The following is a 71,331-nucleotide window of genomic DNA, read 5'->3' as shown; positions in this document are numbered from 1 at the left end:
GACCCGTCTCAATCTCTCTAGTCTAGTGAATCATTTTTCCACAGTCAGTGATAAACGTCGCCATACTCTCTGTACCTGCCACTACTGTATCTACAGAGTCGTAGTTCACATATGACTATGACAGGCGGAAGGATAAGTAGTTCCTTTCAAACAGGCATTATTTAGATTATCCTGATGATAGCTAGTTACTTTGTACTGTTGATTCCCCTGTTGATGATAAAATACACATTTACCCCAAATTACTGAGTTGAAATAGGAATTTTTCAAAATATGAGAATCTGTCCTAGAACAGATGACGTCAGAATTGGAAGTATCAATATTTCAATATCAATCCGCACATGCACTTCACAATGAACTTTCTGAAGAAACCGTGACTTAAACAGTCAGAATGTAATATGTTATCAGTTGAATTTTAAAATTATTTATTTACATGATAATGTTTACTTTATAAACGACTAGCTATTTGTACTCCAAAAATTTCAACTCTGATCTGAAAAATCTACCAAGAAGAAGGAAATTTGAGTCTGGAAAAAGTCTGGAATTTTGAAATGGAAAATTTGTAGGAACCATGTGTTTTTGTCCAAGATGCAGGTGCTAGTGTGACAACCGAATATGTAACCTTTAAATAAAATATTGTTTATATGTAATAATTGTTTTAATCGGTATGTTGTTTTTTTATTTAGCTCACTGTTTTTGCATTTTACCTGGGTTGTATCATGATATGTTGTATATGTAAATGTGATACATAATGATATGTTATTAACCCACCAAAACTCGTTCATTTTCATTCACTTGTTGAAGATGACATCAAAGTGACCTACAAGAATCAATTGAGTATGATCCCATTCACTGATAACCAATTTAGTATTGATTGGGTACAACTCTTTACATCATAGGTGGAAACTTATCAGCCAGTAAAACATTTTCAGCAGAACGAGTAGAGACACGCTCACGATGCAGATTGTGTTTTCCGCAGACGACCTCCACAGCGACGCGTCAGTGGAACAGGGATGTGGACCGCTCGCTGTATGGCTCTCGGGACTACGCCTCCAAGGACCCCGCCCTGAGTCCCATCACCGAGAGGCTGTCTTTCACCAGTCAGTCTCCAGCAGCACAGCACACTCCCTCTGCGGCCTGCACTGGTAATAAAAGTTTGTTTTAGTTTCTAAATAAATAATTAATTGTGGGCTGGTTTTTTTTTTTACATTCTGTTGGCTGGAAAAAACAAAATGTTCCTCTATGCATTTATCCATTAACATACAAACCTTCCAAAATCTATTTCTCCATTTCTCCCAACAGCTACAAATCCGGAGACCCACTCGAGCCACGAGATTGCTAACGATAATGAGGCGACGGGGGAGCTCACTGTGACACAAGCCTTTGAAAATCCGCCAGAAGATTCCATCACATCTCCTGACTCCAGTAAAGAAAGCAGAAGAGGGAAAGGCATGAGGCTGTCAGGGCAGAGGTCCAGAGGGAGAGGAATGAAGAAAAGGAAGGTCAGTGTTGCTGACTGTGACTTGCTCAGTGAGGTGCCTCTGGACCAGACTGCAGGAAAGACAGAAGAACACTGTGAAGACCAAACCGCTACACGCCTCGAGGCATCAAGGGAAACCCCATTGTACCACACTGCACTGATAAGGAGGGGGGTTGACCACGAACTTGATGCCAAGACTTCTGCAATAATACCCAGCGCAAAATCAGAATGTGATATCGGTCTGAACCCCTGCCCGGCTTTGGGAGAAGAACTCACCGACTTGAATCTGCCAGCAGAGCTACCGCAAAGAGAAGCAGAGCAGGGCACGAGGAGCGCCGTAAACAGCTCAGTCCTCCAGGAGCAGGGGGAGCAGCAGCTGAACGAGCACCAGAGGAGCCATGAAGAGGAGGAGAATTTACACGGAGACCAAGCAGCAAGTCAGCATGAAAACAGCAGCAGGTCAAGCCAGGAAGACGGGGGACTGTCTGACTCGCACCTGGCTCCCTGGCAGGCCGACTTTAATTTTGAGGATATATTTAAACCTGTCGCCACTAGGGGGCAGCAGTCGGTGCGCCGCAGCCTGAGGAACCAGAGCCACAGCAACAACAGCGCGGGTCTCGCCTGGCTGCCGTGGACCTCTCCCGACTCCGGGAAAGAGGGCCGCAGGAAGACCCGGGGTCGCCAGCTCTCTGCTGCTCTCCCTGTCCCCCCTTCAGTCTCCGAGGAGACACGAGACAACACCTCATGAGACACCTTACATCGGTCACATGGGGCTGCTTATTTTAATGAACTGAGATGAAGGGGATGAACTGATTTTTTTTTATTACGCTGCCATACAAAACCTAACCTCCCTGTTTTCTTAAAATTAGATGGAATGATTTTTTTTCCCCCAAAGAATGTTCTGATTGTTTTTACATCATCTGAAACCTTCTTCTTTTTTTCTTTTCTTTCGGTGAATTATTAGAGCCGAGCAGTCATTTGTAGCCAGATTCCCACCGGTGAACCAAGCCAGTCGATACCCAGAGAGCCCGGTCGTGTCTGCTGACCACCTCCCGATCAATATCCAACGACCACTCAGCTGGTAATCAAAGTGCATCTTCAGTCTCCCTCTCCAAAGTCACTGGATCAAGCATGTCCAAGTCAATAGCAAGGTTTTGTGGATGGATGAAGATGGCTTTTTTTTTCCGAGGGGAGGGGTTGGATGGAATTCAACAGATAGAAAGAATGATATAGTAAGGCAGTGAATTTGCCACACAGAAATCAAATTAATAGGCTGGAATGACTTTGTGGTGGTTCTGTTCTGTTTTTCCTTTATTTTCCCCTCTCAGTGACAGTTTAACTCAGACATCCCTGTTTGACTGCTGTATCATCGCCTTTGGTTGGTTTTAGGCTGCCAATAATTAATAATGATAGGCCAGTCAAATTGTAATTGTCTTGTAAATTGCATCCAATTAAACATGAGTTGGTGTTTTATGTCACAGTGTACCTTGCTCGACTGATGAAAAAGCCTTGATTGCATGTGCAGATACCCCACTTTCCCTAAACTGTGTTCATTTAACAGACAATTAAAGACTCATTTGGCAGGAATTCATCCAGATAATAAAACACCCACTATCTCCACAAACGTGACGTTCCAGCTGTGTAGTCACTTTAGTTCAAAGCACAGCAGCTTTCACGTTCGCCGCCAACCGGCGTCGTTCCATGAATTACTCTTCCAATCTACATTTTCGAAAACAAACAAATGTCTGGAAGCAAATCGACCTCTAAACCTCTTGATTCCACCATTTACGGATTCAAATCGGCCACCATCCATCCATCTGTCGGAGAGGAACGAAGGGAGCAAATGGGACTTCAGGTTCGGTCCACATAGGGTAAAAATTGACTTCCAGAAATTATGCATCAACCTAATCTATCCATCACCGAGTAATTGACTCCTCCCTTCTACAAGCGAGTCAGTGACTTGGACGAAGGACACCGGAGCATTCTGGGGCCGAGCGTGTGCCAAGGTCTCTCCTCTGTGTTCCCATTGAAGATGGATGTTCGGAATCACAAACCCAGGTCATGCAGTGCTGTGTCGACGCAGTGGGGCCACAGTGCCATCTGGTGGTGGCTGTTGGGACATGCACATAAGTTACTTCTCTCAACTGCATCACCTACGAGTCGGCGAGAGGTTACAGGGGCAGGTGTTATCATACGAACATGCCGTAATTCGGGAGATGCATATTAATTTGTGTGAAAAGGGTTTATCGTTGGATTCTACTGCTGACCCCTTAAGCCGTGTATGTGTTTTAAATTTCCTTGTGGCATCAGGTGCTCATTTTATAACTGATAGGATTCTTAGCTGGGAACATCTTGCCAAAATTGCTGCACCACAATACGTGTGTGTGTGTGTGTGTGTGTGTGTGTGTGTGTGTGTGTGTGTGTGTGTGTGTGTGTGTGTGTGTGTGTGTGTGTGTGTGTGTGTGTGTGTGTGTGTGTGTGTGTGTGTGTGTGTGTGTGTGTGTGTGTGTGTGTGTGTGTGTGTGTGTGTGTGTGTGTAAAGGGTGTGAGGCCGAGTCCCCTGTCCCTGGCAGACGGGCACAGTGAAGACGGCTTAACACAAGAACAATGGGGTCCTTTGACCAAAACGACGCCCCCCCAAGACATGTGGCCTCCAATCACCGTGGCAACCCCTCATGGGACAGGGAGCGGGGCTGACAGCTGGAGAGGAGGACTTGCAGCAAAAAAAATAAAAAAATCGGAGTCCATTTCTTTCCACTGAATCTGCCCGGCTCTATATCTTTTCCCCCTCTCCTCCCTGTCGCTCCTCTGCTCGAGGCCCCTCGTGAACGGGGGTTATATCTCATTTTACAGCTTCGTGTGATTGACTTTATGGGCTTGACTCATCACCTACAATTCATCCAGACCTTTAAAAAACCAATCCATCAGAGACAAAAAGGAAATAAATCTGGCCTTTTTCTCCGGGCTGTGATCACTGTCAGTAATAACAGAACGTTGATGTCATTGAGTGGCGTGGGCCTGAGCCTCGACACTTCACACTTAACTGTACATGTGATTTTACGCCTCACTTTACGGCGGATGAGCACTTTCTGTGCAGACACAAAGAAGCACAATAAGTGATTTGTACTTCCAGATTTAGAGACTTTTCGTCTTTCAATTAGTTAATTAGTGGCTGAATGGCATTAAGTTGTCCCGCTGCCTCGGCCCTTTTAGTGCTCTGTGCTGTGAGCCGTCCATTATTGATGCCGAGAGGCGCGCTCTCTAAGCCCTGCACTGCTCTCCTACGGAGCTCGGGGACAGCAGGAGGAGGGCAACGAAACAAAGGCCGGACGGCGACGACGACGTGAGACCCCTTGAGCTACTCTCCAGTTTGGTTTGCTGTGCCCGATGTGTCTGGCGTGCTACTGATCACCAGGGCTGCAAACAACACTCATTTGCTTTACCTCTCAATCTGTCGATTATTTGGCATATGCAGTCCCAAAAAGTGAAAAATGTCCGTCACGATGTTTTGACTTACCAAAAGTTTTTAAAAAATGTCACCACCCCCACAAAATGATTCATTTATCAACAAAAATATTGTTTTCTTGCTTATACCACAATAAAGTACAATTTCAGTGCTTTCATTTTTTCAGCCAATTTAAGTATGAGATTGTTTTCATTCAGAAAACCATACAATTATTATGTTGCATTTGCTGTTTTTGTTTGTTTTCATTTCAATCTCTGCAGAGAAAAAAAAGTTGAGCTTTTTGAAGTTGCCTCAATTGACCTTTATCATTGGCCTCCAACGCTGCAGACCTCCAATACAAGAATACCTTATTTGTTATTGTATAGAGTTTTGCACAGCAAATACCGTTTAAAAAGTGTGCTTTACCGGACGTGGTGACATTTAACCTTCATACATTTATAAACTGAAAAATGAACGAGCGAGATTTCGATGTTTGCGAGTTTGACTTGCAATTACTCAACTTCTTTTTCAATTTGGTCACAGCAAAGTGGGGGGCAGAGTCTTTTTTATCTAAAGAAGTCATTCAATGTCTTTCGAGGCCACGAAGGAATCTGTTCAAATTGCCTCGTGCGAGGTGACTTGAGTCGGCGTCGGATGGGCCTGGAGACTACATCTAGCATCTCCGACGAAATGACTGCCATGCTGCATTGTGGGCAACGTATGCGGCAGGTTGTAACAAAGCGGGATGCGTTGGATGAAGAGAAGATGAGATGAGACCTTTGGTTGTCCGCAGCATCGTCTTTGGTTCCTTGCCCTCCTCTTTCGAGTCAGAGTCATGTCGGTGAACGAATCTGCTCCGATGAAAATCATACGGCTCAGATTAAAGGACCAACCCCCGTTCGGTGTTTTATTGCGTCCCACTGTCAAATAGGTTCTTTAAAATCCCCGGAACTCTACTCAAGGGATCAACATCCTTTCCTCTAAAAGATATTCCTTCGTTCAGATTCTGTGTTACATAACTGTGCTATATATATATAACCCTTATTTTGTAGTAAGCCACTCTGTTAGTTTGTCACGTCTGAATGTACGTGGGGTTTTTTGTTGTTGTTTTTTTTGACAAAGTGCCGTCACTGTCTCCGCGTTCCCGCTCCTGCTGTAAACACATGCAGAGCGAGGCCAGGGGAGGAAAAGAAGACAGCCAGTAACATCCTGTTTGTGTCAGGGAGAAACAGGATTTATGGTAAATTGGATTTTGTTTTTGTATTTTTTTTTTTTTTGACTCAATAACAACACCGGTGGCATTCCGGAAAAACTAATTTTAAAATGTCAGAATGTGGACACCGATATTCTTAAGCACACGCTATGAATGCAATATGACTAATTGGACAAGTTTAAGTGTTGTACTGAACAGTTTGCTTCATCAAAACTGAACAATGGATGCTTGTTGCATAATACAAGGATACATCAGGAGTGACCACACGAAGTTTGAAAAAAACTCGAGGACAAAGGGCAAACTACTGTCAGTGTGTAGCAGAGGACACGGACCTGCCCAGCAACATGCCTGCACACATCTCTGCACAAGTCTGTACTCGATCTCCTCTTTACCGATGCAATGTGGGAAAAGCTGGTCCTCAGACGGGGGAAGAGTAGCGCGTCCTTGAGTGTCAACCCGTCCAACTTATTTATTCATACGGAAACAAGGGCGATTTGACCAATGTCCAAAATCGGCGTTGTAGGAAACTGCAAATTAATTTTTTTTAAATATTGGGTAGCACGCTTTTTTTTTACTCAAGAAATCCACTGTACAGTACGAAGGCGTAATCGAGGGGTTCCTGTAGGAAAAATAATAATGACGTAGCCGGGGGCGGGGGTAATATTCTGAGAAAAAACACTCTTTAAACACATTAAAAGTCATTAAATTAAATTTACGAGAAAAAGCGCTCATTATTCATACAATGAAAATGTTCGTATGAGGTAAAAAGGTTGCAAGGATGATGAGTATCTTTCTTGTAGTTGGGAAAGCCCCAGAATATCATGAATAAACGAAATTAATCTCGCTTTTGATCTCACTTTTGATCACCTTGTTTTGCGGACACCACAATAATATGGTTCTATCTCAGATTTTGTGCCTCATCGGGTGTTATGACCAACATCATAAATGCCCGATGTTATTCACATCGTGTCTACATGAGTCGTCCTACTCCTGGGCGGTGGACTCGGCCGTGGTAAACATCATCAACAGTGTGTCTCCGGAGAAAGAAGGCCGTCTGCCATGGCAACTGGAGGAGAGGATCTGTTGCTATTTTCTTGCAGAAATCCCCGAAGACCAGCTCCGTACGCCTTCAACTCTGTTCAACTCTGTGAGCATCGCAGCCACTTCTTGTTCTCCCGGGGGGCCTCGAGAGATTTAGTTTAGAGAATTGCTGCAAACTCGGTGCTGCTCAGAAAAGTGCGTTGCACGCCGAACACACAAGATACTTTTATCTTGTAACATACAAGCGGAGAAAACAAACCAATGCTAATGATAAATAGCCTATGCTGAATATTCTTTTAACAACAAAAAGGCCACTGTCGGCCTGTCGTTCCATCCAAAATCGAAACTATCTGGATGGATTTCCCAGAAACATTTAGGGTCCCCAGGTTATGACACCTAGAGACTTTGGTGACCCCCTGGTGTTTCCCTGAGGTTCGACATCTGTGGCTTTGAATGACAACGTCTTGACAACTATGGATTATCACGAAAAGATGTGCTGATCCCCTGACACGCCCCACCTGGCGCCACCTGCAGGTCAAAATCAAAGTGCGGTACAAAGTGGTCTGCACGGTGGTGTGGTGGTTGGCACTTTTGCCCCACAGCAAGAAGGCTCTGGGTTAGAATTCCGGTTCGGACCAACCAGGGCCTTTCCGTGTGGAGTTTGTATGTTCTCCCCCGTGGATGCGTGGGTTCTCGGGCTTCCTCCCACGGTCCAAAGACATGCAGATTGGGGTTAGGTTAATTGGAGACTCTAAATTGACTATAGGTGTGAATGTGAGAGTAAATGTTTGTTCGTCTCTGTATGTAAATTTAAACATCTTCTCATAACGTGAAATAAAGTTTGTTCCACTTTTTTTTTTTTCAACCTTTCCTTTTTGTTAAATTTTCCCTGCCCTCTTTGCTATTATATAACCATTTATGCCAGACCTTGTGAACTCCTCTGGTACAACTTTACTAACCACTGTCTCCAGTCCAATAAGCATTCCCCATTGTTTCTTTTTAATGCATTTCTTGTCCTGGTCGCTGTAACATGATGGTTGGTGTTGTGTTCATTGTAGTCGTCTTTCTTGTGAGGTGAATATCTGGCAATGTTGGCTTGCGTTTTGCTACATCATTAGTGGAAAGGCTATTTACTTTGGTGGTGGTCAATGGGCCCAAGTTGGGGTCAATACAAATTTGAGCTGGTAAAGTGATTGTTCACACAAAGACATGTTTAGATTTATATATTTTCTTTTGCTTTTATGTCCGTGTGTTGAAAAGATTTGTATTTGGAAGGAAAAAGTGCAGATAAAACTACTCCACTGTGAGCCCTCCCATCGGTGCTGAGTTAGGTTGCTGGCGGCTGTGACCGCTGTAGCATATGAGTCACATGATTTTCATTCCCATCAAACCATTAGTCAGCCCATGTGCCCTGTACACTGTAGGATCATCTGCGTTTCGGGATGCTCCTCCACTAATTCAATCAGGCGTTTCTCCTTCAGTTGGATCAGATGTTAATACAGTAGGCTGCGAAATTCCTGTGGCTCTCTTCCTAAATAGCATGCGTTGTTACCTTTACACATAATGTTTTTTTTACATGGGACAGAAACCTATTTTAAAATAATTAGTGCACAAATTGCCAATCAAATGCAACCGAAATCAGCAACACTTTACCCAGCAACCATCAAACTATCTCAAATTTCTAACATACAGGCACCGGCCTTCCTGGCACCGTCTAGCATATTGCAGTAAAAAGCCAGTTACAAGTGCGACTGAGTAACTAATTTTTTTAATCTACTCACTGAAGCCCTCTCGGAGCCAAAGGTGACCCGATCAGGCTCTGCAGTGGCAGGTTCCCTCCGTGAGAAATGGGCCAGGCTGACGCGTGTCCGCCGTGATAAACGAGCAGGTGTTTGGGTCGGTGTGAAGTGAATGGAGTCATTATTGATGACCTCAGAGCTCCCTGTGTGTTGCCAGTACCGCTGACGCCTTCCGGGGCCCCGGCTTCAGTAAAAGGGGATGTTGTGACTCCGTGGGGCCAGGGGAGGACTCACTGCCTCGGGGGGCCAGACTGGAGTGTCTGCCACGGTGGGGTGAGGTTGAAATCCCTCGGACTGATGACCTCAAAGCGGGGAAGTTCCCTGACACCGGAGTTCCGTGGCCGGCTCTCTGGGGAGCGGCTGCGACTTGCTGCTGTCATGGCGATCAGAGCTGAGAGTTTCATTCATATGTTATTATTTTTCAACATAAATTTAGTCATGGCAGTGTCATTTCAGACTGGAATATCCCGACAGCTGTTGGATGGGTTGCTGTTCAATTTGGAACAGATGTGGTGCCCAGAGGATACATCCTCGTGAGATGCATCCTTCTCTTTTACAGTTGTGTGTCATGTGCCTTAGCCATTAGGGTACCTGCGCACCCGGTGAAATGTTAATCGTGACAAGCATTATGCCTCCTAAACATCAGCATATTAATGTTGTAACACTTGGAGTTGGCATGATGGCATTAGCATTCGGCTCAAAGCGTCTCTCTGTGCCTCAGGGAACCAATACACTCCATTCAAACTGCTTCTCTGATAGACTTAGAAAAGCTTTAACGTCCTCAGACAGGCATGTCCTGGTACAGCACAGGACACTCAAATAAACATGAAATAACCAGAAACAGAAATAATCCAGATCATCCATAGCAGTAATCATAAATACCATCCTTGCCAAGGCAGGCATTTCAAGTCCATAACAATAACTGATGATCGTATGATCATATACCGCCTACTGTAGACCGTGTAAAGGCACACCAATAGACGGAAACCACAATGATCCAAAACCCTCCATAGAATCCATCGCAAATATCATCATCGGCAGATATTGCACATTAATAACTGTATATCAATAATTATGATTAAAATAAATGGTGACTAATAAACTGCATGTCCCTTTGTATGCATGCATTCACATCCACTCGCCCTTTGTATTTCTCATCCCCTGCTCCGTGCATTACCCCTGGCTCCCCATGGCCACCACATCTTCTTTAATTGAGTTATTGTCATGGGAATAAGTGAGTTTGGCTCGTTAGATTCTGTCATCGGAGTATCCATGCCTCTGACCAGAAGCGACTGGCTGGATCTGCCGACAGTGGGCGGGATGTAGCCAGGCGGACCTTCGTCTGCCTTCTCAGTCCGCCTGGTCAGGTATAAGCGGTACAGGTCGCGAAAATTCACCCCACGATTCAAATCATTTCACTGAAGAAGCTGGAGGAAAGAGCTGAGATCACCAAAATCCGTAGGATTCATCCACAGGGGACCACGCGTGTCTCTACTAAATTTCATGGAAAAATGGCGAACGGACCAACTAATTGAACTAACGATACCACATCATATATGTTATAAGTATTAAAATACTCACGTGTGCATGAACCCAGTGTGCAGGTAGGCTGTGCATGTTTTGGGTGTATAAAAATGTTAAATGTACCTATGACACACTTCTAAGACAAACTACAGGAGGCATCCAACCATCCAGGCAACTGAAAGTCGAATGAAATATTTCCCTCTCTCAGATTTATGTCGGACAACTGCGTGGTTAATGGATGCTGTTATTAATTCCGCAAATAAATAGGCAGGAATTCTGATCTGACGTGAGTTTGCGCAGGGCACCGCCCCTGTACGTGCCTGTTTCCGGGCAGGAAATGTGCATAAGGGAAACCTGGATGGATGAGACGTGATATAATCATCACTCCCAGCAGCAGTTGCAGTTGTCTTTTTCCATATGAAAACGGCAGCCCGCCCTCCGTCACTGTCACCTGGGCTAGATGCTGTTTTTCCAAAAGGACTGAAGGTATTCATCACCTTCAGTGTGATACATATACCTGCAAGCATATCACATTGTTCCACGTCGCTCAACATAATCTGTGATTCTAATTTACATCCATATCATTGCGTAACGTGCTCCATCTGTTGCCTCCTGCCTCGCACAGGGGAAGACAAACATGCATATCTTTACACAGACAGGAATCTAATTATTCCATTGCCGACCATATTGAATGAGTAACCGATTCTCCACAGTTTACATAATAATAACACTGATTATTACTGCCACTGTAATGCAATTTAGGGGGGCCGTGGAGGGCTCATCACTCATGGGAATGCACACTTTTTAGCCCCCATCACCCTGCAGTAATCTGAAAGTGGTATCATTAATATAAATGACTGCAAATGAGTGGCTTTTAATATATATTGCCAGGCTGATATTGATGGAATCAAGGAATAACATCATTTTTGGCCACTCGCCCATTAACCAACAAATCCTTTCTGACATAAATCTTCCCCCTTGTCTCTTATTGGATTAGATTACGGAGGTCTGTTCGTTCTAATGTGAGAAACGTTCATGTTGTATGTGAGCGCTTGGTAAAAAAAAAGAAAAAGAAAGAAAGTTGGGGGTGGGGGGGTGGAGGGGGGGCATGGAGGTAGGGAGGGTGGGGGAGAATTAAACAAAGCCTGCTGAGCTCCAGAGGTTAAGTCCCCCTCCCAACACCAGGCCCACAGGAATGTGTGTGTGTGTGTGTGTGCGAGAGTCTTGGAGGCTGCATTGTTGTCTGTGGTGCATCCTGCTCTGCAAACACGGCAGAGCCGGCATACTCCAAGACTCTGAGGCTTGGACTTGGGAAGGAGCCTGTGATGTGGGAGGTCTGAATACCAAACAGCTAAACTAGGCATCATGTTGCTGTTTAAAAAAATAAAAATAAATATATATATATATATATATATATTTTTATAGAACAACACTATCACTGTCTTTTAGTTATCCTCCTTTCCCATCTCTATTGCTTCCTTTTCCATCGAATCACGCACAGTGTGTGTACACGCCCTGCCACCCACGTCACCATCTGAGCTTGTCTGGTTTGTTGGTGTCGCCCCCCCCCCCCCCCCCCCTCGCCCCCCGCCGCCTATAACTGCAGATGTTAGTACTCTAAGTATAACCCGAAGAATTAGGCCGCCAGGCTATCATACGCATGTTACTGAATAATAAAGTAAAGAATGACTCACCTTACTAGAGGTGTGATCAGAGACCCCCCCCCCCCCCCCCAAAAAAAAAGGAGTGGGGGTGTATTGGAGGCAGGAAAAGAAGACAGAGAGTGAACCTGACACCCTACAAACCAAAATGAAACATATCACGTATTCAGCTACGTAAAGGTTTAGTTTAATATTTCACTAGATATGAAAAAAATGCAGTTAACTAGAAGTTAAATTAAAACCAAATCCAACTTCCAGCATCTCCCAGGCACAGTAATGAACGTGTCGTACAAACACATGACTGCTTCATTGAGTTAGGTGGAAAGATTGACACTCATACTCATTTGCTCCTCACTAAATGTCTGTACAGTAAGTAGAGAGCTGGATTCAGCTTAGTATAGCACAAAGACTGGAAACAGCTATAGCTGGCTCTGTCCAAGGGTAAAAAGAATCTGCTCGCCAGCGAAACACACATTATCTCTACTTTGCCGAGAAAAAAATAACTTTTTGCTGTTTTGCAGTTTCTCGACCAGGACTAGTTGGTGCTGGTCAAAAACAGTCCAGCACGCCATCGCCTGTAAAAACAGTTGATCATGTTCTTTACATGGCTTTTGCACGGGCTGAACAAATACAGTATAGCGTGTTGTCGGTTGAGCTTCAGACGTCTTTAAAGGGAATTATTCGCAAATCGCCATGAAGCTCGATTCTTTGACCGGCCCCGCAGCCTCGACAGTTTGTATGCTGGTTGCATCGTTGTCCGACTCGGAGAGTTTCCCGTCCTCGGGTCTCTCCCGAATCTTGATTTCGGTGAGACCACCGGATTAAATGGCAACCTTTTGACTCGAACCTTTAAAAGTCAGAGAATTAGGCGGTGGATGTGTCAGTGGGTTTTTTCTCGCGTCGGCATCTATTGCGGCGACTTTTTCCCCCTCTGCTGCTCTCAGCGGTGTTAAGGTCAGAGCTATTTGTGCATGTCGATGGCCTTGTCCGAGGGCCCCCGCTTGAAGTGTACATACACCTACGGTGACTGTCAACCCCGGCAGGACAATTGATTGCTGCTTATGTCCGGCTCACAAGTGTACTCTGTGGTCCTCTCAAACACTCCAGGGTTCAAGTGCAGGAGAGGGTGTTTTCAGAGGGATTCCACACAGTGAGGAATTGGGAGGAGAGGTGTCTGGCTCGGCTTTCCACTCAGCGCCCGCAAGCATCACTTCACCTTCCAGCTGCTCTCCGTCCCTTGGGATCCGGGGCAGGGGAGGGAGCGGGGGCCACGGGGAGGGAGAGTGGAAGGAGGGGACTCTGGGTTGCTGGACGGGCGGGGGCACGCTCCGTGGGCGCACGGGCCTTGGAAATTTCCGCTGCATGTTTCGGCCCTCTTCCGGATGGGAGGGGTCTGGGTTTGGGTTGGAGGGCGAGGGGGGGGGGTTGTGGTTGGGTCAGGGTTTTGGGGACTTGGCTACAAGCCAGACACAGCAGGAAGCTTGCTAGATTCACAGGGACAAAAAAAAGCAGCCTTGGACACCGCCTGGATATCTGAGTGCAGCACTCAAGTTATCGGCCGAAAAACAACAACACAGGAACTCCAAAATGTGGTCTGCAGGCGTGGGGGCGGCGCACATTGACTGCAGCTTACTCACAGCTGCGCTCAATATTCATATCTACTCATTTGACGTTGACAAAAGTAAAAGGCAATAGCAGGAGGGGATGCGTTCCCTATTTTCCCTTTCAGCCGAGTCACCTCCTCTCTGATAATGTCCAATTCTTCAGATTCACCCAGTGTACTCCCGACTGTACAGCAGCAGCCAATGCTGCCAAAGTGTGGGTTTTTATTAAATTAATTATGTGTCAAGTGGCCGTGTTTACTTGGAAAAATGTCCCCTGAGCTGGACTCGGCATATAAACATCCTCATTTACTGAACCTAAACAGACAATCAATCAGATCCTATTTGAAGTACATTTCTCCGCAGGGGATGTGACGTGTAAGCGCGGAAGGATTGAGAATAAAAAAACCCACGGCAGAGCGTTTTATAGACGGTGTGGAAATTGACACAATCGAATCTCACCATTTCAAATCTGGAAACAAAAAAAAACAACCCAAAACTGTCAACAACAACAACAACAACAACAACACGAGCATGGTAATCACAGCATGAGATTAGACTGAGGGGGATGCCGTGAGTTCATTTACTTTGGCAAAGTTCCAGCTGTTGAGCCAGAGGCAGGAAAAAGTGAAGGAGAGTTAGAGCAGGATGGCCTGGAGGGCGGGGGGTGCTTCTGTGCATCAGGTGGACAGGATGTGTGTGTGTGTGTGTGTGCGTGCGTGCGTGCGTGCGTGCATGGGCGTGTGTGAGTGTGTGTGCGTGCGTGCATGGGCGTGTGTGTGTGTGTGTGTGTGTGTGTGCGTGCGTGCGTGCGTGCGTGCGTGCGTGCATGGGCGTGTGTGTGTGTGTGTGTTAGTGTTTGTGTGTGTGTGTGTGTGTGTGTGTGTGTGTGTGTTGGAGACGGGAGGGGGTAGCAGGGGGCAGGTGGACACTGGTGTGGCTTGCTGGGGGCTCAGGGCCCCCTAGCAGGTGGATGCTCAGAGAATGGAAATTTTAAAAAAAAGAAAAAGAAGGGCTTAAGGGGATGAAAGGAAGCTAAGAATTACTTGTCTCCGTTTTTTCTCCATTGAAGATAAAATACAAACCAAGGGTCTCATACCAGAACATCTTTTGGTGGGTGGGGGTAATTGATTTAGTAATGTTCAGTTTCCGATCATACCGATGACCATAGACATTCTCCTATTTGGAAAATCAATTTTTTTAAATATGAGTCGATATGATGTGAAATATTTCTTTGTGGGGTGTGGCAGCGGTAAGTGACAGTGTACACTAGCCACAAATCTATATATATTTTTTAACATCAATAAAGGGGTTTATAGATGCAAATGCTTGTTGTTTTCAGTATATATTAATCTGTCATATATTTCTTAGATCAGTCGATTAATTGTTTAGTCTGTCCAAAATTATTGAACAATATCTGTCCCATATTTTCAAGTTAAAAAGTTTTGTTTTTTTCAAATTTGCTTGTTTTATCTAACATTAAGTCTGAAGACATCTAATTTACGTAGAGAAAAGCAGGAGATTCTCTCACTTGAACTTTGAGAATTTGAAACATTTTTTGCTTAATAAATTGACTTTGACATTTTGGGAAATACATTTATTTACTTTCTCTCCAAGAGTTAGATCGATAGCGCTCCATTCATGATGGAGCAGGACCTTGGTAACAAAATCCACTTACCAGCATCGCTAAATCTCACTGGCGAACATGTTGCGTCTTATTAGTCTACGACATGCATTTGAAATTGATTGGATTTTCTGACAATCAATCAGTTAATCACCCGTCATTGGTGTTCCAGTAAGTTTATATAACTCGAGTAAGCGCCGATTACCTTCATATTGTGTATGCTATATAAGTTTGCCAAAAGTGGTCTGTTACATATTAGGTGTTGAGTTATTAGTGTAAAATTTAAGATAAGGTGAATTTTAGCCTCCTCTGCATCTGTGTCCTTCTTCCTCCAGTTACTGTGGAAGTTCACTGCTCTCCTTTTGAATAAGTCTTCAAACTGTGCCTCTGTTTCCATTCATCTGACTGAAAATCAATATGATCTTATCAGAATTACAGTGAAACGACTCCCTACGCCTCCACCCACACACGTTGCGTATTGGTGAACATGGCCTCTGCCGCGGATCATGGTACACAACATTATTTATTCATGGCCGGGAACGATAGATGCGGTGCAAGCTTCCCCCGAGTATTGTCCATCTGTTGGCTGGACTACTGTACACACTAATGTAATATGTGAGTCCTCAGGAGGCGTACTAATAGCTGCTCACGTGTTAACGCTTCACACTATTTATCTGTGTAATAACACTACCATTAATTAAAATGAGTGCCTTGTTGTTGCACTGTGATTTATCTGTCCCCGAAGAAGGGCAAGATAAACAGCAAGTAAAGTGTGACCTTACTGGTTTCATTTGATCACCGCCGCGCTGACAGCAGTTCCACCTCTCACAAGACACCTCTAACATGGGAAAACCTCAGGGTCTAATTGCTCCCTATAAGACACTCCATAATCCGTCTCCGAGGACTGCTGTACACATCATTTTACACAAAGCTGCAGATAATTTAATTTCCACCCTGGGAGCTTTCAGCATTAGCCTGTAATAGAAAATGAAGATTGCTGCCAGATTTTCCAACCCAAGTGCCTCTGTATCTCTATGATCATAAAACTGTATCAGCAAAATCAGTTTTCCCATATTGATTGTTTTTCGTATGAATAATAATAAGACTTGCACTTAAGATGTTCAACCCTCCCAAATGCTAATTCACAAGTTGTGGGCCGATATGTAATACTCCCACCCTATACAGAAGTCTCTTCTGTTTTGAGGCACGATTTATAGTCTCTCGCCGTAGTTTTAATTTACTACAGCACAGTAGGACTAAAAGTATCAATTACTTGTGCATATTCAGAGCAAATTAGATTTCAATTGAGCACACTGCAGTTTCCATTGCACCGAGAGTGGCGCCTTTACATTACGTCGCTTCCATCTGTCACCAGATGCTGTGATTTATGTGGTAACCGAGAGCTGTAAAAATAAAATAATCCTTCCTTTCTACAAACGCAAATTATGTGGAGAAGGTGCAGGATTCGGCTGTCATTTCATGAAAGGCAACAAAGTGGGTCGGCTTGCAGACGGTTTACATAATCACTTTCTTTGGGTGGAAAGATAATGCCCTGTTTCACAGTCTGGAGAGCAAACGCATCGGCGGACGACTCTGCATGGGCAAATGATAACATGCTTTTTCATGTCCTGTAATACTACTGATGGCTACACACACACACACACACTGCAACATCTGATCATCTCTGGGGACTGGGTCTGTGTGGCTTGCTTCCCCGTCTCCAGCTTCCAAAACACACAGCTGCTACAATAGACCGCAGTGTGAAGGGGTGTCTCACTCTGATCTTTAAATACCCTCTAACGTTAAGGCATGCTCATTGGCTTTGATTTTTCTTTCTTTCTTTTTTTTCTTTTTTTTTCTGCGTTTTTTATTAAAACAACTGTCGGGCAAAACGCAGACGCTCCCTTGAATCGCGCCCCCATATAAATGTAGCACAGCAGAGGACGCGAGAACACCTATGCTCTCTTTTTATTTTTTTTTAAATTTTTTCTCTCTCCTCCAGCACCACCACCATCTGTCCTTCCACCTCATGTCCTCAAGCGATATCCACACCCCTCTCATAGCAACAGCACGCCCCCCCCCCCACACACACACCCCCCCCGCGCCTTGCAGTGGATTTTCCTTCCCCTGGATCTTCGCCTCGCACCATGCAGACGGTCCCTTGGCCCTGCCTGACGGTTCAGTGTTCCCCCCTCCCCCACCAGCCGCGCTCCTGTTCCACTCAAAGATGGCGTCGGCTCCGGAGCCTCTGGTCTCTGGCTGCCTTCTTAGGCTTGTTGTTGTCTCCGTCCCGCACGGTTCCGGCACCTTCCCCTCGGCGGCTCGACGCGGAATCCCGGTGAGTAGCGGCGGAAGTGGGCCGTGGTCTGTGTGGGGGGGGGGGTATTTATTTATATTTTTTGAAACACGGCCCGCTTTTGAGCTTCCCTTTGGAAGGCAGAACCGGACCAGCTCGGGCTTTTCGTGGGGAACCGCGAGAGGCGGACGAGGAGCGGGGTACGGAAGGGATGGTGATCGCGGAGGTGGGTGGGAGGGGGGTGCACGGAGGGAGGGGGGGGGGGAGCCGAGGCCTAGCTGCTCCGCTTCAGCGGCCTTGTCTCCACCGCACCGCAAGGGCTGTAGCGTTACGTGGGAGGGCGGCTGGCGGCGGGAGGGAGCCCGTCCGCCCGCGAGGTGGGGACCGCGCTCAGCGCACCAGAGGCTCCTCGGCCACACCGACGCCACCGAGCGTGGACCGCTGCGGAGCGCGCGCGCGCCGCTACCGCCTCTTCCTTTTTTTTTTTTTCGCACTCGCGCCGCTAGCCGACATGGCCGTCTGCGAGTGGCATTGTGCCTTTCTCTCGAGGCCGCGGGCTCACGGTAGTATCCGAATGTCACTCGAAATCACAGTGTCCGCCGCGGCGTGCTGGTTTGTGTTGTCTGGATGGTTCGGGCCGAGGGACGGAGGGAGGGAGTGTGTGTGTGTGTGTGTGTGTGTGTGTGTGTGGGGGGGGGGGGGGGGGGGGGGGGTGCTGTGTTTTTGTCCAGGGACGCGGGCTAACCGCTGGCTTCTCGTGCTGTTTACGTTTGGCGTTAGCGAGTAACGTTAGTAACACGGCATCGTGACGTTAGCTCGTCGGGGGGCTAGCTTCAAGCGGCAGCTCCCCCCCCCCCCCCCCCAAACAACGGCACTTCGCGGGGAAGGGGTTGTTGTCAGGCACTCCGCTGACGGACCTCGTCTCGGTGTCGGTGAGGGTAAACACCGCGGAGGCGCGCGGCTCGCCTCAGATTTGTTCGGAGCTAGCGCCCCAGCTAATGTTTGCTAACAGTCTGTGTTTTGACGCGCATCGTGTTTACGTTAGCAACGCAAGCGGCCCACCTGCCAGCCTTGCTCGTGCATTTTTATTTTTTTTGTAAAAAAGGGTGACGCTGTTTACTATTTCCTATGCCCCGGCGTGTGCATCATCACAACATGGCACATCCGCACCATTCGCAAGCAGAAAGACCTCCGGCTCTGGTGCCACTCGGCTGTTGACAGTATTTCCTGTCACAGTGGCCGGGCTTCGGACGAGTGACGGACCGGGGGTGATCAGAGGCACCGTGTGCTTGCTCCTCTTCCCAATGTGCAGGTTTTTGTTAGTTGAACATGACCGAAACCACCTGGTGCTTCCTCGGGGAAGCATGGCTTTATTTGTGTGTGTGTGTGTGTGTGTGTGTGTATATAGGAGCCACGTGCCAGTGTTGTTTAAAGGCCTGTTGACCCTCTCCAGGGTTCTCTGCATCTCACTCGGTCTCATCGTCGTGTACAGGCGTAACTTTATTTTTGCCGTTACCTTTCCAGTTTATCCAAAAAGCTCTTTCACCTTTTTCCCCCCTGCAAGATTTCACTAACCTCTCCCTGTCTTTGTGTGTTATCCTCTCTATTTTTTCTGCAGGATTTGTCAGCTACCGGAGCGCAATAGGCATGAAGGTGATCGGCCCTGGCTGCTCTCTGGGGTGAGACATCGCTTCCGTCCCACAGCTGAGGAGCCCAGGCTGCTGGTAGAGTAGAAGACGTCACGTGAGAACGAGGGACGAGGAGGGAACGCGGATGCAGAGAAAATCCTCAACTTGTGGAACCGTCATGTCCAACAGAAACACCAATTTCACTTCTTGGAGACCAGTGTCATCTTTTTACCGTGCACATTGAGAATTGACTAGTCTGCAAGCAACACAAAACTGGCTGAACACGCGCTATAATCCTTGTATAGGTAGGTAGGAAGGTTTTTACGACCGGCAAAGTGGGAAGCACCAGATCCATCCGACACTGTGTGCTGTGGGAGTGTAATTGGTTAATAGACCTTTTACTTCCTCCACACCCCCTGCTTCTCGCCAGGGAGCGTCACCTGGCTGGGAGTGGGTGGTGGGGGGACCTGATTTTACCGAGTGGAGGCCGGGCTCAGGGAGTTTGTGCTATGGTTAGCTGCTCTTCTCCGTGCTGCTCACACTCAGCTTCTGAGGGACTCTCTGTACGACCCCAGGACAAGGGATAGTAAGCAGGCAGAGGGCAACGAAGAGGAGGAGGCGGCGCTGCGGCGCATGCCAGGTATTTCCTTGGCTTCCAGTCCCTATTTTTTTGTGTGCAGTCAACGCGGTAAGGCCCCAGGGCCCCTGCGTCCACCCAGACTGCAGCCATGGTGAAACTGGCAAACCCTGTGTACACACAATGGATCCTAGAGGCCATCAAGAAAGTGAAGAAGCAGAAGCAGCGACCATCAGAGGAGCGTATTTGCAATGCGGTCTCCATGTCGCATGGTCTGGACCGCAAAACGATTCTGGAGCAGTTAGAACTCAGCGTCAAGGATGGTGCCATCCTTAAGGTCTCCAACAAAGGTCTAAACTCCTATAAGGACCCTGATAACCCTGGGCGCTTTGCTCTGATCAAGCCCAAAAGTGGTGGCAGCTCTGGAGGAGGTGGAGGAGGTGGCAGCAGCAGCAGCAGCAGCAGCAGCAGTGGCGGTGGTAGCTCTCACTCTCACTCTCACTCCCACTCCCACTCCCATTCCCATTCCCATTCCCATTCGGCGAAGAAACCGGGGCTCGACTGGAACAAGCTGATCAAGCGGGCACTGGAGGGGCTCCATGAGCCTGATGGCTCCAGCTTAAAGAACATTGAGCGCTTTCTCAAGTGCCAGGCTGATGTGGCGGCCTACTTGTCGGGCAGCGGCTCCATGGGGCTCGGCCTCTTCCACCAGCAGCTGAGGGTGGCCTTGAAGAGGGCTGTGGCCCATGGACGTGTGGTTAAGCAGGGTCCACTGTTCCAGCTCGTCAGTCGCAGCAGCACCCAGGATGATGGGACCGGAACGGTGTCGCTGCAATCACTTCCACCTGTTCGGTTGCTCGCCCATGAAAAGGACAAGGTACTGTCTATGAAAATGTGCATCACAAATAATACATCTCACATTTATGCACATATAAATTATATAATACATCTGATTACATTTATTATGGGCATTACTCATTACAGCATGATTCCGCTCACTGTTGATAACAAACGTTTTACAACTGAATACACCTCAACGTGTAAATACAAATGAATACATTTCATTATGGGAAATAAACAGTTGTGAAGCACTTTGGACTTTTGGCATCAGATGTGTCTGATGAGATCCTGGATATCCTGTCGAAACGACTGTAGCCGAGTTGTAATTGTGACAAAAATCTGACATGCTCTTCAGTTACATTTTTTTTGTGCAACGGAGAGAAAGTGAACGTGATCTGTGAAATAATAGAAAATACATTTGCTGGTTCTTTTTTTGCATTTCACACCACATACATTCTACTGCTTAATGCCCAGAAGTGTCCAGATCTATAACCAAGACATGTATTTTCTGCTTGTTCGAATTGGTCATGTCCTATAAGGCTGTAATTTGCTGTCGTACAGTAAGTCTTGAAATGTGTGGCTGTCAGTTGTAAGTTAACATTCAGCATATGGTGTTGTGGTTTACAGTTGGCATATTGTAGAGTTATTTTAGAAGTGGCTGAGAAGGGCTGGGCAGCAGTTATAAGATCAGGCCCATACCAGTGCAATTTCTTTCCACAAATTGCAGTGTCCATCTTTGTGTTTAAAGTGCTTAGTGTTTGGAAGACCAGGGGTTTTAGGTTGGAGTACATCACGGAGGCCAGTATGTTGGCATTATATTGTGTACATGCGTGTGTTGTTTATGGTCCAGGCTAGCAATACCAAAGTGATGATGGGTGGGCGGCTGTCGGACCAATGTTCAGCAGCAGAGGAGGTCAGTGGAGAGAATCACATGGCTCCCAGCCCCTGCAGGGAGTGTTGACCAGCTGCAGGGCTGCTTCCTGTCAGGAGATGGGAGGAAGAAGAAAGAAAGAAAGAAATAGAGCGAGAGGGAAGAGTAGGAGCACAGACAGGCAAGTGAGAGGTGTTGTGTGGGGCTGCCAGAGGAAGCGGCTTGGATGACGCAAGCTTCAAGCCTCTGTATCCAGAGAGTGAGAGAGAGGCAGAGACATGGAGGGAGAGAAGAGAGCGAGAGAGACAGAATGAGTGAGGGAGAGGCAGACATGCAGGCGACAGAGGAGAGCAGTGACACACCCACTTTTGTAACCTGATCACAGGGAGCAGCCGCCTGCTAACTTGTGGTTGTAAGGGCTAGGAACACACAGGCATTCACACACGCACACTTACAAACCCACACTGCTGCATGCACAGTACGAAACCGACATAAACACAAACTAAATGCATTCTGACTTGAGACCACACACAGCCTTCAGTAGAGCAAACATGTATTTTTTTCACAACCATCATATAAATAAACCTGTTTGAACTGCATAGAACCTATGTGCCAACCAAGTGAGTCATCATCTGGTCAAATGTCAGCCAGGTTATCAGACAGTCAGTGGGAGAGTAGACTGGTCCTAAACACTGTTTTGACTGGCTCCTGGCTTTATCTTGCCCCAGTGTGGGCGCGTCTCTGCCACAGAGCTCACACACACACACACACACACACTCACACACACACACACACACACACACACACTAGGGTAGGATTAGTCTAGCGGACAGGCTGGAGTCACATGGGGTCTGCCTAACATAGTGACCTGCTTGGCTGCAGATGGTCCACCTCTTAAGACAAATGGAGATCAACCACTTCCTCCTCTTTGACGCAGTTACCGATGGGCTTGCTGCCCCCGAACGAACCACATGAAAAACAAACAGACAAATGAATGCGTGTCTCAGTGCGAACACATTCTTTCTTCACACGTGAGCTTGAGCGCTCTCATCACATCTTTAAATTTGAGGTAACTATTGGCAGAAATTTTATCACAAGCGATTCTCCTGAAAATGCTTCCGTGTTGCGTCAGTGAATTTACACATCAGTCTACGATTCTGAATGTTTGGATGTGAATAAAGGTGTTTTGTTGTTATTTTGTGAGGGCAAGTTAGGTCATGGCGGATGTGCTGCAGCAGCGGGGAGGTTGACATTTTTATCTGGCGTACTCACACAAGCCTGTTCACTCTTCTTCCCTGTTCCATCTGATATTGCCTTGTTATATCTCTCCTGAGGAATCAACCTTATTGCTGCTCAGGCATGTGTGTTTTACACGTGGCCGTGTTCTTGAAGTGTACGCCATTCTGTGCCTGCACAAGTGGCACATGCATCAAAGAGGTAGAAACGGTGCGCTGTGAAGACAGAAACGGGTGCTGCATGATCACTCTCGCCTGTTCCAGTGGTGCATCATTGCCATATTGCTCTGCATGATTGCTAACAGTTATGATTTCCAGAGGAGTGTGTGTGTGTGTGTGTGTGTGTGTGTGTGTGTGTGTGTGTGTGTGCGTGCATGCATGCCGAGGGGGAGGAAAATCAAAAACAAATGGATAAGCACTGGCTTTGACCCCATTTGCAGGGAGATTTGTGTACTCAACACGCAAATGTTTGTGTCTCAACTCCATTCAAACGGGATCCCAGACCCTATTTCTGTCTCTCTGCCTCCCGCCCTCTCACCCTCATAGGGTGCCATTGCCAGGTCACGAAGGGGGAGTTGAATGGGGGAGCGAAGTCAACCAGGGGTCATGGATATATAGATGGCAAACCTCATTGCCCCCCTGAGCACCAGTTAGCAGTATGAGGATACAGCCATTAGGTGGGATGGGCTTGATGCTGTGCCTTTGTGTATGTGCGTCTGCGTATATAGTCGTCTCTGTGTGTGTGTTTGTGCGTGCGTGGGTGGGTGTGCATGTACGTGCATGCGTGCTGCTCTTTCTGTCATAATAGGCAAGAGCAATCTCCCTGCCCTGAAGTTGCCCTCTCCTCAACAGCTGGAGTGGGGTGAACCAGAGTTCTCGATGTCGACGTGCAGTGTCATGGCGAGGATGCATGAAAAAAAGTGACTTGTGAACAACACACACACACACACACACACACACACACACATTCATTCTCATTGTCACATACACCATGTGGTGTTGACTCCCCTCCAAAATGTCCCACTGACCTCTTAACAGGATTGGCTAATAACTGCATCGTGCAGCTAATGGTTCCTTTGCTTTGAGAGGTTGTATTGCTGCTACATTAGCTTATTGCTTATTATGAGTCATTATGGAGATAATTATCCACTGTAATTCATTCCTCTTAGCCCGTATTGCGTTGACCACCACCTGTCTTTCTAACATCACGCACATCTGCTTCTCTGCTTGTGTTGTGCTCAAGGTGAAGACATCGTGTATCGTCACTCAGGGGAACCGTGAATACAAAATGTCCCCAGACATCGATTATATGCCTTGGGTCCAACCTGCCTCTTCATTTGTTTCTCTATCCTCTTCTCTTTCTTCTCTCCCTTCCCCCGTTGCAGCTACATCACGTAATGTAGTCACAGGAGAGGATTTTGTGCCTGCAGGATGGATGGAAAAATTCCCAGGGTTATAGCGCTACACCACAGGAATGCTGGGAAAATGACTTCAGTTGGATACGATTAAAATGTTCTCCCTTGACTCTATTGTCAACTTTTCCTGAATTTCAGATTATGGACTGATCAATTTTTTTAAAGGAGGAGGGGAAACTTGTAGAAATTTGCCATTCCTGCCGCCCCATTTCCTTGACACAGGCTATTCTATTGTTTCCATTTTGCCAGAGCCCTGGTCTCAGTTGACCCATTACAAAAAAAAATTCCCAATAGAACCTTAACAATTAGGAAATCAATTGCCAACTATTTGTAGATTGTTTGTATTTCAGTGATGGTGATTTATTTTGACCTATCAGCAGCTTAAAGGGGCAGTTAGGGATTTGGAGAGAGCTTGTCTCTCTTTGTTGTTGTGATTTTCCTGCTCTGGCCGGGCTTGAACCCGACTTATCGGCGACGGGGGGTCGCACACGACACGATCCTTCACCAGGAGAAATCCTCAACAAGTGTCTCTGATCTCCATAGTAGGTTTTGTCTCGAAAAGACATGCGAGAAGTGATACTCGAAATAACGCGATACACGTGTGAAGTGGGAATTTTGTGTCACTTTAATAATGGACGTCAGACAGAAACGTGCCCTGCAAGTAGTCTGTGATTAGTTCAGAACCACGGAAAAAGAAAAGGCAGAGAATATGACTGAATAGTGGATTGCCGCACGCGGGCAGAATCGTCTAGTGTGAACTCGTCTTTATAGGACTTGTGTGTCTGAGGTGTGGCTGTATTGTGGTTTTCATGAGTGCTGAGGGAAATTTGATCAAAGATGGTCACCGTGTCTACAGACCATGCCAAAAATAAAATCGCTGTGTAAGGGGCAACAGCTTGAATGCGAGGCAAGCTTATAGCTCAATTTATGATGTGGGGACTTGAAAATGTGTCTTGGTTTCTCTGTTCAACTTGCTGGTAGCTTGTCAGTAATGTATACTTAAGCTTTTGGTGCTACTGTTCTTAAAGCGCTCCAGATTGTTGTTGTGCTGCTGTTTGCGTCGCATGTCTGCACACTCTATCCTCCAACATGGTAACATGTTACATAATTTAGTCACCCACAAACACATCTTGTTAATTTAAAAGCCAACAGTTTTCGAGCTGGTTGTAAAAGCGTTAAAATAAGAGGAACAATATAGACTCCTACACATGACTCCTCTGTATTTATGCAAACTGTCTTCTCACTTTTTTAGGTCTGCATGGACACATGGCATAAACTTGTGTGTATAAATAATGACAATGTAACATCACCCTTCATTATGATAATAATTATGAAATGATTTCAGTGTGTGTATCTCATAACTTTTTGGACATTTTCATGTCAACAGTACAACTTAGCTGATATCCATGATAATTTTGGTCACTAAAATTGTGATAGGACATTTTCATACTGCTTCATCTCTTAATGGGAACGGCATTAGCAGTGCTGACAGCGCCCAAGGCGAGCAGTTTCCTCGGGCCCACCAGTGGCTGTGATGTGAATGGCATTTGGCAGGGGAATAGCTGCCTTGCATATGGCTAACCTCACCAGCCCACCAATGTGTTGAGCAGCTGTGGAAGTGACGGCTGGAGCGCGGCCAGCCCCACTCCGTTTGATGCCGTGATTTAGCTTTGTGCTCCCTGGCTAACCTCGATTTTAATGGACGGTGCTGCTCGGTTGAAGGCAGGGCACGCTTGCACAACATAGTCATCCTCGGGATCTTGTAGAAATCACATTTGGTTAATAGCAAGTTAATTTCAGGCGTCCAAAGGGTTTCAGATCACAGAACGTCCATGCATGCGTGGTTGTGTGCTCTCGAAAGAAAGTGGAACGGTAGCTTGTCAAGGTGTTTCTCGAGACTGCCAGCCCTTAATGCATGTAATGACTTTTGGAACAAGTACGTATGCCTTTGCGTGTTGTCTCTGCTTGCGCGGTAACGGTGATCAATGAGCTTGTGTTCGAGGTGGGAATGGCCATAAGGATCTGTGTGGTGGTGTTGGGGGGTGTTGCTGAGATTGGTCTCCCATGCTAATGAGATCCTTGAGTTGAGAGCAGACAAGGACAACAGTAATGCTTTTCCATCTTTCTCTCTTTCTCTTTTTTCCCCATTGCCTTTTATCCTTTCTCCCGTCCTCCTTCTCTTTTCGTCCTTCCTCCATTGTTCTCTCCTTCCTATCTCCCTGTCCCTTCCTCTGTCTTTGGATAACAGAAGTACGTATGCAAGAGAGTTCCAGGCTACCATTAATTGATTTTTTGTAACCTATAACCTATCATCGGCCTTAACAAGGTCTCAGACAATGATGCATGTTGCCTCGAGTAATAACTTTTTTTCTGTTAGGAAATAAAATGAAGAACTAGGCAATGTTGTCCCCTAGTAACATCAAGCAATGGTGGGTGTGTCAGCTGGGCCATACTATGGTACCTCCACCTGTCCGTTTGTGTGTAGGCGTGTATTTATAGAGGAACTTGTAACTTGTAAGACATGTTTTTATGGACTTACGGTCAAGTCCACCTAGATAATGCAGATAGTTGCAAACAGTTGCTGTGAGGCGTGTCTTCTTGGCAAAAAGCAACATTTTGTTCCTGAATCCTGCTTGTGTTGGGGGGGGGCGGGCGAGAAGAGCACATGCCAATACATGAACAGACAGGCTTAAAATAGACACTCATTCATCCACACGCACCACACACATTCACATTTCAAGTCAAATGTCGGCCATTACGCTTAAATCAAAGCAGCCATTCGATGTGAGAGATTTCTAGAGGCCTGTTCTAGTGTAAGAGAAGTCCTAGCAGGCTGAGGTAGTAAAGGCTGGAACAGCGAGGAAAACCAGCTCACAGGAGGAATACGAGGATTGTGTTTCACTGTTCCAATTTCTCTGTCATGGGGGGAGGATTAGCTTTTCTTTTTTTCTTGGTATCTGTTGGGGATTAATTTACAGTGGCAGCCAGTAACTGAAGCTTCACTGTAACATGCGTCTCTAAACAAGGTGTCCGTTTGTGTTAAAGGCGATGCTCCCTCGCTCACTCTCGGCGGGTGTTTACTTCAACGTTCCCAGGGGCGAGTGGGAGCAGTTGACCTCCCCCAGCAGTGAAGGGGTTAAGCGTCAGGAATGATTGAGGTGTTGGTCGCACGCAGGCTGCTCAGCGTACTGCTGCAGCAGATTTTCTCCTTTTCTTCAGCTTTCCTTCACTCTCTTTCCCTCTGGGTTATTGTTTTTTGTCCATGCTCTGCCCTTTTCACACTCCTCACACTTCAGTGTCGTTGTTGGTTTCTTCAGTTGACCAGTACAGCTATTTTCATCTTAAAGTGTGATCCAGTACACCATTTCATTTCATATTTCACCTATGAAATTGTTAAAATGGTTTCAGAAATGTAGAGCTAGGGAGGCTGTTTTCTTCTCAGTGGCCTGCATGTCCCTCCACACATTCCTCTGTCTTCACCATTCATTCTCTGCAACTCTTCTCTCTGTTAACCTCTCTCTTCCCTCGCTCTCTACCTTTTGTTTCCCTCTCTGCCCCTGTGTTATGTGGGTGGGTAAGGTGTAGCGGGGGCTGCTGGAAGTAGCCTGAGTAAGAAGGAAATGAACCCAATAAATCAAGCTCTTGTGGCTGTCTCCTGCCTGCCAGGACCTGGTGCCTACCCAGCTTTCTGCAGCTATGTGCATTTACTACGCTGTCCTGCAGGAATCCTAACACCAATTTCAGTGAATGTCATGTTGTTGTTGTGTTTTTTTGTTTTCTTTTACTTAATAAAGGATTAGATGGTCTTTTGTGGGTTGGGAGAGATGTTATGACCTTGGCTGTTCAACAGCCTTTTTCATGCTTTGCGGATTACATCACCATCTAGAGTGTCTTTCAGCGATTCATTGCAGTTTATCAGGGATGTTTGAGAATAAGACGTTCCTCCTAAGAGACCTCTGCCATTTAATTGTTCAGTTTGTTAATTAAAAACAATTCTGATTGAGGTTCTAAGTATGACTGTATGTCAAAGTAAATGTGCTATTTGAAGCTATACTTAAAATAAACAAAAAATTTTACATCGGCTGTATCTGCTTCATCAAATATGACATATCACAGGGAGTCTCATTTTCTGTGCTCAGGAACCACAAACTACAGTCTCATGAATGATTTTGGCATATGAATAGGGACTAAACAAAATGCTTAGAAGTTTAGACTGTTGCCATGGTAATCAAAGTACAAATCACTATTAGAATGCATTTTTGAAATTATTGTTATGATATATGCATTACCACAAAAATCCCAATTGTGGGCCAACAACACTAGCAAGATGTTGTAAAAGTTATTTATCTAAATTAAGTAAATTGGAGTGCCAGAGATCCTGAAGGAAACTGGCATATCGTAAATCTATTAGTTTGGCAAATCACGCAAAAACTCTTTAAGTAACAGCCTAGCTGTCATGCAACAAAAAATGCTGAATGCTAACACGAGTTTGGCGCTGAAGTGCGATTTTTGGGCCTCGGACTGAGCAGCATTTTTCAATCGTGCCGCAAGTTCTGATATGGATTGTGGTCTGGATGCTGACTTGTCCACACCAGGACATTGTTGTTTTTCAGTGTTGGCTTCAAATTTGGGCGAGTGTCTTCTCCCAGGCAGTCATTCTCTTGCGGGGTTTTCCTGCAGTCATGTCACCCACTGCCGTCAGAGGCATGCTGTAGGGATGCGTCTGGGCAGATGCTGCCACGCAGCGTTCGTGCTGACGTGCAGTGTGCAGTTCACACACAACACAGTTTAAAACGATTGCCGGAAACTAAAGCTCGACTTTGGTATCATCAGATCAGAGAAGCTTCTTCGTCCTGTTTCACCCACACGCCTGCTGGTAAACACAAGCCCAGATGTCATGTGAGTTGTTCTCAATAATGCCTTTCTCCGTGCTGCTCTGCCATAAAGCCGAGAATGTTGAAGCAGACGGGGCAATTGGGAGACACTGTATGTAGACATGGGTTGGTATAAGATCTGGGTAAAAAAAAAATATTCCCCTTTTTTTGCAATTGACCAAAATGTATTTTATTTTTAAATACATGTTGAACATTTGGAACATTAGTTAATGTTGTTTGTTAACATATAGAACATTATTGAATATTTTCTTGGAAATTCCCCCCTTATGAATAAATAGTGTTGTAGATGGTGATCTTTTGACTCTACTGTAATGCTCGTGTTGGAGAGAGTTGTTTCTCTGCAGTTTATGCGACCAGGGGCCTTCCACTGCACTTTCCTTTCCTTAGGTTCCTTAGTAAGGATATCTCTATGCACTTGTGGAAGTGAGTGTGGTTCTGTCGGGAAGCGCCGTCCTCTTTAAACTTAGGGAACTATATTTATCTCTTTGTGAATAGTCATTTTAACTTGGGGGCACTGTTCATACCGACAGGATGGTATGACGGGGAATATAAGGGGTTGCGTTGTATGTACTAGGGTTGGGAATCTCTTGTGAGGCTGATACGATCCGCATCTCGATTCACTGTCAACGATCCGATGCATCGAAGATACATATGCAGCAACTACCGTTGGGATACGATTCACAAGCCGATCACGATGCAATGCAATTCAACGCAATGTGATTTGATGCAATACAATGTGATTGGACAATGAATGGTGCTACTCAAATCAATGAGTTTTATTATTTATTAATCAGACCTTTCACAAACGTTTTTCACAAATTCTGTCAAAGTTTTCAGTCTGTTTCAAGTTTACAGTACACACTTGTCATACACCTGGCCTATGCTCATTGCTTAACACTCAGCAGCAGGTACGTTAGCGCACCAGTGAGCACAAACCAATTTTCATATTATGAACAGTAAAGACTTGGTGGTGGTGTTTGAAGCCTTTGTTGTCTGTAACAATGTAAGACTGGATATCTTTACAAATAAAGAAGGATAAAGCGCCGGTTATTGTCTTTGATTGAGTGGAGCTGTTAGCCAGCGGGGTGCGAAAAACGTGCGTCTCTACCCTCCCAGCCATGGAGACCTGTAGCTCCTTTACCTCCCTCCACTTGAGTAGGTAGGCTATGCCACAGTAATACGGTTATATTTTTCTGATGAACATATGCGGAAGGATATTCATTGTCTTCTCTTGAGCAGCACTTTCCAGTAAGGTCTTTGATTTGTTCGGAATGTTCTTTGTCCTCATTACGTTGTTTTTGCTCATAAATTGTATCATTGAAATTTGTTCAACCTTTGAGATACAGGTGTTTTTAACCCTCCCAAAATCTGCATCCCCTGGATTACACACACATGTTCTCCATTTAACTCAGCGTGGGGCTTCTATAAACAATTGTCTGCACCCGTGTTAAACATATAAGCAGCTGGTTACCTTAGCTATTAAATTTTAAATGTGTGCTTGCATCAATTTGTAGAAAATGTTAACACTAAAACTGTCATAAAATCCTAATTACACCCTCTGATATTTGGTATTAAACTAAATTTGAAAAGTTCCAAAATGATTTATACGCACATTAAATCACCGTGCAGTGCTGTTGTAACATTTTCTCCTTTTTTTACTAGGCTCTCCTGACATTTGAAGCTACTAAAATGCATTTGTATATGTAACATTTATGTGAGTTGTAAATATACCAGGCAACCTATAAAGATTTTTATGGTTAAAGTGACAGCAATACAAATTCAACTTACTTATGTGTGCTCAGTAGTAAACAAAATGTGTCTGTAGAAAATGACTTGTGGTTTACTGTGAGGTAACAGTAGGCCACCACTTCCTCTCATGGCTTCCAAGCACCAGAAACTTTCAATGTGACTCGCCCCGGGGTCCCCTCCTCCCGCGCTTGTGTCTGTGTGAAGTGCACCTGCATCGCTTCAGGGATGTGATTTTTCAGCTTTATTGCTCACACCAGTCCTATTTGATGTCTTCACAGCATGTTTAGTGCCACCCTGCCTTTAGTCTTCTTGGACACAAACCTGGCCATGGTTTGTGCTTATGTGCATTTGGGATAATGTGTTAGTTTTGCATCCGAGTGCACACCTGCTCACATGGTCTGTGTTTTTCAGGGACACGCTAAAAGATTTATGCAGCCCCGGAACTCTTAAAGTGTCAGACTGGGACATGTTGCGACTCCTCAGCCGGGACAGCCAAAAGCACCGAGCCCCAGCCTTTGATCAAACAGCTCAGGAGTCGGAACGAGACACTGGCTCACAATGGCAGCCTCTAACATGACATGGTCACATTAATTATACAAACTCACTCATCACAGTAACTCTCAGGCTCTTTATTATCCTAAACCCTCTGTTCACAGCTCCACATGCTCCATGGTGTCATTGTCGTTTTCCGTCTGCTGTTGTCTTGTTAATACAACAGTCTTCCACTGTGGCAGGACACACAACTTCCACTTTGTTGTTCTCATTTGCACAATGAAGCTGTTTAATTGACTGTCAGTCTAAACTTGTGTCGCACTCTTTCTTCTGCCTTGTCCCTCCTGTCAGCCGGTGGCAGAGCCCATCCCCATCTGCAGCTTCTGCTTGGGCACCAAGGAGCAGAACCGCGACAAGAAGCCCGAGGAGCTCATCTCCTGCGCCGACTGTGGCAACAGTGGTGAGTGTGAATTTGTGACCCGTAAGACCTGAACTTCTTCAGAAACCTCCTGGCACCAGACATGGTTTGACATGGTAACACCTTACTATAGGGATGGGAAAATAAATCAAAATTCAATATAATGCGATCCAAAAATATTACGATACATTTCACACAAGCAGTGTATGTGTGTGTATTTCCACCTAAATTTAGGCTTAGTATTTATTTTGTATTCTAAATGGCTGAAAATGAAATATCAGTTCTGAATATTCATACTTTGTCACTGAACTGTTATTATCGAATCGTGGTGATATCGAATCACAAAACCTCATATCGTATATTGAACAGAATTGTGAGATAACTGTACCATCCAATCCCTACCTAACTAGTTTTCTGTTAGACTCTAAAAACACTGCGGAGTGTAATTTAGGGAAGCTGCCCACGCTTAACTTGGTCCTTTGAACTGCTTTTATCTCCGTCATTTCAGCTACATTCATCTCGTACTCTTCCAAGTGACATTTGTTGATCTTCCTCTAAAAACTCAGCTACTTCCAGTGAGTTAGATGTCAACTTGCATTTCCCCTGCCTGCACGGCCTTTTTCCGCAGCTGACATTTTAAAACTGGTCTTACTGCAGCTTCACTCAGCGCTTACTGTGAACTTACATTTACACTTCATTCAGTGTTTACACTTCGTCAGAAAATTCTGCTTCTTTTACAGCTTCCGTTTCAACGGTTATTTTAACCTCTTTGGCCATTTCATTTTTAAAGCCACACATTCAAATGGCTCAACTGTAGGGTTCCAGCTGCAATGGACTTTTTGAAAGTTTTTTTTCTTCTACATTTAGTCTTAATAATAATAATTAAAATTGTTGTGGTGGTATTTTCCTAAGATAATCTGCTTGAACTGATACCTGAGCAATAAGAACACTGATTGAACACATATACTGGTACTAGTATTTGCTCTCAGTCAATTTGAGATATGACAGATTCCCTATTAAATCTTGCTGTCTTAACCAAGAGTAATAGAATTCCCGCTAAGGCCTGACATTGCCTTGTGAAAGCAGAGGACAAATTGTTCTTTCCTCAGCACGTTTCTTTGCCAGACAAGGCTGTCTTGTTTGCCATTCCTCAAACGGAGCAAAAGCACAGCTCTGACAGATTGTCATTTATGTTTGAACACACTCGTTGCAGCCAGGTTTGATTCAGCGAGGGCTTTTAATTCCAAGAGGAGCTTCCCCCCCCTTCCTATGATACAAGTGGGTCACAGCTGTCAGTCAGCAGCCACCAAAGAAAGTCTAACGTTGAATCCACTTGTTTTTTTGTATGCCTGTCTTTCTACCTGTAGGCCACCCGTCCTGTCTCAAGTTCTCCCCAGAGCTCACAACGCGTGTCAAGGCTCTGTGGTGGCAGTGCATCGAATGCAAGACTTGCAGCAGCTGTCAGGATCAAGGAAAGAATGCGGTGAGTGGATGAGAAAATATAATATGGCAGACTGGCAGCCAAACAGCGTCTGTGAACACTCTCCACTCTGCTTAAGTGCCAGATAGAGATGCTGATAGACACATCTTTGGTCTTGGGATTGAGCTATTTTAGTCAGGCTTGGTATGGTTCCACTCCTTTCTCTTACTTGTCAAGTCAGGAATCATTGTTATTCAAATGTTAGTCGGAGGCTTAAGACAAAATGCCCCATATGCTTATCAAGATGCACAATGATGAAATTCATAATATAATGGAAACGATGAAGTTGCGTGGGGTTCATTTTAATTGGCTAATTAAGAAATAAGAATCAGCGGCACTATATTCGACAACATCACACTGACTGACCTGTAGTTGATTTTAATACAGGTACAATTTTGGTCCATTATTTTGTGCTAGTTTTCATGTATGTTTATCATGTACATTATGTCACAATGGAATAAGGCCTGTATAAGAAACAGATCTAGATCCCTTGATAATCATCGTGTATGTCTGTGTTGCACAGGACAATATGTTGTTCTGTGACTCCTGTGACCGGGGTTTCCACATGGAGTGCTGTGATCCTCCTCTAACGCGGATGCCAAAAGGTAAATAAACAGGACTTCCCCTTTAACTCATAACCTGCATTCTTTATTACCCGTTTACAGCACCTCACGAATTCAACTTGTATCCATCTTCCCTCTACAAGAGCACACACGAGTCACACACTACTCTTCTCTATGAGCATCATAGTCACAGTGAAGGATTAAACCATCCATAGAGTTGTTTCCTCCACCTCTTATGGAACACCTAATGCTTCACTGTGAAGCACTAATGTCTCGGATGCATCCCAGGGCACGTTAGTATCTGCACTGAAGCCAATCTTGTCTGATCCACCTCAGTGTACGTGAACCTGTGCTTTTTATTTGTCTCTCAGGCATGTGGATTTGTCAAATCTGCCAACCCAGGAAAAAGGGAAGGACGCTTTTACACGAAAAGGCAGCACAAATCAAACGGCGCTACAGTGCACCACTGGGACGGCCCAAGAACAGGTAGAGAACTGCCTTAAGCTAATGGTGTCTTCCTCAATGTCAGCCCGGTGGAGAGGCACAGCAAGATGGCTTGTTCCTAACGTAACAGCTATGATGTCTAATCTCCAGACTGAGCTTTTTCTTTTACTGCCATTTCTCCTTTCCTATTTTCCTCTCCTTGCCCATGTTATTAGTAGGCCTCTATAAAATCATTGTGTGGGCTTTGTTTGTTTTCCGTTATGTACAGCAGTGTTTCCCAGGTCGAGACCTCACAATTTTAAAGAGAAACCCAATGGTTCCGACAATGAGCAAGCACTTGGCGACTGTGGAGGAGAAAACTCCCCTTCAACAGGAAGAAAGCATTTATAGCAGAACCGGACTCAGTTGCAGTCGGCCATCTGCTGCAAACGGTTGGGTGAGAGGAGAGAAATGGGGGAGAGAGGAGGGGAGAAAGAGGGGGAGAGAAGCGATAATCAACCCTCACCGGCCTGAACCTTCCCCCAGCAGTAAATCCCAGATTGAATCTAATTCTGTGTTTAGCACTGGCAGCCCTGCAACAGTTAATCAATTAATTGATTAGTAATCGACTACTAAATGAATCGCCAAAAACAAAACAAGACATCATCTGGAGGTTTTGGGAAACACGATTGTCATTTTTCACCATTTTATAGACCAAACAATCGATTAATCGAGAAAATATTCTTCAGATTAATCGATAATGAAAATAATCATTTGCAGCCCTGAACACACAAGCTCCATATGCACGGCCCTAGATCTTCCAGTCTTAATCAGACTCCCTACTCTCTCCACAGGCCGGGGCGGCCCTTCAAGAAACTTGGCAGGCGTGGTCGGCGGAAGCGTTCGGCCTCGGCCAACTCATCCTCAAGCTCCTCCTGTGAGGGTTACCCGGGGGACGACCGGCTTCTTTTTTCGATGCGGGACGATGATGACCTCTCACAGAGCAGCCTGCGCTTCAACAACAAGACCAAGGGCCTTATCGACGCCCTCACAAAGTTCTTCACACCGTCACCTGAGGGCCGCAAGGCACGGCAGGAAGTGGTGGACTACTCGCAGCAGTGCCGCATCCGTAAGAAGGCCAGTCGCAAGGGAGAAGGAGATGAAAGGGGGGGTAAGTCTTAGTTTTTTTGCTTTATTTCCAGGTCATCCAAAAGCAGCTGGATGGGGTTTAAGTCTAGAGACTGTGCTGCTCTTCCGTCATGTGAAGCTTCAGCATGGTTCTTCTCTTCTAATGCTTTGGCCACCTATCTTGCTGTAGGATGATGATTTGACATGGAGGAGGAGATTGTTGCTTATGTATTAAGATAAATTGCATTGTAACTTGAAGTGGCCACCTGAAGTTCTTTTGCCGCTGAAGTTTATAAAGAACAAAAACACACCGTGTCAATTGCAAAAGAGTAGACGAGAATCAATGTAGCACAGTAGCTCCATCAGGATTGTTCACTTCAAGTTCCACCAGCACCCATATCTTTGAAGGATGTTCTTATACAGTGGATAATCGGGTACATATAGGTGACTACTGATCTAAAGTTTCTGACAAATCCCCCCCACATAAACACTGGTCTTTAACCCCACCCCCTTTGGTAAATCACCTACTTACTACTACTCCTACCTATAAAATATTGTTTATCAACCTGTGACTGTGTTTAAAGGGGCAGTGAGTGGTTTTGGAGAAATCTTGTCTCTCTCTTTGTTGTTGTTGTGATCTTCCCACTCCGGCCGGGCCGCGAATCCCGGTCCTCGGGTATGGGAGACCACTAGGCCAAAAAGCGCAGCGTTTGTTGCAGTGCACCCGCTAGCACGTCTCTTAAGGTGTCGACAAGTGATGTTTACAAACTGCAACTGCAGTGTTGTTGGTTCAGCCTGCACCATTTGTTTTGTTTTTGATATACGGAGCCTGGGCTGAGCAAAAAACACAGATTCTTTTTTTGCCGCACGCACTAAACAGACAGCTAGCTGACCGTGAGGAAATATTTGCTGATTTTTACAAAACGCATTTTGCTTTAGAATTGCTTACTGCCCTTTAAGTGCCTTATTGCTGTTTACCTTCTGTGGCTGGACCATCATTGTAAAAAAAAAAAAAAATCAGCAGACAAGACATCATGGCACCTTGTCTGTCAATCCTGTCGTCACATTTGCATAAATGACAACTCTGTGTTTCAATCCACAGACAATCAGGAAGGCAGTGACTGGCGTGACGAAGATGAAAAACTGCCGGGCCACGAAAACCTGACGGAAAAAGACATTGAACTGTTCAGACAAATCCAGGAGCTGGCACTGCAGGTAATCAGGCAGAGAGACCAAATAATGAATGCCTTTCAAATTTTGTGGATGGACTGAAATGGGGCACTGGGATGGGAGGCCCTGAAGAGGAGCCAGATTGTAGTGTAAGACAGCATCAGCCGGGTAACCTGGGAGATACCTGTGAGTCTATGACTGTGGCTGCCAGGCTGCAGTCATGGGACGTGATGCTGTGTTAACATTCAGTGTGCAGAGAAGGAGCTGAATTTCATTGGTGAGGGAAATGTGTTCCAAAAGAGCAGAGTCAACAGCAGCCAGGTTGTAAATGGTCACTGGCTCAGATGGGTTCTGTAGGATGTTTGTGGGTGGAAGAGTCAGTGAGCTGTGAGAGACCATTTTTATTTCAGCACTGAAACAAATTAATTTGCCATAGAACAGCTGCCAGGTTTAGCGTGTATATTAAAACCAGCCATTACCATAGATGGAGGGCGCATGGGGCAGACCTGGGTGATTAGAGTAGGATTCAGTGAGGATAAGAGGTTTGGTTTTAGATGACCAGTAGATGCAAGAAACAGGGGGAATTTAATGACAACAGCTTTAGTACAAGGTAATTAAAGTATAGTGTTTTTTTGGAATTTTCTTTGAATTTCACATTATGCTTAGGATAGATGGTAAACCCAACTTCCTTTTTTGAAAGGGCGGGACTGTTCATTGTAACATACCCAGTAGATTATGTGTCAGTCTAAGATTAGGCAGGAGCCTCGTACAATCTAAAGTGAGTGTTGATGTCAGAACCCCCTATGTTTGATGGCGTGAACACTGTTCAGGGCAGCACTAATAATCCTGACCTGACAGGTTAGCCAGTAGATAAAGAGAGTAATCGTAAATTATCCACAATAACGCCCCGTTTCATGGCATAACTGTGGCAGTTGATTGACCCGAGAGTGGGTGTTTGGCCACCGTCATAGAAGTCGTATTAAAAGCACCATCCCAGATCCCGACTGGAACGTCCACACCAGTGTTTTAAGTGTTTGACGCAGGCAGAGTAGTAAGAATTAATGGTGTGTGAAAAGGGCTGATGTGATGATTGAGGCCGAGTAGCAGTGGAATAGAATACGTGATCACCGTAAACGGCAGGCACAGAAGTCCACACCAGTCTGTTCAGATTCTCCTGCAATGCACTTTTACAGCCTAATTTATACCTCTATCGTTAAAGTCTTTCCAGGGATCCACAAGTGAGAAAGGTTGTAGCTTTTGGCCATTTGCCTTTACTACTGATATGTTTATATGCCTGTATGGACATCACACTTTCCCTACTTGCCACACTGGCGTGTAAGGTCTTACTGCCTGATCTGTCTGGTCAGTAACCTGCTAATCCCTCCTGTAGTAAACCTGGAATTGACCTCCCCCTCCCTTTCTTCCTTTGTCTTTGTCGTTCACCCAAACAGAAAGTCGGGGTGACGGGTCCACCAGACCCTCAGATGCGCTGTCCGTCAGTCATTGAATTCGGCAAGTTTGAAATCCAGACGTGGTATTCCTCGCCCTACCCCCAGGAGTACAGCAGGTAAGCTCATGCACCATAATGAAGCACACCGGCGTCATGTACTTAGCTCACAGTCCTGCATGTGGCCGTAGAATTTACCAACAGTATAATGGAGATGAATTATACGGTTGTTTACAGTATTGCCCACTTTGGTTGGTACTCAGCTAGAGCCAAGGAGCCAATTAGAGGCTGATTTGCTAAGGGAGCAGCAATTTGTATGTAACTGCTGAATAAAATATGCATGACTATTCTTGCCAAATCTGCTTTCATTAGTTACAGGAAATTGTGAAAGACACAGAATATTTTTCATTAAATAGACACTAACAGACCCCTTCAGAGCAGAAATGTAAATATTAAAATTTCAACAGTTAAGGAAATATGTTCCGTTCCCTTCCTGATTTCGATTCCTGGACATGGCGTGGCGGCCGATACAGAGTACCAATCTGATACCAGTGCATTTAAAAAACAACAATTTATATAACGTACTTTAACAGCTGTTAACTACCAACCCTGTATGGATGTGATGATTGCTGTCATTGTTGTTAAGTCTGGCTCAGGTTAAACCCTTTGAAAAAGGGAACTTCTTTTATTATCTAGTTTAACAGTCATAACTGCAAAATAAGACAATTATTCAACAATGACTTCCTTTAAAGTGCTGCCACAGCTTATCGAAATAAAAGAGCTTTAAAGTTTAGACCTTTAAAGGTCTAAACTGATATAGACAAAACCCAGTGTGAAATATTGCCGAAAAATTGACATTTCCAGTTGCTTTTGCTCAGGCTACACTACCAGAAATCAATTCTCCTTTTGTTAATCCAAACAGCTGTTGTGCTGTACTAACGCTGGGCAAGTAATGTTTATAGAGTGGCGAAGAAGTGATTTCTGGTAGTGTAACCTTGGCAAAGGCTAACGAATATGTCAGCAATTTGGCAATATTTCAGGCTGGAAAGTTCTGTTTTATGTGGGTGGGACTACTTTAAAGACGTGGTATAGTATTGGAACATGGAATTGTGCATTTGCCAATGGCCGACCCGTCATTTTCGGCAGTATCGGGTGCTTTTTTGATACTGGCATCAACCAACCACAGTTTCTTAAAGCCTGATAACACTTTGTTGCTTTTTTCTTGAGGCAACAGCCCACAACACAAAACTTATACAGCAAAACGATCTTAGGCTACTTTCATGCACTGAAGTCTGGACATGGTCCCAAACTTTGAGTGGGTGTGTTGATGACTGTAAACAAAAAACATTAAGTAATCTGAGTCTCCTGCTGCACCACCCAGATGCCACCGAATGGTCCTTCGGTCATGAACACTGCCGACTGGGATGATCTCCCGCTGCATTCATCATACGTGAACCGCAAAATCTGGAGAATTTCCAGACACAATTTTGCAGACATTCTCCGGAGTTAATGTCTGAAAACAGCTGTAGAACGTTTAGACGAGCAGCAAGTATTTAGGTCTGAGGGGCGGGAAGCAAATAAACTGGAATTTATGAAAAATTAATCAATCTGTAAAATAGTTGCTGATCAACGTTCTGTCAGTCAACTAAACAGTTGATCAGCTGATCCTTTCGACTGAAGCTGTGAGTCTTTAAAACCCTTCGTTCAATTTCCTCCCATCCCTTTTCCCTCTCCAGACTACCCAAGCTCTACCTGTGTGAGTTCTGCCTGCGCTACATGAAGAGTCGTAGCATCCTCTACCAGCACATGAAGAAGTGCAACTGGTTCCACCCCCCTGCCAACGAGATCTACCGGAAGGAAGATGTCTCTGTATTTGAGGTGAGGAACTGTTCAAATGACGGTGATAGTTGAGTGATGGTGGATGACACTTACAGAAGGAGGCAGGCCTCTGGTGAACCTGCAAACCGCTACAACCAAATCTTCCTCCTCAAAATGTCACCTATACCACTTTCACACCAAGATTACCATGAGGACCCGGGTCAACCGGCATTTAATCGGCAATCGGCCACTTTCACACTGCGAGCAGACCGGGGTCTGATGATCGTGTAGTGACAGTTGCCGGCCATAGATGGCGGTAGAGAGCGGTGCGCGCCACAAAACAAAGAAGAAGAACAGCGTAGTAAACAACAGAAAGCATGGTAACCAGTTAGCCGGTGGTCAATGCTACCTTATATCTTGTACATGTCACTCTTTCAAAGTTTACAAACTCAACGCAGTGTTACGAGCCAAGCAGGCCCTTTAAGCAGGTGGTCATATGGGGTTTGAAGTGTGTGTGTGTATGAGAGAAGAAGGTTGGCGCTGCGCGATGTGTTTGTGTACGTAACTGCAGCCACAAGGAGAATGGGCTCCGCACATCATCCATGTTACCCACAGTTTATGGCCACTGTGTAATGACAGACCGCCTGACGAGGTTGAAATAAAGTGCCCCGTTCTGAACCTCATCGATGATCTGGATTGTGTTAGTTGTTACCGCCAACGAGGCCAAAGCTAGGCTAAACGAGCTAGCTACATGCGAAACGTCTCTTTACTGCAGTTGGTGAGGTAACAGCAGTTACCGACGGAGGAGTCGAGCCTTCATGGCCTCCGTCATCGCGCAAATTAGCGGGTTCGCCCGGGTGTGACCTTCACATCAATGCCGATCGGAGATGAAGCCGATTATTACCCGGGTCTATTGCAGAGTCATTTGACCCGGGCTGAATGCCGATTAAACATTTTCACACTGCAGAAAACGGGTGTTAGCGGGTTTAAACGGGTTTTTTGGCCAGTGTGAAAGAGGCTCTAGTGTTCAAACTTCAGCCCTGGTAGTCACCTCAAAATAAACACAGCTGTTACGTGTAGTCTCAGTACAGAGCGATGAATCCTTTCTCAGAAATGTACCAAAACCCATTAATTACTATCAGAGATCATCGGAGGTTAATCTTTCACAATTAAACACTTAACCACCTTCCTTACACCTTCCCGTTTATATTCAGTCTGTTCTTCAGTCAAATTCCTAATGTCAATCGACATCCCTACCTTCCACCGTCGGGAGGAAGGATTAAAAGAATTCCTAATTACAGATTTCCAGTTAAGCCCATCTTCTGGGTCTTGTAGTGCAGCAGCAGATTCAGTGGATTGTTGCCTTCAGGCCATGGCAACTGCAGTTGCTGTTTCCCCGCTCTGCAGTCCATCCTGACTCAGACGAGAGCAGAGATAACTGGCGAGCTGCCAATCTGAACCTCCCTCCCTCTTTCTCTTAAAAGCTCTTTGTTCCTCTCCTCTGCCCTATCTATCTGTCCGGCTCTCTCCGGAGACTCGGCTGAGATCATTGCTTGACACTAACTTCTATTCCATTCACTTTCGCTTCTGCTCCTCGGCTCTCTAACAGCAGATTGAAGACGTACATTTGGACTGTTCCTGTGCCTGAACAAAAATCATTTAGGAAACTTTCTGCCGCTGTTGCTCTAATGTTTCTTCACTAATCCCCATAACAGGTTGATGGGAATGTGAGCACAATCTACTGTCAGAACCTGTGTCTGCTGGCCAAGCTGTTCCTGGACCACAAGACCCTATACTACGACGTGGAGCCCTTCCTTTTCTACGTCCTGACCCAGAACGACAACAAAGGGTGTCACCTCGTCGGCTACTTCTCAAAGGTATGCCTGCGATGCTCCTAACATCATTCCTGTGCCGGGCCCTTCTTCCCACAGCAAAGTTACGTTCAGTTAGAAATTTTGATTTTTTTTTTTTTGTGTTGGCTATAATTATATAAAACTTTTGTAGTCATATTAACCACTGAAAATGGTTTACAGTACAACTCACATTCACATTCATACACTGACGCAAGAGCCTGCATACTGAGGAAGTGGGGATTGAACCGTCAACCTTCTGGTTAGTGGGCAACTGTCTCTACCTCCTGAGCCACAGCCACCCAGCTTTTCTTTCTCTGTTTTCAAGGAATATATACACAGTAGATCTAAATTATAATCACCCTGCACTAACTTAACCGAAACAACTAAACGAACCAAAGTGGAAAGAGAAATGTGTTTACAAGCGTATTTAAAATGCATTGGCATCACTCCACACAGGCACATTTCTATTAACATACCTAAGCGTCTGAGATAAACACTAGGTTCTCTGAGCTCAGTTGATGCTCTCTGGAGTTTGCAGTCGCAGGTGCTCCAATTAACATGCCGCCACACTGCCTAGATACAGCCGTCAGTGAGCATACAGAGAGCCATCTCTCATGTACACCCACGCTGCTCTGTTTTGTGGTTTCATGATCTTTTTCCTGACGGTGGGATGTGTCTCTGTCTCTCCCTCTTTTCCAGGAGAAGCACTGTCAACAGAAATACAACGTATCATGCATCATGATTCTTCCACAGTACCAGCGCAGGGGCTACGGACGCTTTCTCATCGACTTCAGTGAGTGCCTTAAACAAAACCTAGAAACAATGCCAATAGCCGAGAAAAATGTCTTTTGATAGACAAAATTGATCCATTCAAAAATAGACATATATCTTTGTATATCTGAAACATCTAATGGTGTTCTTGGTTTTATTCTTCCCTCCCGCAGGCTACTTACTGTCAAAGCAGGAGGGCCAGCCTGGATCGCCAGAGAAGCCTTTGTCGGACCTAGGTCGGTTGTCCTACATGGCCTACTGGCGCAGTGTCGTGCTGGAATGTCTCCACGAGGTCCGCGACCGGCAGATCACCATACGGCAGCTTAGCAAACTGACGGGGATCTGCCCACAGGACATCACCACCACCCTGCACAGCCTCAACATGCTGGAGCAGCGAGGAGACAGGTCAGAGCCGGCCCAGGACCCAGCATTCATTCAGAGACATATCTCATTATACAGACCCATTAATGGGTTGAAGACACTCCTGTGATTGACACTGTAGTCCACCGTGGCTGGAATTTCTTTCAGATTATTGAAAAGGAGAAACTCAAATTTCACATTGACATTAGTATTCAGACCCTCTGCTATGACATTTGAAATTTGTCAAATATGGTTGGAAACAAGTCCCCAAAAGAGAAGTGGAGAAATCCTTCTGGAGAAGTATGGAACTTTGAAATAGAAAGCGTGTAGGAACTGGGGATGGGCGATATAGCCTAAAAATGATATCACGGTAATTCAGGGAAATTTGTGATAACGATATTTATGACGATAAAGACAAAAGTTCTGAACAACATTTTATTTGTGATTGCAGCGTACAGGCAGCAGCATTTATTAGTGCAAATAAATTGAAGGGCTACTGCACAATATTATCACCTCCTAAGATTTACCACCATTTTAAGTTCAAAATGTAAACCACCAGCAGCAATCCAAACACACCTTCAGTCAAAATGTAGCTAGCTCGTATCAAAACCCAGGCGTTACGTTGATGCGTGACATAGACAGGGAGGTCCTGGCAGATGAATAAAAACCTCCTGGGCCTGGCAAGTGGTCCCGTCCTGTCAGACATGTGGTCTTTGTGTGCTGTCGCTGCCCGGGATGACATGCTGCTCTCGTTTTCAGACATCTTTGAGCTTGTGTCGTTGTTGAGCGCATTCGTGCTAGGGAACTCCAATGCGCCATACGTCATTGCGTCGCTATATCATTGATATTGCGATATCACACTGTTTTTTGTCACCTAAAAAGTTATACCAGTATTATCATGGACCGTATTATATGGCACAAATCCACTGTCAAAAATCCACAAGGAGCTTCAGCTGAAATACAGGGCAGTAAGTAGGTACTTGAACAAAAATGGGCTCCATGGTCAGGTTGACAGGAAAAAAAGCCACAAAAACTGCACCAACATTTTGTTAAATTATTTTGCAATTCTGTGACGCCTTAAAGGGGCAGGAATTGGGCCAAACGATTTGGGGTAAATATCTTATTGAGATTTTTCTGACAAATACTGCGATTTGCGATTATAATTATACACACACACACACACACACACACACACACACACACACACACACACACACACGCTGATGTGTGTGGAGTTCTCACGGAGCCTATGTTAGACATTTTCACACGGAGTAACAGTCGCAAACGACTCTCGTGTGGTACTGTGTTTGCCAGACGGGGCGTCACTACTTTCACTGATTTGTTGGCCTCATCATGTAGCTGCCCGTGGCACCGTAGGCTTTTCAAGCGCTGATACGGGTTGGTGGTGTTGCCTCGGGATGTAGCCACTGAATGCTTTGCACAATACCTTCTATTGTTGCACACCTGTCGGCTCAAACCCGAAATACTCCTGTATCACCGAATTGCAGCTTTTCTTCGGGACTAAATTGTCCAACGTTGCCACTGACAATGTGCCAGCAAAGTGTAAATCCTTGGTCAGATGCGCTGCATTATGACGTATTCTAAATCACGATTTTGATTTGAAAACAATTAATTGTTCAACCCTAGACAGTAAGCGTTTCTAAAGCAATACAGGTTTTGTAAAAATCAGCGAATATCTCCTCACCGGCCGTTAGCTGTCGCTTTTGTGTGTTCACTGAAAAAAAATCTGGGTTTTCAACAAATAGAAAATGCAATTTGTTAACATCGCTCGTCAACACCTGCGCATTTGTCCTAGTGGTTAGTGCATTGAACACCCATACTGTAGGTCGCTGGTTGCGGCCCGGCCAGAGCAGAAAAATCACAAAACCAACAAAGAGATAAAACACGCTTTAGCTAACTGCCCCCTTAAGAGTCTAGTTAGATCACATTAAAACTGAAAGAAATGTGTTTTGCCTGATCACTATCATGTTTTCGTCAAAGAATGGGTCAAGTTACAAATTCCGCCAGTGTATGTCAACTTACGAACCAAAACTGCATGCACACAATACTTCCAGCTGACATTAACACATTGGTGCAGATGCACACACTTTCATGAGATTTATCTTCACTTGTATGTAGTAAACCATGCACACACGGTTCTAATGCGCTTGTTCTCTGGACTTTGTCAGGCTCGTCCTTTTGCGAAGGGACAAGCTGGTGAGTAGTCACATGACTCGACTCAAGGCCCGGCCGCGGCAGCTGGATGTCGACCCAGAGTGTCTCCGCTGGACGCCCGTCATTGTAACCAACACCGTGGTCTCCGATGATGACGAGGAGGAGGATGAAGAACCAGAGAAAGACAACCACAAGGAGGTAACTGCAAAGGCGATATGCTTTAAATGGCGATTACAGGTTGATCCACCTATTGTTATAGATTTCTTATTTACTTTATTTCACTTTATCTGTAAATAGATCAAACCAAGTCACAAGCTCCCTCCAATGTCCTGGCACATGCGCCAGTGTAAGAAGAGGGAGGAGGAGGACGACGACGAGGACGACGACGGGGAAGAGGAAAGGAAGAGCTTCTTGGGGTTTCCCCTTAGCCAAAGCTCGCCAGCTGCCCCTCCCGTCCGCTGTCCACCCCCTGTCCAAGAACCTCCAAGACCCCCTCCCCCAACAAATGGAGAACGCAGACCACGGGGGCGCCCACCCAAAAACTGGCCTTGGGGCAAGGTGAAGGACAGCGCGCGGGTGGGACGGCCTCCTAAGATCCGGCTCATGGCGGATGAGGATGATGAAGATGAGGAGAGAACACAGGGAGGAAAAACCACAGGCTCTTCCAGCAGCCCCCCTTCCCTTTTCTCCCTGAACAGACAAGAGTCCACCACCTTTCACTCACTGGACATGGCCAGGCACCCCTCCATAACCCCCACAAGAAGAGGGCGGCCCCCAAGGAAAAAGAGAGGCCCAAAGCCCAGACTGACTGAGGGGCATGGAGAGGGGTTGGCACCGCTCCCTGTGGTGTCCAGGTTAAATGATTCTCCGCCCATCAGGAAGAGCTGCTTCAGTGAAAGCAGTGAAGAAGAGGACGATGATGACGATGACGAAGATGATGACGACATGAGGGCATGCTCCCCACCCATCCTCACCAAACCTGCCATGGGGCTCAAATGCAAGGTAGGAATGAATCTGTGTTTATATTTATTGATACAGTAAAAATCTCAAAATGAATGTTTCAAAAAAGAATAACTGATTCCTCATCCTTCAGACTAAAATCTGAAACCTGAATAGATGTTCATTCTGTTGTTTTTGGCATAGGATTTATGCCCAACCAATAAAATCTGCTCTAATCTTCTTGATCTCAGTATGTCTTTCAAAGGCACATCTAATTTTCTACCCCGTTTCGACCTAGAAGCCCCTGAGGAAACGTCGCTTTCGCCAGCGCAGCCACCCTCACAGCAGCGTGGTTACGGAGACCATTTCTGAGACCACAGAGGTGTTGGACGAGCCCTTTGTAGACTCTGACTCCGAGAGGCCTATGCCAAGGTTGGAGGAGGAGACGCCGCTAGGTCACCCGCTGCGCCGTTACCCCCCAGCCCGCTCTGCTATGAGGTTGTCAGACCCTGCACCCAAAAGAGGCCGACCCTCCAACCTCTCAGATTCAGAGGAAGACGGTGAGCAGACAGGGTTTTGATGAGTCATTCCATACCTAGGTCCTCCCAGGTCATGTTTTTTTTAGTAAAAACTAAAATTGGATTTATGTAACCAAAAATAATTTTAAAATTGAAAAATTAGAAAGATTTGCCATTACGGTGGGATAAACGTTATTTTCCCAAGGGGAAAGTTATACTGGGCTCCAAGCCACAGCATCATGTAACATACAGTACAAAATTCTCAACTTCAAATATTTTAAAAAAAATGAGTATCATTCTTAAATGTTTTTAGCACCTAAACGTAAAATAGTATCCAGGCAAATTAAGATAAAACTTTTTTGTTTTTCAAAAAAGGGACAAATGTCTCACTCATTTTTCTATGCAGATCATTTTTAGATATGAAAAATGGCTGTTGATTATGTTTCAACTCCTTTTCAGTGAAAAATAAACAATTGGCGAGCCCTATAAATTAAGCTCTGTGGGCAAAAGTAGTATTTTAAGTTAATTGACAGGATTTTGCAAGGCCAATGAATGTGTTTGAGCAACTCCACGAAATGAAGTGAGAAAAGTTCTGAACTCTGAGTTGTCATCGAATGACTTGCCTGATTTAATGATTATTGCACAGGTAGTTTGCACAGCTTTATCTAACACTGGCTTATCTTCTTATCTCCTGTCAGAACTAACGCCTGTGCTGAAGCCTGTGCCTGCTCTGCCAGCGACTCCATCACAGACACTAGAAGCCAACTCTGAAGTCCCAGTCAAAAAGAAGAAAGGCTGGCCCAAGGGAAAGAGCCGCAAACCATTGCACTGGAAGAAACGGGGACCTGGTAAACCACCTGGCAGTGGGCCCGGCCAGAGAGCTGCAGCAGATAGCCATGCCTTAGGTGGGGACCTTCCACCGCCCAAAATCAAAATGAAGCCCGGCCGCAAGCCCCGCAGCTGGTACCTGCAGCGGGCCCAGGAGGAGGCAGAGAGGCAGGAGCAGGAAAGACAAAGGCTATTGGAGCAGCAGCTGGACAGAGATCCTCAGCTGCTCCAGTCAGACGATCGTAACAGCAAGCGAGTCTGCAGAACAAGCACTGACAGAGACAACAAACGGAAAGACTCAGATGAAGAAGACGACTATCTCCCGAAACCTGTTGAGCTGAAGGTGCCCAAGAGACGAGGGAGACCGCCCAAGAACCGTGCCCTCTGCCAGCCACCACAGCCTGCCCCCAAACCACCTCCCACCTCTGAGCCAGAGGAGGAAGAGGAGGAGGAGGAGGAGACTGAAATAGCCTGGGAGGAGGACAAACCCAGCCGTCCACCATCCCATCCCCTGCTGTCCCCTTCTTCCTCTTCCACATCAGGGCCCCGGGCCCCACAGTCCCGGCCTCAGGACACAGATATGGGCGACAGGGAAGAAGACGAGGACTTTGACGAGAGGGAAGAAGAGGACTGTGGCAGCATGGGCAGTGGTGGAGGTAGTATCAACAGGCGAACAGCAGTCACACCAGGTTCAGGAAGCAGGCGCAGTGAAGACCACGATGCAGACGACGAAGGTGACGGACACTTGGAGGAAAAGAGCAGCGGCAGCAACAACAGCAGTAAAAAGAGAAAAGGTCAGGACTCTGAAGAGGACGATGATGATGAAGATGAGGAGGAGGAGCCTGCCTCCCTGGCAAGCTCTCCTCCGGTCAAAGAAGAACCCCAAGGTGGAGAGGCTTTTTTAGACATGGAGAACAGCGTGGCCCGGGACTATGTCAGCAAGCAAGAGGAGGAAGACGAGGAGGAGGAGGAGGCTGAGGAAGAGGTGCAGGAGACCAAGTGTCGGCCCCCCTCGGCTGATCCGCAGCAGGAGGAGCGGCGGCGCAGGGAGCAGGAGGAGTCTGCTGCAGCAGCCGCCGCAGTGGAAACGGTTACGGCCATGTCTGTTCCCTCCGATCCCATGGAGCTCCAGCCTCTGCACCCGGACGACAAGGACGTCACGCTGTTGATGGAGCCCCAGCACGCACATCCACACTCCCACCCTCACCAGCACTCTGACTTCAAAGAGGAGCTGGGCCACCATCACCCACACCACCCCCATCACCACTCCAATGAGCTGGACCTGGAGACGATGCAGGCCGTTCAGTCCCTGACACAGGGGGAAGCCCAGGACGAAGAGACGGAACCCCAGCCGCACCACGGCACTTACCAGGACTGTGAGGAGACCCTGGTTGCCTGCCGCACCCTGCAGAGTTACAGCCACACGGGGGAGACAGAGGAGGAGGCCCTGGCCTTAGTAGAGGAGTGTGGGGCCTCCCAGCACAGCAGCCCCCTCCCAAATCCTCCAGTACTGCCCCTACCCAGCCAGTCTGTGCGCTCGGTGAACAGTCCGGGGCTGCCCTCAGGAATCATGGACACTACACCAGCAGGCCAGAGGGGAGGGACGCCTGGCCCTCCCGGAGCAGGAGGCAATGGTGGAGGTACCGGAGCGGGGTACACCCAAATCACACCGGAGCATCCCAGCTCTCTGTCGGCCCCATCCCAGCAGAACATGGAGACGTCGCCAATGATGGACGTGCCGTCTGTGTCGGACCACTCGCAGCAGGTGGTGGATAGCGGCTTCAGTGACCTGGGCAGCATAGAGAGCACCACCGAAAACTACGACAACCCCAGCAGCTATGACTCTACCATGGGCGGAGGAGGCAACGGAACAGGGAATGGGGGCAACGGAGGGGGTATGTCAGCTGCAGTAGTTGCAGGCGCTTCCACAGCTTCCTCGTCATCAGCCTCCTCTTCTTCCAGCTCGGCCACACCGTCCGCCTCCTCCCAGTCAAACAGCTGCTCCTTCGTACCGACCCCCAGCCTCACATCGTCCACGACTACTGGAGGATCCCAGCTGGCGATGGGCAGCTGTGGCCTCATTCAGCAGACAGGACCAGGGCCTAACAGTGGACCGGGTGTCAGTAACGTAGGCAGCGGTGTGCCCCAGCCCCCACCACCTCGACCACCGTCCAACACCCCCAGCTGTGGCATTAAATCTCCTCAGAGCTGTGGTGTGATTGAAAGGCCTCCAAGCACCAACCAGCAGCAGCAGCAGCAACAGCAGTCTCAAAAAAAGGTTCCGCAGCAACAAGCCCCCCCTCAGCCGCCACCCTCAGCACCACAGCAGCAGCAGCAGCAACAACAACAACAACAACAACAACAACAACAACAACAGCAAGCCTTGTCCCAGTGTAGCATGGGAAATGGCTTTGCCTCCACACCCATGATCATGGAGATCCCAGAGAGTGGCGGCGGAGGAGGGGGCCGTACCCTCTATGAGCGCATGGGTCAGGACTTTGGCACAGGGGGCTACCCGCAGCCCTCTGCAACATTCAGCCTTGCGAAACTCCAGCAGCTCACCAACACCATCATGGACCCCCATGCCATGCCCTACTCGCACTCAGCCGCCGTCACCTCCTACGCCACCAGTGTTTCTCTCTCCAATCCTGGGCTGGCTCCTTCACCCCACACTCAGGGCCAGCCCACGATGACCCCACCTCCTAACCTTAGCTCTGGCTCCATGAATCTAGGCTCCCTGCAGCTACAGTGCAACATGCCCACAATCAACATTGGCCAGGGACCCACGCCACACACTCAGAGGCTACAGGGCCAGATGGCAGTCAAAAGTCACATTTCCATCCGGTCCAAAGCCACTCAGCAGCTGGCCCCTGCCCCTCACCAGCAGCAGCTCTATGGCCGTAGCTCTGGGGCCGTGGCAATGCAGGGCACGCCCCGCACCTTGGCCGTGCAGCGCGGTATGATGCCAAACCTCATGCCCACGCCGGCCCCATACAATTCCATGAACATGACACCCCTCAATGCCATGTCGGCAGGCTACCGAATGCCCCAGCCCATGATGAACAGTGGTTATCACGGCAATCCCCCTTACATGAACCAGCCAGCTCAGTACCCCATGCAGATGCAGATGGGCATGATGGGAGGGCAGGGTTACCCACAGCAGCCTATGCAGCCCAATCACCACAGCAACATGATGTACACCGGCCCCTCCCATCACAGCTATGCCGGTGTCCCAAAACAGTCACCGTACATGAGCAGATGAGCATACGGGAACTGAAAGAGGAGACAATAGGCCAGAGCTGACACTCGCTGTTCTCTAAATGTCCATTACTCCTGTCCACCCTCTCCAGTGCCTCGGCAGGCACCAGGGAGTGCAGGTGAGAGAAACAGAAAGGGTCTTTGGGCTTCCTGTTTATCTATGTTGACATTTTGTCCCCTTTTATTTGGGCTCGTTCCCCCTCCCAGCTGGCTGTGTATGGGAGCAAGTCGGTAGGATTCAGGCTCGAGGTGTGTACACGGACCACGACCGGTCAGGCCTTCACGGCCTGCCGATGCGGTTTCACACAGACACAGGAGTCTCATCCCCCTCGTGATGTACAGGGGGAGAGCAGGGGAGAACAGGAACGATGAGGAAGATGCGCAAAGAGAGACGACACGGGAGCAGCTGGCTTTGTCAGACTGCGAATGAGAAACTGAATATATTCAACCATGCACACAATCTTTTAATTGATATAGGAAGCCTTACCTTGAAAAAAGAGACAGTGGAACATAGTGGGCGGACACTTGTTTTGTTAAACATGATGTTGAATCTTATTTTTGTTGCTGTTTTTGTTGATTGTTTTTTTTTTAAATACTCATGTGCAGTCCGACTTCTTATATGCTTTGGTCTTTATATGTGCGGGATTCTGGAATGGTGATGCGGCCTCGTGCTCTCTCAGAAGTACCCAAACATCTCTGTGGCCACCTGGTCAGACAGCTTTTCACCTAGTTCCACAAAAAGCATAAGAGCGGGGCCTTCGTTGTTTGAGGTGTCAAGCTGTTTTCGTGAGTCCCTGTCTTCCTGGAATGGACAGTGGTGTTGTACCAAAACACGGCAAAGACACCGAAGAGACGAGCGAGTTACTGACTTCTTTTATGTCCATAAATGAAACGAGTAGCATTATTTTCCAGTTTGCCCCCTCTCTGAAAACGCTGAGATGTAAATATTCTGGTACTTCCCAATATCCAGCACACGCACACAAACACACTTACACATGCAGGCTAGCTGACGCCAATTGGTGGCTGGCTCAGGAAGCATTCAGCTATTCCACACTGCACTGACAGATGGTGTACGCCAGACCCTTTTCTTTTTCCGTTTCTTTTTTTTTTTTTCAGCTGTCTAGGAAATGCAGAAAAAACTGTGGGATTCCCACTTAACCGCTTTAAATAAAAACTATAGCCGACTTCCTCAAGTGTTAGTGACACTCAGAGGTCGAGGAGTCTGCTTTTGAAAGGTGTATTCTGTTAAAACTGTTTTTGCAAAATTCTGCGCTCCCATTGGCTAGAAATGTGGCAGTAAGACAGTATGCCTTGATCGAGGTGTGCCTCAATGCCTGATCTAGTGCATGGTCACATACAGGCACTCTACACATTAAAGCAGGGTCAGAGGTGAGTAAGTGTTGGTGGTCCTGCTGGCAACGGTGGCTGGATGGCGGGGGGGGGGGCAGACAGTTGACCTTGTTGCTCCATGTACCAGTATTCAAAGTCAAAGGAGGAGTTTTCATTTTTTCTTACAGACCTGACATTGCATACGTAATTTGCGTGTATTGTTCTGTTCTGTAGTTACGTTTTTTTGTTTTCTTTTCTTTCTGAATTTTATCAGACTGGGCAGCTTTCTTTTATGACACAAGCTGACTCTTTTTGACTTTAGAAAACCTATTGTAGAGAAAGTGTTTTTTCTATAATATAAAAGAAAATTCTGACATTGATATTGGTACTGTCATTTTTTTCACTTCTGTTTCAGGAAAAAAAAAACAATACATATTTTTTAGCTCGCCTCTTGGGTAACGATTACTAAGAAATTCAAAATGTAAAAAAATTACAACTCACTTTTAGTGACTTTAAGATGCCTTTAACCTCTCCATTCCATCTCATCTCTAGAGTTTTTCTATCTTTGTGTAGTATATTAATGCTATTTTAAACAAAAAGGACTACAAATATCTAAAGGTCACTTGGCATTCTTTTTTTCTTTCTTTTTTTACTTGTGTGTGTATAGGATGACTTCCTTACATTTAAGAGGCATGTAAAAATGAGCTCAGTATATTTCTGTCTGTTTATATCGCTTCCCTTTTTGTATTCTTTGTAATTGTACATGTTGCGTTGTATGCTAAGAGATGGCGCAAAAATAAGGAGAGCAGTGGCAGCTGGGCACAGAATGAAGGTTGATTTGTGCCCAGCGGGCTCAACTCTCTACTCTGTCCCTGTATGTATTTCCATTTATTTGTTTTTTTTTTGTTTTTCTTTCTTAGCAAGTACTTTCAAAGAAATCTGTACATTTTAACATAAAAATGAAAATAAATTATGTTGAGCCATTCGTGTTTCCCTTGAGCCTTATATAATTTTGTCAAATTCACTTAAAATTAAATTGTAGTAGCAGCCGTCAACAGTCCATTCCTTCAAGATGTGCTTCAAAATATATTGCTTAATTATGCTCGGTGTCGTGTTCATTTTCTAAAAGGGTCAGCCCTCCTCTATAAACGGAATAGATTGATTTTGGAATTGCTTTAAAAAAAATTTTTTATGTACAAGAAAGGAGTTTTGCACATACACCAGACAAGACGGCAAAACTGATCCAACTTTGACAAGAATAGTGTCTCGTATTAAGAATCCAGCTGAGAAAATGGGTTGTCAGGGTATTTAAATACTATTTTCCACATTCAAGTTGAGATTAAAGTAGACTGCAAGAAGTTGCATATGAAGAGTGCTCCTGTTGCATTTAGTTTAGTTGCATTTAGTTCAGCATCCAGCTATTGTGCAGGTCTTCCCATTTACTACTGACACTTGAGCCTTGAACATGAAGGACTCGGGGAATCAATAGATCGGTGGAAAGGGGCAGATTTCATTGAAGCTTCATTATAGTTTGACTAACTTTGTGATGAAAATGATAAATTTTACCCTGTAGTTCAGTCACTTGTGGGATTGCTATGACCACTTACGACCACTGGGTGTCCCTGTAGGACGTGAGCGTGTCATGTTAAAAAGACTTGACGTGAAAACAAAGGTCTTACCTCCTCACCTACTCCCATCTTCAACAAAATTCAAATACACCCACTTCTCCTCATGAATTTTGCTGGGTTGTGATTAACTGGGTCTCACTTTCAAAGGGGAGTCCCCTTTGTCGGACCTACAAAAGCTCAATGTTTGATAAAGCTGCTGAGGTCAGTGCAGTTTGTGAATGCCTCGTAACCAACAAGCTGAATGTGTTTGTTTGGTTGCCATGTGTATCACAATCACCAGTAACTGGCCTGTTCCCATTTTATACAAAAATGACTTATCATTTATTTTGTCCTGCTGAATAAGGGAGATCCCAAAGAGGTTTGTATCATCGTAATTGCCTGGTTGACAGACAGTTTACAGGTCCTTGGTAAAAAAAAAAGTGTTGTCCCACAAAGCGGGACAGGGAAGAGGCAGACTACATGAATCAGCATCGCCATCATGCTATATCCACACTTACGTCTCTTACAAATAATAGATCACTTTATATCTGACTTGGTTTTTATCTTTGTCTATTTCACAAATAATAGAGGATGGAGATTAGGGAAGAATATCTAACATTATTGCAGGGCCAAACAGCCATTCACACGCACATTCACACCTATGGTCAATTTAGAGTCTCCAATTGACCTAAATTTAAATAATGTTTAACCTCATGGAGGAAAACTGCAAGGTAAGGTTTTATACTGGTGAATTTACATTTATGAACATTACATTTTGCCATTACAATACATTTATTTCATATTAAAGTATTTATTTTCTCTTTGACTTTTGAAAAAAAATAAATACCACATTGCCTCAGTAAAGTTTGAATGGAGACGAACTCCACAAGATGAAATCTGATACTGAAACAAAATGTCAGACCAGCTCCATCTTAAAGCCAATCACAGGGCAGCTTTAACTGGTGTTTACGTAGCTCTTCCCCCGGCGGTCCAATCACAGCCGTGCCACGAGCCGACCAGCTTCCGTATTGTTGACCTATCACTCCATTGAGTAGGCGGGATTCTATGGCCTCGGCTTGTGATTGGTTTGCTGTAGTCCTCTAGATTTCCTCGCATCAGGATCTGCTTCACGAAACGGGAAGCGACGACAGTAGCTTAGTATTTCACTTGGGTGGGGGGAAAAAAAGGTGGAGGACGAGACGAAAACGTTAAAAAAAACAACAATTGTCTTCGGTGAGTCAGCTGCAATTTATGAACGACTCGAGTGGCAGATGTGACATTTTCAGTGTAAACAGCACGGTTATTGTAATGTATGTCCATCCTCTGCACCGGGTGACGGGGCTTTTCCTCTGTCATGGGACCGAGGCAGGAGGAGGAGGAGGAGGGACTGGTGGAGCATCTCGTGTGGAGATGGAGGCCTTCAACCTCTGCGCGACACATACCAACTTACTTGGTTTTAAATCTTCCAACGCTGTTTTTTGTATTTATTATTATTACATGTAGCTGCACGGTGTCCGGGTTCTTTTTTTTGTTCTGGCACTGCGTCCGCCCCGAACTCGATATCCGTGCCGCATGTTTAATGAATATCCCAGTGTCGTATTTCCTTAGCCACCGTAAGTTTTACTCAAGAAGACATATATATTTTATACTAGGTTAAAAATAAAATCACACCTTGTTAAGCTAGCTGCTGTGTGCTTTGTCTGGAGCGAGCGGTTCACCAGACTCCGTTAACAAAAGTGCAAATTTACCGTCCGTTGACCCGTTGTGATGCGTTTACAAGCCAGTAATTGACCCGTTGTGATGCGTTTACGAGCCACTAATTGACTCGTTGCAGTGATAAAGTTTGTGCACTCCGACCCTAACCCTAACTTATAAATAATATAAAAAAAAAATAATGTAAGTAGATGGTGTAAAATATACTTTGCTCCTTAACACAATGAGATAGACGAACACCAAACATTTTATCTGCTACTGAAGTAAGAACCTGTGTTTTGTCCCGACATTGATTAAAAGTTTGAGAGTCTAGGTGTCGGACTTCTGTCGAACATCCATTTCTCTCTACAGATGTACCACACATAAATAAAGAGTGAGTAAATACATTTACTCTTGAATAATTGAATTATTATTTACAGGACAACAAGCAATTTGTGTAAATAAATAAAATGAGATTATGTGATTGAATGATGGCTGAGCTTTTTCGTTTTCAGGCTACACTTGAATACATCTTATTCATAGTTCACAACCAAACACAATATTTTGTATTATGTGGATTTAATTGTATTGCATCACTTCTCAGAGACATAAATGAAGTATAAACCAGCGAACTCCACCTGAATTCTACCAACAACGTATTAAAATGTCTCTTCCGATGCTCTAATTTTCTCTTTTAATATCGTTTTGCCTCTCAGCCTCCAGCCAACATGATCCACAGCCTGTTCCTGGTCAACGCCTCGGGGGACATTTTCCTGGAGAAGCACTGGAAGAGCGTGGTCAGCCGCTCGGTGTGTGACTACTTCTTCGAGGCACAGGAGCGTGCCACGGAGCCGGAGAACGTCCCGCCGGTGATCCCCACGCCGCACCACTACCTGATCAGTGTGCTCAGGCATCGCATCTACTTTGTAGCGGTCATCCAGAGTGAGGTGCCGCCGCTCTTCGTCATCGAGTTCCTGCACAGAGTCGTCGACACATTCCAGGTTCTTGCTGGCTTGTGTTTTTCCAGTCCACTTTTGCTTCAGTGCAATGACCCAGGTCTGACTTGAAATACCCATATTCTGCCTGTTGTGTGTGATCTTAGGACTATTTTGGAGTGTGCACAGAGGCTGCCATCAAGGACAATGTGGTCGTGGTCTACGAACTACTGGAGGAGATGCTGGACAACGGTTTCCCGCTGGCCACAGAGTCCAACATCCTCAAAGAGCTCATTAAGCCACCCACCATCCTCCGCACAATGGTCAACACCATCACAGGTACAATCCATTTACACGTTGACCACTGTCCCTAGTGCCTGTAAAATTCTAAATGAATCAGACACTCTAACCGTTAGAGGACCACTAGCTGTTCATAATAATATGTCAAGTCAAAATGCAGATAGGAGATGCACTGTTTCACAATATGTTGGCGTGGTTCCTTTGCAGGTTATTTGTTTTTAAAGCCTCAGACGATCCATGAACACTGCAGTCGCCCATAGCTGAAGATTAATAATACCTGTTGTTATGGTGTTGAAGTGTCAAATTTACAATCTTCCATCTGACTTTCTTAAGGACCTGTGTTAATGGGGATATCACTCAGTGGACAAAATATGATTTAAGGTTCTTAGTTTTACAACGAGTGCTGTTAATGTGCTGCACAAGGATCGTTAAGGGAGTCAGAGAATGAATACATCGTATTGAAAGTGTACAGAATCGGTGTCGGTCATCATCTGGAGTTATAGCATGAAACACTCTGCAACATGAGACCTCTGTGAATGTGCGTATTGGTTCACATTGTTTCCAATGTGTGTTTTCCAGGCAGCACCAATGTGGGTGAACAGCTCCCCACAGGCCAGCTGTCCGTGGTGCCATGGCGACGCACCGGGGTCAAATACACCAACAACGAAGCCTATTTTGATGTGGTTGAGGAGATTGACGCTATCATTGATAAATCAGGCATGACTCTGCACTGATCACACAGTCAGTCACAGATTACACTGATATTTATGGAACATCTGCTTTAAAATATGAGCTCATAGCATCTTACTCCCAACAAGAACAATGTCTGTGTTCAGAATGACTTTTGGTCAAATTTGTTAGTAATGTAATGTTATACTTTTCTGTTTTCTCCCCAGGCTCCACTATTACAGCAGAAATTCAGGGAGTTATTGACGCCTGTGTTAAATTGACGGGCATGCCTGACCTCACCCTGTCATTTATGGTGAGTTCACAAATTATTTTTTTTCAACCACTCTCTTGGATTTTCAACAAGCTCAATCTTTCGGTGGATTTACACTCTTAGAGTAATGTAGACCATGAGAACGTTTATATACAAACAAAGACACAAAGACCTAGAGGCCAAGCTGTTGCTGTGCTGCTCTGCCTCAGTTAAGTCTTTGCTTTTGTCAGTTATTAAAGCAAGTGCTTCAAGTTTTATGGGAACATCAGAAGTTTGACATATGCGTACATATACAGTATCATATATTACGTATGTTTAAGACTAAGATGAAAAAGAGTTTTACCCTCTGCTCAAGGTTTTGTTTGAACTGGAAATACAGGTAAATGTATTTTGTTTGTTTTAGCTGACACCCAACGGTCTTGTGTCTCTTTCTCCCAGAATCCTCGGCTGCTGGATGATGTCAGCTTCCACCCGTGCGTTCGGTTCAAACGCTGGGAAGCTGAGCGGATCCTCTCCTTCATCCCCCCGGATGGAAACTTCCGGTTGCTCTCCTATCACGTCAGCTCTCAGAAGTCAGTGTTTTATTCTGTTTTCCAGTTGTGCATTATGGCACACATTATGGCAAAGGCACATAGAACTGAAACACCCTAATTCAGTATATTATCCTTGTGTTATTTATCCAGTAGTTTCATGCAGGCCACTTATATTAGAATACAAGCGCCACTAAACATTAGCATTTTCTGTTGGCCTGCATCTTCTTCAGCCTGGTGGCAATCCCAGTGTACGTCAAGCACAACATCAGCTTCCGAGAGGGAAGCTCCCAGGGACGTTTTGACTTAACCCTGGGCCCCAAACAGACCATGGGAAAGGCGGTGGAGTCGGTTCTAGTCAGCAGCCAGCTTCCCCGGGGCGTCCTCAACGCCAACCTCAACCCCTCCCAGGGCACGTACACCTTCGACCCAGTCACAAAGGTATGTACAAATTGTGTCCAAGTGTGTTCATACTGCTAAATGTAGGTGAGTGCTAAAAGTAAGAGGTCAGGTTTGTTACATAGAAGCTGCAGCTCTGTGCAGTGAGGAATGACTTTTTATTAAGTGTCAGTGATCTCATACGTATCATCTTTTTTGTCCAGATGTTGACATGGGACGTGGGTAAGATCAACCCACAGAAGCTTCCCAGTCTGAAAGGTACCATGAGCCTGCAGGCCGGTGCCTCCAAACCTGATGAGAACCCCACCATCAACATCCAACTCAAGATCCAGCAGATGGCCATCTCAGGTACACACACACACACACACACGTAAAACAACTTAATCTCATGCAGTCACGGTCACGTCTCTATGAATTCTTAATTTCTTGTAAAGAATAGTTTGTCACTGTTCAAATTCTCGCTACACATTTGATGAATTATTTAACATTTTATTGATTATCTTACATATTTACTATTACACATTTTGATTAAATAATGAATGTCTTTATCTTCAATTCTGAACAGCACAGAGTAATTCAACATCAACCCCCACACATGAGAGAGGTTTTCATAGTCGCTCAGCTGACTATCACCTGACTGTCTCGTCCTGTGAGCGTAGTGACACGTGGCCACTAGATGGTGCCAAATACAATAAATAAACCTCCCCTCTCGTTCTCCGCAAGCAGATTCTTGGATGTTCTCTACTGGAGTGTTAACATATTTACATACACCGATTAGCCACAACATTAAAACATGTGATGATTTTTTATGATATAAGTAAATTAACCTTTGGCCTTTGAGGTAAACTAACAACTGCTTTTCTGAACTTTTCTCATATGGATGCAAGAATAACATGTCGGTTGGAGTTGTTGTAGCGGAGTCAGATCTCTCTGTAAGGTCTATGAATTCATCAGTATCCCCACCTTGAGCCGCACACAAACATGCCATCAATAAATTCATGCCAGACCGGTTATGACGTGTATTGGAGTATTGATAAATTAATGGCAATCGTGTCCTTCAACAGGGCTGAAGGTGAATCGACTGGACATGTACGGTGAGAAATATAAACCTTTTAAAGGCATCAAGTACATGACGAAGGCGGGCAAGTTCCAGGTTCGGACATAAAGACCGCCACTCTGTGATTACCGGACCAAACCACAACAAGACTGAGAGGGCGATGTGATGGGGGAGTCGGGACATTCCCTGTGTATGTGCATTTTGGGATTTACCTACTCAAACTGGAGGCTCCTTGTAGCAGTTGAAAAATGGGCCATTTCACGTAGAAACTTCTGTTGAATTAATATCATCAAATGTCCAGAAAACTGGTTAAAACCAAAACATTTCTATCTCTATCCAAGCTGAACCCAGGTCAAACCCAGCTATTCCCAATGTATATTACTCATCAATTTCAGACATACATTTCAAACTCAACAGTCTGATGCTGTACTGTTTCAGCTTTGAACCGTCCTCCACTTTTTCCACAGTGTTTCATTGTCCGTCATGTTTGTCTGGATATATGTGTGCCGGTGATTATTATTTACACTGCAAACTACAGATATTGGATTTTTGGACCAATAGTAAATCAAAACATGGCTCCTCAAACTTAAATTGTGATAGTGTGACTTACTGTACGTGGTGTGACTGAAATTCAGAATTTCACAATGTAACGACCCCTGCGAGATGGAACAATATCTTTGTCCTGCAGTAGCATAATATTAATCAAACTGGTGTCTGTTGATTGGGTGGATGTGCTGTAACAGCTCAAAGCTTTTGTTGCAAATCAGAAGTGGCAGGTGAAAGCTTCTACAAAAAGGTCAAATTAATCCCTTTTTTCCCCCAAATTTGATAGAATATATCTGCTAAAAATGATAATCTGTGTCCCAAAAGCCTTCCCATTGTGAACTGCAAGTGAAAATTACAAAAATGTTTCTATCCCTTCTCATTCATTCCCCAGCATTCATCAGTTTTTATGTTTGTCCCGTTGATTCCCTCCTCTCCTCGTTGCGACGATTGGATGATTTTTGTGTGCAGCACTGGAGCCGGCACACCGATTTGTGAGAATGTGACACTGGAGCCATCCGTAACGATGCACTTTCACCTCTGCTGTTACTAACATTTCATTTTTTTAACGCAAGTGAATCTGAAGCTGCTCAATCCGTTTATTACTGTGGCAGTTTCCAGGAGAATATCAGGTTCCAGGTGCATGGTTCACCTGTTTTATTCAACTTTAATTATTATTTATTAAACAACAATAAGGATTTGCTTAAGTGATATTTTTGTGTTTACAGTGTTTCCCTGCATTCTATCATTAAGCTCTGAAAAGCTTGTTTTTTAACCATATTATGGCCAAACAGCAGTTTTTGTTTTCAACATAAAGAAACATTAAAAAAAAAAAAAGATTCCTGCTGCTCAACACTTTTTATTTAAAAATGTATTTTTCTCAGTGTACCACAACCCTTACGGCCAGAAGAAATGTATAGTTTGCGTCATAATCTCTTTTTATAGAGATTGTGTAAACCTAACATAATGAATAACCCCATGGTAACTGGGATAATCTGGATAAACCACCACTGGAGTCAGCGTGATAAATATACATACCAGCGGGTCTCTGCTGGAATCAGCCCACCGTCATATTCATGTCTTTTAGGTCACTGGCATAGAGCTAGTTCACGACTGTGAACAGAAAGTGGCGTGAACAACACCAAATAAAAACATGTTCAACTGTGGGATGGTACAATGATCAGGTAAATCACAAGAGATGTTGAAGGCTTGCATTTTGTGTGTTGGGCAATTTTATCTGTGTTTTTGTTTAACAGCCTCCAGTGAAGTGTTATACTCGTGTAAAAATAAAGATTTGATGTGTTATAACTGGGTGCATTATACTGTCAAGTGGAAGTGAAACAAGGCATAAGGTCCTTCGGTAACGATTACTTCTAATCATGTCAGGTTTCGGTGTTTCAACAGAAAACGAAGCTACTCTTCCATGAACATTCATTAAAGCCATTTTCATATGTATTTCTGTAAGAATATAAGGCTTCCATAATACTAATGCATTCATGTTCATGTTTAAAAAAAGAATCATAGATAGATGCACAGTAGGATTTTAAACCTCAGTTAGAATAACACTATGCCCACACACACACACACCTGATAATTTTTGATCTCGTACACCAATACAAAATGTTTTGTATTGTGAAATAATTATGGGAACTGTGGAAACCACAGAAATTGTTTCTGTTTCAGTCTGACTATGTTTAACTTTATATACAGTAAAGTGTAGAGGGTACAGAACTCAAATGAACCAGAATCTGGGATTATATGAATCCAAATAGATTTGCCAATAATTACTTAAAGAAATGTTAATATGCAGTAGTTTGGATTGATGGCTGATGTCTGACAAAATAGTTTTTCGGGTCAGTGGAATTTAAATTGAATAAAACTCTGGGGACCGACTTGGAAAGAAGACGACTGCAGAGTACTCCGATCCTTTCATTTTGGGATCATATCATCCAAGTCGGCTTTTCCGAGAAACTCACTCACCATTATATGATATATGGAGTGCCCATCATAGCTTTTGTTAGATAGACACTGATCAGCCATAACATTAAAACCAGTGTCTAGAATTGTTGTGGCCAATCAGTGGGGGACGTGGTGCATTTTGTTATTCTTTTTTCAAGTCTGATTTTTGATCATAGGTAGGTCAAAAATTACCATCACCGTTTCTTTACTTAGTCAGGTGTTTGTGTAACATACACAGTCACTGCGAACCGAGCCATGTGTTTTCTCCATCCTCTCCGCCACCACAGTCCGGCAGTTCTGTAACTCAGCAGAGGATTTCCTTTGGATCATAGGACAGATCTTTGGTTGTGATGGGAAAAAAAAAAAAAGTTGTCCGGGGCCACTGCCCCCCCCCCCCCCCCCATCGTGACGTCACAGCATGCGGTTTAAAACCCACTCATGACGCCAGCCTTTTTTTTTTTTTAAATGCCACCCTTTGACGTCGGGGGTTCCAGGCGAAGTGATGGATTTCACCAACCAAACACATTTTCAGGTCATCTCATGACCTCAGCGGTGCAACTTCAATTTCAGCATCACCAGTTTAACCCCTACATCCTCTGCCTGTGTGACGTCACCCCCCCCCCCCCCCCTCCTTTGCTCCAGCTGGCAGGACTCCACTCCATGACTTACTGATGACTTTAACCCTTCCCTTAAGGTCTCTCTCTCTCTCTCTCTCTCTCTCTCTCTCTCTCCTCCAGCACCATCGACACCAGACAGAGCAGCTTCAAGAGTTATGTCATTAAGTTCAAACTTCCCCCCCCCCTCCTTCCTTTTTGAGTATTTTCTGACGTGAAAAAGTTTTTGTTTTTGTTTTTATCTCTCAAGTAAAAGCTGTTCTTGTTATTTAAAAAAAAAAAATAGTTATATCGTGCCTTATTACTTTTATTAGACTTTTTTTTCTTTTTTTTATTTGTTTAAAAGGAGTGGGGACGGACATCGCGGCATTGCAAGAGCACTTCTTCTCGGGCGGTAGGTTTTGTCTTTTTCATAGTAAATAATGTGGATGTTCTGTGCACATGTGGATGCAGTGGTGGTGATGGTCGAGTCGAGTTAAATCCCGCGTGCCTGTGTTTCTTTGCAGGGCTGAGAGGAACGAAGGTTTTCGAGCTACATATCACATAGTCATAATATATGGAGAGAAAATTGTGTCAAAAAGGTCTCAAATGTGTAACACATGATCTACAAGCGAAAGATCAGAGTTACAAATGCGTGCAATGATTTGTGCGCAACTTTGGATATCCGTGCACACGCATTTGACGGTCTGTAAGCGAATACTATATATATATATATAATAACTATATATTGTCACGCGTGGTTTTTTTAAGACATTTGTACTGGCAGGGATCTGCAAAGTTACGTGTGCACAGATTGCTTTGTATTTGTGCGCGGATTTTATTGCGAGTACCCAAAGTTATGCACAGATCGTTGTGCGCACTTAGACCTCTTATCTTGCGCTTGTAGATCACGTGATACACATTGGTGGCCTTTTTTGTGGAGACAATTTTCTCTCCGCAATAACATACCACCACCAAACGGCTTGGAAGTTTGCCTAGAAATGGGCTATTTCGTTATACATCAGGACCGACACCGTCTCGTCCCTCGGGGATGGAAATGACAATTGCGCCTGGCGAAAGTGCTGTTTTGGCGGCAATTAGCGCATCCCGGCCCCTTAACGTGTTCGTGTCCCCCCCCCCGGCCCCTTCTTGTCAGATGGCTGTGCTCGGTGTGGACCGGCCGGCCGGAGGGGGGGGGGGCCGCTGTGACGGGGAAGTAACCACGTGGACACCTTCGGCTAAAACGGTGACAACAGCGGCGCTCGTTCGCGTTCCTGTTTTTTTTTAGAGCCGAGAGCGCGCGCGCCCGCCCGCGCCAATGAGGAGGGCGCGTGCTGCCGCCACACCTGTTGTAATCATAGCGCACGCGTTTATATAAATGTCGGCTACACCGCGCAACACCGGAAATAAAAAAAATAGATGTTATTGCTCATTTTATTGCGTGAAGAAGCGTCGTCGCGTTTTGGCTAACTTTACCCGTAACTTTTAACCTAAGTTGTCTGCGCTGTACCTAGGTTCGCCGTATTAAATACGAACTCTAACTTCACTTTTGGTAATGTTTTATTGTCCCGAACTAAATAATAACTTCGGTAAGCCTAATAGAAAAAAAAGAGGCCCGCGGGTGAATAGCGGCGAAGCAGCTTTTGCTAATTGATAAATGTGCTTTTCGCTAGTTGGCAGGGCAGCAAAACAAGCTAAAAGTTCAAATGTTTAATTTAAGGCCACTTGAATTTGTGGTTCATTGAAGTGGCTTTTATGACTTTATGCATCCTACAGCTGAAATGTATCTCATCTGCTACTAACACTGATTTGTCATATGTGGACACTTGATGATTACATTTTCGGCAGGAATTAATTTATGAAATGCGAGATCATCGCGGAAAGGTTTTTTTTTCTTTAGAAAACAACAATCGTTAGACGAGGCATGTCCATGTGTTTGACTGGTACCTTATGTTTTAGCACGGTTTTAACATAGAATGATAAATAAGTATAAAGTATATGTTTGAATAAATGGCCAGAATACACATCGCAGTGATTTGTTGCTGCACACATTGATGAATTTTAAGTCGAGCCACGTCAAAAAGTCAGCACAACAAGTTTGTGACTTTCCCACCTGTCATAGTTAGCCAAGTTTAGATTTTTTAAAATCCAGATGCATGTGAAAGTTCACTGGATAAAGACTAGCTTGTGTGTTTTATGGTACCCTCCCCCGTGTGGTGTCTAAGAAGCATGTGCAGTGCAGGCTGCGAAACCAGGCCGTAGCGAAGACACATTGGGTTGGGGTCAGCACAATCCACTTCATTGACGGTTGACTGGACAGTGCGACCACAAGACAAAGAGGACTGTCCCTGGCATCAACTTATCACTCCCCCGTCTTTCATTCAGGACACACACACACACACACACACACACACACACACACACTCACGTGCACATAGTCCATGCCAGGTCTTCCGTTAAAAACAGTGTGGCTATCAGCCAACTATACAGCTGTGTTTGGAAGGAAGACAGTATCCAGAATGCAATCACAGATGTCAGACTGAACACTAATGTGGGACAAATCATAAATCGTATATCATTTAAAGTCAGACTGCCAGTTATACCAACTGTATAACAACATTCCGAGCGATTTTGAGCAGTTTCTGGTACCGATCACGTTTGGCCAAATCTTACAACTAATTACCTTTAAACTAAACTATAAATAACTGTTGACTATTAATACCCATGAGTATAACCGAATGCCTTTTAAATAAGATGAGCCAATGGTTTAAAAAAAGAAAGAAATTAGAGTTTGAATTCATTAAAAATGCTTTGTCTGATCCCTCTTTGCCTTTGCCGTTTCTGCACAATTCCGGACTGTGCCCAGGCTCTGCACTGGACTCTTCCATGACTCCCCAGACTCCAGCCATGCTGCCCAAATTGTGGCGGGCCATCATTGAGGATTGAGGATTCCTACAGTAAGTTTAATATCTAGACAAAGTCAATAGCAAAGACTTAGGACTTAACAAACTTGCAGCAAGTTCAGCCAATATTCATGGTAAATCCGGATGGTATTTGGTGTCAATTTTAAACTTCCTAATTCTTTAACTCCCTAATCTCCTCATTTAAAGGGACATAAATCGCCAAAGGCAGGTCATTCACCATGCCCCGGCCAAGGGCTGGACCCGGTCCGCCACCTGAGGACATTTCTGAATTCTCCATGGCTGCAGAGGAGGCTCAGTCCCTCCACTCGCACAGGGAAACCTCAGAGAAGACGTCTCCTCTGAGCAAATATATCGAGAGCGAACACCAGCAAGCGGGGCTATTCGCGCTTCCTCCCCTCGATGGCTCCCTGGATGCCGCCGTTGACCTCCAGAAGAAACGGAGGAAGAAATGTGGCGCCTGCACTCCCTGCCTCCGCAAAGAGAACTGCGGTAGCTGCGCAAACTGTCTGAACCGGCGGACCGGCAAGCAGATCTGCAGGATGCGCAAGTGTGACGAGCTGAAGAAGAGACGGGACGAGTGGGAGGTGAGCGAGGTAAGTTTATTGACGGATAATAATACATTTATTATCTGGGCTATACTGTATTGGTGTTAGTGTCATTAGTCATGGCTGACGAAAGCGTTTCATTCGTAGCCCATTTTCTTGTTGTCTTAAAAAAAAACACCCAGCCATCCATGCGATTATTTTCAGTGCCTCTTATAACTCTCTCTTCGAGGCATTCACAGTAGTCCCTACAAAAAGTTAGCAGAGTGTGATGATGATAAATCCGGAGAAAAACAATCCATCATGCCGTTGAATGGACAGCAGATGTTGGAGTTTTGGAGTTTTTCCGCCTAAAGTTATATATTAATCCAACCTTAAATTACCCACAAAATTGTTTTTTATATTTTGTCGAGCCAAAACACACTCACAATATTACATTACACACACTGCAACACTGTCAGGTTCCTCTGCAGAAGCATTGTGCTTTTAGTCAGAGTAGGTCCTGTTTGTGGCCTTGTGGTACCACACTCACGGCAAGGCGCCTGAGCAGAAGAGTAGAAAAGAGTCGGAAGTCCATCCATCCATCCATCCACTTGCTGCAGTGCTTTTCGTTACAAACTGCAAATCTTTTTATTGCTGTCCATTCAGACCAACAGCTATAAGTTGTCCAGCTACTGGTGCTAATACTGGCGTTCCTTATCTGTTAAATTCTCCTCGGGCTGGGTTCAGATAGACTATCATTTGCATGTGCCGTGCATGCAAAGTGCCAGTACGCATCCATATGCACCGCACCCAAATGACAAACTCAGGACTGATGTGGCACACTCTTTTTTTTTTTTGTACGAGGAATTCATTTCCCAAACTGTAATTTCTGAATTTAGATCCACAGTTTGATATTTTATCCTTCTCATGGCAGCTCCACCTCTCGATGAGACGGAAGTGGAGAAAGTGATTAGTAACGGAATCATTTTGCCGCCATCTTTAAATTCCTAGAATGCACCTCATACAATGCTGTAACGCTGCGTGCCTACAAACACAATTAAACTACTACTTGTTTTACTGTAACTATTAGAAGTCGTGTTTAAAAAAAAGAAAGAAAGATTTCTAAAGCTTGGTTGAATTTGCTCAGTTGCTCATCGAAGCAGCTTGTGTGGCTGCCATCCCCAACCCCCACCCACACACACATTATTCGTCCAGTGAAAACTTTTAGTCTGATTTAACAGTGTGAGTGGACAATGAGTGTGTGTGGTTTGTTTGTGTGTTTGCGTGGCTGAGAGACTCTGAGAGGCTTCCAAACAGCAGCATAGGAGAATTCCTGCAGTTGCCTGTGCTTTGTCCCCTGACCTCTGAGGCTCCGAATGAGAGTGGGGGTTAACCTTAGGCCATGCTGTATTTGAGCGTGTCGGTGTGTGTATGGGCGGGTGGGTGTGTGAAGAAAGCTAAAGAGTGCGTTTTTTCAAAGTGATCACTTGTGGCTTAGTGGAAATGTGTGTGTGTGTTTGTTAGTTGTGTCAGAGTCTTAAACGGGGGGATGGGCTGGAGAGTCAAGTAGGAGGAATGGGAAAATGCAGTAAAGGGGTCAGCACCACTGGACGAGGAGAAGCAGAAAAAACCAGAAGAGGCTGAAAACTGACTGAGGATCGGACACTTGCAGCCAGAGCTCCAGCAGTTAATGGATTCATCGATTAGTAATTGACTGCTAAATTGATCGACAACTGTTTTGATAACCGATTAATTGGTTCAAGTAGTATTCATGAAAGTAAAAGTGGAAAATTCTGTGATTTCAGCTTCTTAAATGTGAACATTTTCTGGGTTATTTTCTCCTCTAAGACAGTAAACTGAATATCTTTGGCGTGTGGACAAAAACCAAACATCATCTTGTGGTTTGGGAGAGACGATCGACATTTTACACCATTATATGAAATTTTGGGGATTGATTAATCGAGAAAATAATCGTCAGGTTAATCGATAATGAAAATAATTGTTAGTTGAAGCCCTACTTGCAGCCTCTCCGAGGGATAACGGACAGCATAACATCGTGACTGTTTTATTGCTTCTGATCACACACGTGCAATAATGAGACATTGTTTGTTCTGTTGCAATGCAAAGAAATAAAACGGGCAGAGGCTCTTACAAATTCTTTACAGGATCTCATGTAACATTTCCAAAGTGTATGATATGCTAATTCTAATATATTCTATTCTTTTATTAATTCATTATGATTTTTTTTTTCATTATTTGGTGTCTTGCAAAGGATCTGTAAAGCCTCTGAAAGAACACATAGTCCACCACAAAATAGGTATTCAAAATGATGACAGTGAAAGGTACCATATATGTATATGGAATCCATTCTCTTTTCTTTTAGAAAGAATCGATTGACAACAAAGGCTTCTTGTGTCAATGTAGTATTGATCCAAGTGAACATCCTCATTAGTGATTGGAGGATAACATCGCCTGGGCAATGACCTAGTTCCCTAATCTGCCTGACTCGCCCATTCTGTTCAGTTCGGAGAAACAGAACTGACTGTGAAATGTTTTTTTTTATTGTTGTGTGACTCCGGTATCTATGAGCACGATTAAAGAAAATAGAGGAACTCCTCCTCTCTGACAAATTGGTATGTCTACAGTTGTAGATCCGAGGTTCACAGGTCTTTGTAGGCACATAATTGTGTTATGTGTGCCCAAGGTTTGTTGAGCCACAAACAGGAAATCAGCATTTCCAACAGCACCCTGCAGACCTGCCCTGTCCTGTCTGCTAAGAGGTTTTGGATGTGGAAGCAACAACAACAAAACAAAAAGGGCGGGGGGGGGGGACGTCTTCTGCAAAAGAAGAATAGTTTACAGTAACACAACTCTGTGTATAATCAGGAAGAAAGAAATTGCCTAGGTGTTTTAGGACAAAATGTAGGCTCATAATCATGTTAGAGTCATTGAGGATATTCATACATGCTGTTTACGGCCTGGAATTTGAGGAGCATGTCTTTGACGCGCAGCTGAGAGGGAAACCGTCTTCCCGTTGTCTTTTCTCTTTTGTCGCTGATGGGGTAATTGGAATTTATTGCCTCCATATTTCCGAACCCCTGACCTCTGAGGGAACTCTTCCCCTCATTCAGCCGAACCCTTTTACCTCTTTTCCTCTTAGTTCTTTACCCAGCATCCATCTCCAGTGTCTTTTATGAATGTTGTAAGTACACAGGAATATTGTCTGGGTGACTCACTTTTATATTGACACCACCGATGGCTTAGTTTGAGACTAACCCTCCTGAACTCCGTTTTGTGGCCTTTTGATTTGCATAATATTCAGTCCAGGGCTGCAACTAACGGATATTTTTCATAATCGATTAATCTGTCGATTATTTTCTCGATTAATGGATTAGTTGTTTGGTCCATAAAATGTCATAAAATGGTGAAAAATGTTGATCGTCTTGAGTCGATGTTTTGTTTTGTCCACACACCAAAGATATTTAGTTTACTGTCATAGAGGACCAAAGAAACCAGAAAATATTCATTAATTTACTAATCGATTACTACTGGATTCATCGATTAACTATGGCAGCTATAATTCAGTCTATATTAGATACTGCATACTGTGCATCACCGTTACTCTAAATTAATGACTGTTCTCATTACCTGCTGCTTACTCAGATAAACAATGAAAATACAATATAACATGTGAAAACGGGGAGCTGTTTTTATTCCCTAGACCTGTAAGTCATGCAATCACACAGTCAGCAGGCCAGTAATAATCGTTTTGAATGGGATGCAGCTTGTCTGTCACGTCTGGAACCAAGCAAATTTCTAAAATGAATTAGTTATGGTGAGTGATTGGTCATAGATGCCAACAATCCACAATGCAGTGTTGCAAAGTTTGCCACATGAGCTTACATGAGCCGTCAAAGCTCTTGTCTCCCTGTTTATAACACAGGAATCTCAGCTCACAACCAGGCCACGCTGCTTTGGGGCTTCACCTACCCTCAGACCTGCAGTGTCCGTCCCCACAGACAGTGGTGAGATGGGGCATCGGTGGTGTAGCTTTTTCTCCCTAAATGGCTCTTAACCAAGCATCCATCCATCCATCCATCAATATTCCTCCCCCACAGTACCTCCATCTGTGCCTGCTAACCTCTGTATGGATGCGGCGGCTCAGTCCACCTTTTTGCCTGGTAACCACATCCTCCATCTTCTCCTGTGAAAACTGCTCTGCAGCTCACTGTTGAACAAGCAGCTTCTGACCTCTGGTTGTTCAAGATATTCTTCAATTCAATTTCATTTTGTCCATCGAATGTATAGTATAATAGACTAAATGTGTTTTTCCCATGTTTCACATAAACTTTTTCCTATTTGTCTGCCTGGTTTGCGATTCCGTACTCGGAATAATGGTTTCGTTCACGTGTGTATGAAGAATAGGACGGGCAAGCTTAATTAATAATATCATTTCACCAGTAATGATTGCAGGCGAGCTAACCCGGTGCCCTCATCTTATTCTGTCCATCAGCCTTCAGCCAAATTCAAATTTTTACAACCTGCTATGAGCATCAGAGGGCTACAATGAGCCTCCCTCCTCCGTGTCTCTGTCTCCGTGTGTGTGCGTGTGTGTGTGTGTGTGTGTGTGTGTGTGTGTGTGTGCGTGCAGTTTGTTTGTTGGACTGTGAAGGTGAGAAGGAGGAAGAGTTTGTTCCACGTAAAGACACTCATCTCTTATTAAATGGGAGTAGGCAACAGCAACAGTGTGAATGAAATGAAGTTGAATGACGGCGTGACGCTGGCAGCGACTGCAAGTATTTATACATATATATACATATATATATATATGTATATATAGCAGCATTTGCATCTGCCGGCTGAAGAATGTGAAGATTTTGTCTCCTCCTCTTCATTCTACATTTGTGTCTGTCACAAGGCTACATGATATTTCTTCCCCTTCCTTGGCAGGTGCTCCCTTGCAATTATATCCGAGCAAGAGAAATCCATTTCTAACATCACAACTACTGCAGCTACTCTGACTATGACAGTCACCTCCACTGAAACGCTTTGTACTCGGACTACTGTAGTAGTACGACTGCTGCCTTCGAGTACTACAACCACCTGTAATGAGGTACACTGAGGCCACGCAGCTGTTCTGTCCGGCTCAACAGAAACACACCTCTGCTCGCACACACACACACACACACACACACACACACACACACACACACACACACGCACGTGGCCCATGTGACGTCAGCAGAGGGGCTTTCCCGTGCCACACGAGAGCGTCAGACAGACACTAGAAATGCTGTGTCACTGTGCGGCTGCCTCGCCTCCCCACGCCACACTTCAGCTCGCTCGCTCGCTATTTTCGTTTTCTTCTCTCTCGCCGCCTCGCCGCCTGTCTCCCTCTCGCTGTCGGCCTTTTTTCCGCCTCGACCCGCCGCGTCCTCGGCAGGCGGCATGAACTCGCGTTGACTCC

General features: G+C 45.2%; 3 protein-coding genes across 8 annotated transcripts in view; all 3 read left to right on the top strand.

Annotated features, from left to right (window-relative positions):
* The window catches only part of cdca2 (cell division cycle associated 2), an 18,421-nt gene extending 15,471 nt beyond the window's left edge, over nucleotides 1-2,950 (top strand). For both annotated transcript variants that reach the window (XM_047331162.1, XM_035640509.2), the window contains 2 exons: nucleotides 977-1,142; nucleotides 1,300-2,950. In XM_047331162.1, coding sequence (XP_047187118.1) covers nucleotides 977-1,142; nucleotides 1,300-2,225 — 1,092 coding nt within the window. In that variant the 3' untranslated portion in view covers nucleotides 2,226-2,950. The remainder of the gene's footprint in view (nucleotides 1-976; nucleotides 1,143-1,299) is intronic.
* Nucleotides 2,951-17,519: 14,569 nt separating this feature from the next.
* kat6a (K(lysine) acetyltransferase 6A) lies at nucleotides 17,520-52,844 on the top strand. 4 transcript variants are annotated; one of them, XM_047330777.1, is made up of 17 exons: nucleotides 17,520-17,723; nucleotides 19,300-20,763; nucleotides 31,735-31,843; nucleotides 33,169-33,284; nucleotides 33,805-33,886; nucleotides 34,216-34,330; nucleotides 35,122-35,438; nucleotides 36,498-36,610; nucleotides 38,017-38,132; nucleotides 39,749-39,890; nucleotides 41,546-41,707; nucleotides 42,383-42,476; nucleotides 42,628-42,859; nucleotides 45,004-45,187; nucleotides 45,287-45,991; nucleotides 46,230-46,488; nucleotides 47,145-52,844. In XM_047330777.1, exons 2-17 carry the CDS (start codon nucleotides 20,038-20,040, stop codon nucleotides 50,534-50,536), a joined length of 6,864 nt encoding a protein of 2,287 aa, XP_047186733.1. In that variant the 5' UTR covers nucleotides 17,520-17,723; nucleotides 19,300-20,037; the 3' UTR covers nucleotides 50,537-52,844. The 4 variants fall into 4 exon arrangements, with proteins under 4 accessions (XP_047186733.1, XP_035495027.2, XP_047186732.1 ...); XM_035639134.2 differs by having other exon boundaries at nucleotides 46,227-46,488; XM_047330776.1 differs by lacking the exon at nucleotides 17,520-17,723 and adding an exon at nucleotides 18,041-18,058 and having other exon boundaries at nucleotides 46,227-46,488.
* Nucleotides 52,845-54,577: 1,733 nt separating this feature from the next.
* ap3m2 (adaptor related protein complex 3 subunit mu 2) lies at nucleotides 54,578-61,172 on the top strand. 2 transcript variants are annotated; one of them, XM_035640581.2, is made up of 10 exons: nucleotides 54,605-54,701; nucleotides 55,482-55,554; nucleotides 55,877-56,161; nucleotides 56,263-56,434; nucleotides 56,975-57,112; nucleotides 57,292-57,377; nucleotides 57,774-57,907; nucleotides 58,099-58,306; nucleotides 58,468-58,612; nucleotides 59,329-61,172. In XM_035640581.2, exons 3-10 carry the CDS (start codon nucleotides 55,889-55,891, stop codon nucleotides 59,427-59,429), a joined length of 1,257 nt encoding a protein of 418 aa, XP_035496474.1. In that variant the 5' UTR covers nucleotides 54,605-54,701; nucleotides 55,482-55,554; nucleotides 55,877-55,888; the 3' UTR covers nucleotides 59,430-61,172. The 2 variants fall into 2 exon arrangements, with proteins under 2 accessions (XP_035496473.1, XP_035496474.1); XM_035640580.2 differs by lacking the exon at nucleotides 55,482-55,554 and having other exon boundaries at nucleotides 54,578-54,701.
* The last annotated feature ends 10,159 nt before the right edge of the window (nucleotides 61,173-71,331 follow it).

The sequence above is a fragment of the Scophthalmus maximus genome, chromosome 3, assembly GCF_022379125.1.
Source record: "Scophthalmus maximus strain ysfricsl-2021 chromosome 3, ASM2237912v1, whole genome shotgun sequence".
NCBI classification, from domain to species: domain Eukaryota; kingdom Metazoa; phylum Chordata; class Actinopteri; order Pleuronectiformes; family Scophthalmidae; genus Scophthalmus; species Scophthalmus maximus.
This window is presented reverse-complemented; position numbering and strand designations above follow the sequence as displayed.

Excerpts from the sequence above, each read along its gene's own strand:
- ap3m2 (XM_035640580.2), top strand. The coding sequence starts at position 55,889 with ATGATCCACAGCCTGTTCCTGGTCAACGCCTCGGGGGACATTTTCCTG. Across the intron at positions 56,435-56,974 it reads AATGGTCAACACCATCACAG|GCAGCACCAATGTGGGTGAA; the intron begins GTACAATCCATT and ends TGTGTTTTCCAG. Across the intron at positions 57,378-57,773 it reads ACCTCACCCTGTCATTTATG|AATCCTCGGCTGCTGGATGA; the intron begins GTGAGTTCACAA and ends TCTTTCTCCCAG.
- kat6a (XM_035639134.2), top strand. The coding sequence starts at position 20,038 with ATGGTGAAACTGGCAAACCCTGTGTACACACAATGGATCCTAGAGGCC. Across the intron at positions 39,891-41,545 it reads AAGATGTCTCTGTATTTGAG|GTTGATGGGAATGTGAGCAC; the intron begins GTGAGGAACTGT and ends TCCCCATAACAG. Across the intron at positions 42,477-42,627 it reads ACGCTTTCTCATCGACTTCA|GCTACTTACTGTCAAAGCAG; the intron begins GTGAGTGCCTTA and ends TCCCTCCCGCAG.